At 34.3% G+C, this 71,640-nt stretch overlaps 6 protein-coding genes and 1 pseudogene across 7 annotated transcripts in view; 4 read left to right on the top strand and 3 right to left on the bottom strand.

Moving 5' to 3' along the window:
• LOC116132672 (histone-lysine N-methyltransferase ATXR4) overlaps positions 1-1,081 on the bottom strand; it is a 3,577-nt gene extending 2,496 nt beyond the window's left edge. Inside the window, exon 1 of the mRNA XM_031418340.1 lies at positions 605-1,081. Coding sequence (XP_031274200.1) covers positions 605-988 — 384 coding nt within the window. The 5' untranslated portion in view covers positions 989-1,081. The remainder of the gene's footprint in view (positions 1-604) is intronic.
• A 503-nt stretch (positions 1,082-1,584) lies between these two features.
• LOC116132680 lies at positions 1,585-4,638 on the bottom strand. The gene is made up of 3 exons (XM_031418347.1): positions 4,345-4,638; positions 3,395-3,760; positions 1,585-2,291 (listed from the first exon to the last, which is right to left on the bottom strand). Exons 1-3 carry the CDS (start codon positions 4,567-4,569, stop codon positions 1,755-1,757), a joined length of 1,128 nt encoding a protein of 375 aa, XP_031274207.1. The 5' UTR covers positions 4,570-4,638; the 3' UTR covers positions 1,585-1,754.
• A 15,467-nt stretch (positions 4,639-20,105) lies between these two features.
• On the top strand, positions 20,106-21,210 carry LOC116132673 (F-box/kelch-repeat protein At2g44130-like). Its single transcript, XM_031418341.1, has one exon. It carries the CDS (start codon positions 20,138-20,140, stop codon positions 21,164-21,166), a length of 1,029 nt encoding a protein of 342 aa, XP_031274201.1. The 5' UTR covers positions 20,106-20,137; the 3' UTR covers positions 21,167-21,210.
• A 1,058-nt stretch (positions 21,211-22,268) lies between these two features.
• Positions 22,269-24,164, bottom strand: LOC116132678 (serine/arginine-rich SC35-like splicing factor SCL33). Its single transcript, XM_031418346.1, has 5 exons — positions 24,016-24,164; positions 23,476-23,553; positions 22,740-22,904; positions 22,520-22,642; positions 22,269-22,409 (listed from the first exon to the last, which is right to left on the bottom strand). The coding sequence occupies exons 1-5, from the start codon at positions 24,162-24,164 to the stop codon at positions 22,310-22,312; spliced, it is 615 nt and encodes a 204-aa protein (XP_031274206.1). The 3' UTR covers positions 22,269-22,309.
• Positions 24,165-27,856: 3,692 nt separating this feature from the next.
• LOC116132720 (transcription factor bHLH91-like) lies at positions 27,857-29,369 on the top strand. The gene is made up of 3 exons (XM_031418384.1): positions 27,857-28,672; positions 28,765-29,181; positions 29,268-29,369. Exons 1-3 carry the CDS (start codon positions 27,857-27,859, stop codon positions 29,367-29,369), a joined length of 1,335 nt encoding a protein of 444 aa, XP_031274244.1.
• Positions 29,370-29,934: 565 nt separating this feature from the next.
• Positions 29,935-39,451, top strand: LOC116132719 (annotated as a pseudogene).
• A 13,378-nt stretch (positions 39,452-52,829) lies between these two features.
• On the top strand, positions 52,830-70,814 carry LOC116132659 (rRNA biogenesis protein RRP5). 2 transcript variants are annotated; one of them, XR_004128444.1, is made up of 41 exons: positions 52,830-53,136; positions 53,209-53,420; positions 53,986-54,126; positions 54,214-54,387; positions 56,038-56,137; positions 56,657-56,775; positions 56,874-56,996; positions 57,246-57,317; positions 57,512-57,604; positions 58,007-58,120; positions 58,217-58,339; positions 59,060-59,245; positions 59,396-59,470; positions 59,952-60,088; positions 60,818-60,952; positions 61,412-61,557; positions 61,646-61,711; positions 61,984-62,090; positions 62,225-62,305; positions 62,417-62,491; positions 62,592-62,693; positions 63,027-63,195; positions 63,276-63,424; positions 63,682-63,765; positions 63,849-63,949; positions 64,285-64,438; positions 64,654-64,728; positions 64,869-65,022; positions 65,763-66,387; positions 66,676-66,736; positions 67,287-67,432; positions 67,518-67,701; positions 67,827-67,925; positions 68,175-68,551; positions 68,667-68,843; positions 69,418-69,514; positions 69,598-69,753; positions 69,830-70,060; positions 70,146-70,229; positions 70,320-70,575; positions 70,611-70,814. XR_004128444.1 is itself a non-coding variant. In XM_031418326.1 (40 exons), the coding sequence occupies exons 1-40, from the start codon at positions 52,980-52,982 to the stop codon at positions 70,425-70,427; spliced, it is 5,769 nt and encodes a 1,922-aa protein (XP_031274186.1). In that variant the 5' UTR covers positions 52,830-52,979; the 3' UTR covers positions 70,428-70,814. The 2 variants fall into 2 exon arrangements, 1 of the variants encoding a protein (XP_031274186.1); XM_031418326.1 differs by having other exon boundaries at positions 70,320-70,814.
• Positions 70,815-71,640: the final 826 nt, after the last annotated feature.

Raw genomic sequence — 71,640 nt, 5'->3', positions numbered from 1 at the left:
GAATCGATTATGATACCGGACCCAGTAACGTGAAATAATAATGTTTTAGTTACCACAGACAATTATTCTGATTATTTTTATATATTAAAGTTATGAAAACATTAAATGAAACCAAAACGTTATTAATCACACCCAAACTTTCAGTATGAAATGTTATCTGTCTGTACCATAACATAACCAAAATATCTAACCGATAACATTACTAGACCAATACTATATTATAACCGAAACATCGGCCGATGATATTACCGGTACAGTACCATAGGATGACCCTATGGCAAAATCAGGGACAGAGCCACTAAGGGATGAATGGGGATTTTGTATCTTAAACTAAGAATTTGAATATTCCATTTTTTTTCTTTTAAGTTGGCCCACTGAAACAAAACCCTAACTTCTTCACTGAGCAAAATCAACCAGTGTTACCAGTCTATTAACTAATTTAACGAGCAAACACTATATCTTGACATTGTAAAACAGCTAAAAGTTAGATAAAAAATGTTAAGTTAATATACCCAGTTTCTTTCAGAAGCATATCTTCAAATATATGGTGGGCATTACCAAAACAAAGCATAAGTATATCAAACAGAATAAAAACCCGTCATACCTTAGAGTTTTCTTTACACTCTTGGCTACAAAAACGAGCGTTATGAGCTTGAAACTCAAGTGAATTTGAAGTAATCTTTCTGAGGCAAAAGTAACAGACGCTGTTGAGTGACGAGAGAGAAGGGTGAGAGACAACGGGCTTGGCTGTGTGGATAAGATCACCAGCGGAAATTCTCCGAGTAGCGAACACGCCTCGACCCGCTGACTCGGTAAGCGCCACCTGGATTGGTGGCGGCGATGGCGACGGCGAGGATGGAGTTGTTGTTGTGGTGGTGATGGTGGCGGTGGTGAAGGAGAAGGAGAGGAGTTGGCTTGTTGATTGTTGGGAAAGGAAATGAAGGTTTTGAAAGCGGGAAAGCCAACGGCTATAATGGCTTAACCACATTTTTTGATTGCCGGTTTCTTTGTAAGTAAATGAATAATATGAAGGTCAATTTACCGAGTACCTACCAGTTTCTGAAAAGTTTTGAAATCACTGGGGGTTGATTTAGTCAAGTAAAGTTTAGGGGTCCTTATGAATTTATCCCCAATATTATTTGGGGTTAGTTAATTCCCTTCGGAAGATTATTAAATAATTATTATTATTATTAAATTACGTTTTGTCTTATTATCTAATATATGAAAGTTGTAAGATAATTTCAATTTGTATATTAATCTTTATTTAGAAAAATTATTTCTTTTATTTCATCAGCCCTGATTAAAAGGGATTTCTTTTTTCTTGTTATTCCTAAATAAAAAAAATTCCTAATACTTTAATAACGCGTTAATTATATCATGTGTTAATTATATATAGTATATATGAATAATTCTTTAATCAGAATGTCTCGATATTTATATATCAGAACCATGAATATATATGAATTGGATCTAAATTGTAAAATATTATTTCAATGCAATAAAATGAACAACGATGTATATGTCTAGTCCTAATAAAATTAATATCACGTCATACTTTCTAATAAATTTATGGTTAGAACGTACTGATCAATATGAATATCGATTAATTTCGAGTTCTAAACAATAAAAAAAATTCAGAAATAATTTACACATTATATGTAGACATGTATACACAAAATGAGCAACATTCATCATCTAGTAAGTCTAGTTAAATGTCAAATGACAAGCAATTAATATTCAATTTTTATGCATCATCAGAGCAATGGTGATGACCTTAAACAATCGACATTTTCATCCGGCAAACAACAATCTTTCTGAACTTCTTTCGGAGGGATGAAACAATCCATTGATAACCCAGCAACATTGAACGCGAGATCATCGATCATCCACACCTCCTCCATGCGTGTAACTGAAAGTCCCGCCTTGAGATTATCTCCGAATCTTGTGATGATAACGCTCGACTGACCACCGTGCGCTATCATCACACCTTCTACAGCCCTGTAGTCTTCAATTTTGGTAGCCATGGAGGTTTCCCAATAAGTTGGTTGAGATCCAGGGGCCTGAATTCTGGTTAAATATGAGTCTTCTAAAAACACCAGTAGCCCACTTCTTTGGCTGAAGTAACCAAAAATTACATGCTTTATCATCTCTGCTGTGCTATCACTTCTATCAGCAAGATCAGATTGGTTTGCAGATAGCTTCAACACAAAACAGTCTGTTCCACAAATTTGCTTCTCCCCCATGTATTGCGCCGTCGAAAATATGTTTGATACTGCTATTGGATCCATTCCCTGCATATGAAAATTTTCAGGTGCAAACGTCAAACTTCAACTCTTAACACAAACAAATGTCATCCGTGGGAGTAGTTGAACTTTTTTTTGAAGATGAGTTAAGTGATGGCATAATTGAGAAGGCATCGGGGAAACAAGATCTTGTGTCTTGGAAGATTGGATCTAGTTTTACAGGTAAATTTTGGTATGAAAGCAACAGGGACACCTTGGACTTTAGATGCAAGATATTCCAAATTAAAGAATAAAATAAAATTAATCATTTTGAGATGCTACAATTTTCATAAAATTATATTCACCAAAAGCCCTTATTAAAGAAGTACTTCTGACAGACCTATTATATATCTTAATAGTCACACATGCCAAGATCTAAGTTGGGTGATTAATCAAATGTGGTCCTAAGAATTTTTTATTTAAAAATTAAAAAAAATATAAAATACAAACTTCCAAATAACAACCATGTTTGGAAAATTGCTGCTGACAAAGATACTTTCAAGGAGAAATAAATAAATAAATAAGGGGTGTCTGATCTGATGAATCTAAGGGAAAATTCTAGTAGCCTCCCCCGAGGTTTGGATTATTACAACTAACCCCCGATTCCCGTTGACCTCTTATAACTATTCTGCGAGGACGAATACATCTTTAAGTTTTCACTATCACCACCTTTGCTACCTCCATTTTCCGAAAGAATTTTCTATATAAAAGATGTGTGGTACAACCGACCAATCATGAGGCGAGTGCATGTCACACGTGCTGATATGGCACCCAATAATTGGTTGACTGTATGTTTTTCTTAATTCACAATAAATCCACTTAATTGCTAACAATCATATACCTCAAACCAAGGATAAAATGTGTTGGGAACATTTCATGATTCCTACTTTAATCTAATTAGATTGAGATCTTAATTCTTTAAAAAAATTCTTTATGTTTTGAAAATTATCATCTTAAACCTTTACACAAGACAAGCATTTATGTCTACCACTAAAAAAAGTTTCTTCTAGTTAAATTTCTTAATAAATTTCCCTTACTCTGTCTAAGTATGCCAAAAAAATATATACCACTAAAAAAACGCAGAACAATAGAAAAAACAGAGTCAAACTTGCCTGAAGAGCTCGACGAAGAGGGCGGACGCCGCCTTTGGCGGCGTGTGCACTGAGCCACGGCGTGTGCCGCCAAGCTACATTGCCATCACTACCAGCTACAACTTTGTGACCACCCACAACAAGCTCAATGAGCCACTTGTTAGGAAACATTTGCCACATTACAAAACACCCTTTTTCTGAAACTCCTAAACCACCTCCACTGCTGCCGCCACCAGCACCGATTGAGCCATTTGAGCCCCCAAATTCATCTCCCATTGCCATTGTAACTTTCCCAGTTGCAAAAATGTTCTTCACTCTCCCTTCCAATTTCCGGCACCCTGTTGCCGCCATAAAATGCTGTATAATATACTGTGCAGACGATGATACCTGCCAACATTTAAGGACAGACGTGTAACTATTTCGTAAAAAAATAATCTTTCTTTAGTCAAAGGGCATTGAATAGAGAAGGTTTGAGCTAGCTGGAAAAGTTGGTAAAGTCATTTAATCTAAATCAAAGTCATGTGAAGGAAATTAAGAAACAAATCAAATTCATCATCTTCCACATCCCATCTAATTAATTAATTAATTAATCAAATCAGTCTAGCTCTATCAACTTCAATATTTCTGCACATCTGAATAAATATTTATACAAACATTAAACTACCCCACGAAAATGCTGGGCTTCATTACCCTTTTTTCGATGCTTTCTTTGATTTCTTTCCAAGCTAAAATAAAATAAAATAAGGTAGAAAGAAGGCAAAATATGGAACATACTCCCTCCAAAAATAAATAAATCTTATAAAAAGTCATGTTTAAGCAGGATTTGATGAAGAAAACACGTTATTTTTTTTATTACAAACCTAGGATCTTTTGCGAAGTTACTAAAAGATCAACCAACTGGACTAGCTAGAGTAAGAACATAAAAAGGTGATTCATATAATGAATTTGAGAGATAGTGGGAGTAACGTTACCTCATTGAGGGAGTGTTCGGGGAGAACGGGGACGGGGAAGAGAGGGCAACCGAGGACACTTAAGAGGATTTTGAGGTCAGATTTTTTGGTGAAAACAAGAAGGGAGAAGTGGGTTTTGAGCCAGTTCTTCCATGAATGAGGCTTCTTGTTGGAGGTGTTGGAGAAGGAGAAGTCTTGATCTTCGTCGTTAATGGGTTCTTCTGATAATGGTGCCAGACGACTCATCGTCTCATATGCTTGAAAAAAATTTGTTGCTTTGTTTGTTTCTTGAGAAAGAGGAAGAGAAAGAGAATGTTAATGTAGGCAGCTGAGAAAGAATCTGAGAGAATTGCTGCTTAAAAGGGAGCTTCTTCGATTTGTTTTCTCTTACTTTATCACACGCACTTCTAGGGCGCGTGGTGTAGTTTTTTATCTTTCTATTTTTTATTATTATCTAAAAATTAAAATTCAAAACTCCATTATATATGTATTTTATATATAAATTCTTACACAAGTTTTGAGCTTCTAGATAGACGTATATAAATGGTTGAAATTGCATCAAAATTTTGTCATTTCAAATACATATTTAACCATTTAACATGTATTTATCCATTTACGGAAAGAATAATGCTAGATCTACAAATATATGTAAGTAACAACGGTAGTATAGTTTTGAATCCAGTAAAACCATTAGATGCTAACATGTCTCATCGACGATTGTCGAATTCCAACAATTAGTAACCAGATTATGGTGATTGTTACCTGCTTTCGACAATTAGGTAATAATTAGTCCTATTTTTTTAATTAAATAACATTATATTTATATACACGTATATTTATCTTTTTATATCACATTCAACTTGTAAATTAATATGTTTTAAAAGCTATAAAAAGTAATTTTACAAAAAGTGGTAAATATATAAGGAAAATTCAATGAAAGCTTAGAATTAGAAGGGTTTGTTTCTTTTTTCTTACAAATAATTTGAAAAAAAAAATTAAAAGTAAATAGAGGATAATTTTAACTTAATAAGTAATAACCAAATTGATTGAGCAAAGCTACCTAGTTAAATTGGATTATCTAAGTGGGATTTGTTGTCTTTTGTATATTTTATTGTTTAACTAATTAATTATTAATTCTTCTAGGCAGAAACTAAAATGACCTTGACAATTGACAGGGTTGAAAATGACTAGTCAGTACACCAACTTTTTTTAATTACAAAGAGTGCAAATTACTTTCAAAGCTTTAATCTTCTTAATTTGAAAACTTACCTTCGAAATCAACCACTTAGATGCTTAATTAAAAACCATATATCCCCACGTTCGAAGGTACGAGATTAATTCTCAATCGGGGTTCGGGTAAATGTCGAGGCCACAAGCTGCTTTAAGTGAGATTCAAACTCCTGACATTACAAATAAAGTTTATCCACTGAAACTTTGAGAACGCAATTACTAATAAGATCACAGCTTATGGATATATAAAAAAAAAATACAATTTTCTATAAAATAAATTTGCAATTGAAAACTATTTCTGAATAAATAATTAAATATTAAAAAATAAAATACAAGTAAAAAAGTTAAATCTTATTATAGTTTATAAAAATTATTTTCAGACCACAAACCAATGAACATGAATTTAATTATAATACTTTTCACAAACTCCCTTTTTTTATTGAAAAGAACACTTTTTCTTTAATAAATATACTTTTCACAAACTCCCTTTTTTTATTGAAAATAACACTTTTTCTTTAATAAAAATACTTTTAAAACCCAAAAAAAAAAGAAAAAAAATTCTAATATAGATTACACACTATAGGATTTCTTAAAAGATATTTATCAACAAAGATATCTGAAATAATCGACATTTAATTTAATTAATCAAACGTAAAATGTATTTGTTAAACGACAAAACCCCTAACTAGAATACTCACCGTAAATGATAAATTAGATATTTAAGACGTATAATTGTATAATCCAAAATAATAATAATAACAACCTTTAAAAAGAATCCAAGTTAATAAAATAATAGTTGTAAAAAATTACAAAAACATGGCGCGTGGAGTAATCTTTTTATTCGATTTTATTTTTTATTTATAGAAGTAGAAAAGAAGGAGCTTTTAAGGGAGGCAAGGCAGGTGAAATTTCCACATCCAATTTCCAATTAGCAATAATGATTTTACCGGTAGTCTGGTACGTACTTTGAATTTTTTGGCTTCATTTTCTTTAAATTTGGTCAGGTTGTTCTTGCCCTAGCTATGAATAAATATCGAGGCTTAATCAACATTACTCATTGCATTAATCCAAGTGATTAATTCTATTGTTTTCGATAACCGGACGCAGCCAACGTGTCTCCGATAATACTTTATCCGACTATTATAAGTAAAATATCGTTTAATTGTAGAAGGAAAAGATGGTGGTTCTAGTTCGATAATGTTATTAATCTTGTATAGTTATTGTTAGGGTCAAAAATCGTCCTTGGCCTAAATAGGGAAATAGAACCATTAGTGAAGACGGACCAAGCCCAGTCCTACAAAGGCCCGAGCCAGGTTAGTCCTATTTTGACATGAGGTATAAACCGGCCCAAATCACGCGGGCACGAGCCTCTTAAACCTAGTCCATTTCCTAGGTCCACGGACGAATCTAGAGCCCACAGCCCTTTCATAGTACTTTCCTACTCCTAGTTAACCTCCTATTCAAGGACGCCTTCCTATTCCTGAACACTTTCCTACTTAGCGAATTCTCCTAAACATGGTCACCTTCCTATTTGGACACTGGTAAGACAACTCACCACGACCCTAATTCTTCTAGGGTTTGTATCAGAGTCACACTAGGACTCCTGCTCCCACCAGGATTGGGAGACCAGACGACCACTATATAAGCAGAGGCCAGCCCTCTCACAANTTAAATTAATTTGATATTATATTTTATTAAGTAGGCCATAATAAATGTAGTATAGACTATAGAGTAGAAAATTAAATTGATTTGCAGCAATTTTGATTAAAGTTGGTGCGGGAAATTAAAGAGGTGTCCTGCTCCTGCCTCAGTTATTATCTGGTACTGTATTATTGTACAATTTCAGATTAATTAGATGCTTTCTGCCTTTTTCTGATCTGAATATACAATTCAATTAAATCCATTATAAATAACCAAAATATGAAATTAATAATTACCAAAAAAAAAAAAAAAAAAAAACTCCCTCTTTAGGTGAATTATTCTTATGAGGATAAGTTTAGTCACTTAGGTTGTTAAATTGCCATTTTACCCTTCACATGCAAGATAGACCCAAAGTGAGATTTGAATTTGGAACTTTTAGTTCTGATACTGTGTTAAATATTAAATTATTTTCATCTGTCATCTTTTTATATGTGTACACAAAAGTTCTCATGTGCGAACCATGCTGTCGTTAACCGATAGTAATAGATATCAAAGGGTATGATTTTACAGTTTTCAGTGTAAAAAATTCTAATTAATAAGGTTGCACTTTGTTCATTATTCTGATATTTTTTAGAATAATATTTTAAAAAGAGTAAAATTGGGTGATTATTATTTATTACTATGTAGGATTTAGTAATTAATAAAAATATCTATAGGTTTATTTATTTACTAAATATTCCTATAATAAAATATTGAAAATTAACAAAAAATATCTCCATCCACCTATTAAATACCGACAGCAGGCCACCACCGCCGAAGGATGGTCGGATTCATCGCATCAGCGCATGACCGATTGGATCTGATCGGTCGTGCGTCGATATGGTCTTTTTCGGCCAGATCCATGGTGGATCTAGTAAAAAAAGATCAGATCTACGGCTAGATCTGACCATCAATGGCCACATTTGATCGTCAACGACTAGATCTTTAGTTATAGATATGACATTATCCTGTCACATCCACCATAGATTTGGCTTGAAAAGGTTGGGCACTACTAGCCAGATCCAGCTGGTAGTGCACCATTATACCAGATTCCGGTTAGCTTTCGACGGTGGTGATCAGAATCTAGTAAATGTAGATTGTTGGGGTGTTTTTATCAATTTCTAAAAAAAAAAAAAAAATTTTGGGGGTGTTTAGTTAAATTAATAAATTTATGGGGTTTAAAAAGAATTGAATAATATAAAATAATATTTTGAGAATAAGAAAATAAATATGTATTTTGGATAGAACAGGATAGTGAAAAATTGTGTACCAAAGCGCCCTCTTTTCTTTTCGTGTTTGGCTACCCATCAATTATTGTGATAAACAAGATCCATATTAAAATATGCAGACGAACGCAAAGGACTATACAAACACATATAGACTCATAGAGGGAGGCAATTTTATTGTAACCCTAATAAATTGAATGGCACTAGTGTAAAGTTGAAACTTTTTTGGAAACATTTCACATGGAGAGCAAGTGCGTAAAAAGCTTTTACATAGGTTTTTTTGGACCCCAAATTGACCAAAAAAGAGAAACGATCATAACCCAAAACTCCTATTAATTGGTTTTTTTTTTTTTTTCCTTCTCTTTTATTTATCTTTAGATATTAATATAACAAAAATGATAAAGCCACCGAAGGTTACACACCGAATCTGTGTCCCGAATGACATGGTAAAATCCTGACCGTTGATTAGTATTAACTGATAATAAATCAACGGTCAGGATTTTATCACGTCATTCGGTACACAGATTCGGTGCGCAACCTTCGGTGGCTGTAGCTTTACTCTTAATATAATCAACGATATTAATCTCTCGAGCAAGAATGGGTTTTTTAAATAATGTAAGTAAACAGTTATCGAAGGTATTTGATATTTAAAAAAAAAAAAAACTCAAATCACAGTTTTTTCGTATTTAAATAGTGATGAAAATTTGTTTTCAGTGGTTATTAACACCACTTTACCAGTGTCTAGGTTTCAAAACAACGTGAATGCTTACACTTAAAATTTTCTATTAACTACCCTTAGGTGATGTGGTGAAGCCGATAGGAACTCTTGAATATATTACTCAAGAGATCTTAAGTTTGATTCTCCTGTGTTGCTAATAGGAGTGACCACTAGAGGGTTTACCTAGTTGTTAACTTCAAAACCCTAAAGGATTAATTAAGGTACGCAAAAGCTGGCCCGAACACCCCTGATCACGAAAAAAAAAAAAAAAATTATGTTTGACCTCAAAAGATTTCTATTCACCTAAAAATTTCTATTAACTGTAGCATAATGTGATTCTAAACTCTTGAAATGAAAACACTGTTAACTTTAAGAGAAAATGGATCTTTTGCAACCTCTACCCACATTGTTGTGGCCGTATAAATCTTTAACTTAAATTATTAAATTTTTTTTTTTTTTTTTTTGTATAACTAAGAGTCTTCGGGCCAACTTATGTACACTTTAATTAATCTTTCGGAGCTTTAGAATTATCAGTCGAGTAAAAGTTCTAATGATTACCTCTATTAACAATTGAAAAGTGATTCGATTTNATCCCCGACTAGACTTCCGGTAATCTCTCATTCCCTAGCCCTCACTATATTAGCCTTTCAGCCTTGCTGACTTGAGCGTCGGAGTGCCTACGGCAAACACCACCCTGATGTTTCCCGTTCGCTTCACGCGTGTGTTTCTCTACGTGTGCAGGTACAGCAGATCGCTAGTGGCCTCAACCTCGCGGGATCAGACCCCCCTTCCCGTACAGGTAGATTTTTACGTCTACAGTTATGCCTGCGTGAATTAGCATGAGTGATTAATATTTTTGTTTTCGGTAACGTTATTAAGCCAACGTGTCTCTAGTAATACTTTTATGTGAATATTATAAGTAAAATATAGTTTAATTCTAGAAGGAAAAGATGATGGTGTTGGTTCGATAATGTTATTGATCTTATATGGTTACACCCTTGTGCATTAGCATGAGTTATTAGTTTCTTTGTTCTTCGTAATCTCATCGGGACAACATTTCTCTGGTAATACTTTATGTGACTATTATAAGTAAAATATCGTTTAATCTTGAAAAAAAAAAAAGATGACAGTGCTAGTTCAATAATGTTATTGATATTATAGTATTACCCCCTCGTGGGAAAATTACGAAAGTATGTATCATATCAATGAGTAGTACCATAAGTCGGTATCTTTATGTCATGTATATAATTTTTTTTTTACTTTTTAATCTCATTTATTCTTGCAATTAACACAATCAATAATTATAAAATTAAAATCTTTGTGTCATTAGGGACGGAAAAAATTAAGCGTACTATTTGATTCGATAACGTTATTGATCTAACGTAATTGCACGCTTGCATTTTTTGTAAGAGTCTATCACAAGTCTGAGTTAAAATAATAACATTGCGTTTTCAATGATGTAATAAAAGTCGTACCACGACTCAACATTTTTACCTTATGTATACATTTTCGTTCAATCCAAACAATCTATATGATTAATATGATCGATAGTTATTAAATTAAATATTTTAAGGTAAGCATTCATTAACTTATGATATATTAACGTTGTATCAGATACTATAGACGTATTGACCTTTATATGTATAAGTTTATATAAAAAAAATTAGATAAATATATTATATTAAATTAATTTGATATTATATTTTATTTAGTAGGCCATAATAAATGTAGTATGGAGTATGGACCATAGAGTAGAAAATTAAATTGATTTGCAGCAATTTTGGTTAAAGTTGGTGCGGGAAATTAAAGAGGTGTCCTGCTCCTACCTCAGTTATTATCTGGTACTGTATTATTGTACAATTTCAGATTAATTAGATGCTTTCTGCCTTTTTCTGATCTGAATATACAATTCAATTAAATCCATTATAAATAACCAAAATATGAAATTAATAATTACCAAAAAAAAAAAAAAAAAAACTCCCTCTTTAGGTGAATTATTCTTATGAGGATAAGTTTAGTCACTTAGGTTGTTAAATTGCCATTTTACCCTTCACATGCAAGATAGACCCATAGTGAGATTTGAATTTGGAACTTTTAGTTCTGATATTGTGTTAAATATTAAATTATTTTCATCTTTATATATATATATATACAAAAGTTCTCATGTGCGAACAGGGGCGGATCCAGCCCACTGGCCCACCCTCAATTTTATTTTAAAAAATACTAATATGTATAATTTATTGATTTTGGCCCACCCTAACAAAAACTTATGGATCCACTATTGTGTGCGAACCATACTGTCGTTAACCGATAGTAATAGATATCAAAAGATAAATTTTTACAGTTTTCAGTGTAAAAAATTCTAATTAATAAGGTTACACTTGGTTTATTATTCTGATACTTTTTATAATAATATTTTGAAAAAGTAAAATTAGGTGGTTATTACGATGTAGAATTTAAAAATTAACGAAAATACCCCTAGGTTTATTTATTTACTAAATACCCATATAATAAAATATTTAAAATTAACAAAAATACCCCTATCCACCTATTAAATACCGACAGTCGGCCACTATCACCGGAGGGTGGCCAGAGTCGCCATATCGGCGCACAACCGGCTGGATCTGGCCAGTTGTGCGTCGATATGGTCTTTTTCGGCCATATCTATGGTGGATCTGGTCGGAAAAGGCCAGATCTAGCTGTCAATGGCCAGATTTGGTCGTCAACGACAGTCAAAGATACGATCGTTGACAACTGGCTACAACCAGATCTTTGGTTGTAGATCTGGCATTTTCTTGCCAGATCTACAATGGATTTGGTCAGAAAATGCTAGATCGACGCACTATCGGCCAGATCCAGTTGGTAGTGCGTCATTATACCAGATTTCGGTCAACTTCCGGCGATGGTGGCCGGAATTTGACAAATGTGGGTTGCTGGGGTGTTTTTGTCAATTTCTATAAAAAAAAAAAAATGTGGGGGGGGGGGGGGGTGTTTAGTTAAATTAACAAATATAAGAGATTTAAAAAGAATTGAATAATATTTTGAGAATAAGGAAATAAATGTGTATTTTGGATAGAATAGGGAATAGAGTAGTGAAAAATTGTATACCAAAAGGCCCTCTTTTCTTTTCGTGTTTGGCTATCCATCAATTATTGTGATAAACAAGATCCATATTAAAATATGCAGACGAACGCAAGGGACAATACAAACACATATAGACTCATAGAGGGAGGCAATTTTATTGTAACCCTAATAAATTGAATGGCACTAGTGTAAAGTTTAAACTTTTTTGGAAACATTTCACATGGAGAGCAAGTGCGTAAAAAGCTTTTACATAGTTTTTTTGGACCCCAAGTTGACCTTTTTTACATAGTTTTTTTGGACCCCAAGTTGACCTTTAAAAGAGAAAGGATCATAACCAGAAACTCTTATTAATTGTTTTTTTTTTTTTTTTTCTTCTTCTCTTTTATCTATCTTTAGATATTAATATAATCAACGATATTTATCCCTCGAGCAAGAGTGGGTTTTTTAAATAATGTAGTAAACAGTTATCCAAGGTATTCGATATTAAAAGAAAAAAAAAAATTCAAATCACACTTTTCTCGTATTTAAACAGTGATGAAAATTTGTTTTCAATGGTTATTAACACCACCGGATCGGAGTCTAGGTTTCAAAACAATGTGGATGTTTACACCTAAAATTTTCTATTAACTACCCTTAGGTGATGTGATGGAGTGATAGGAACGCTTGAATATATTACTCAAGAGATCTTAAGTTCGATTCCCCTGTATTGCTAATAATGGTGGCCACTAGAGGGTTTATACAGTCGTTAACTTCAAAACCCTAGGGGATTAGTTGAGGTACGCACAAACTGGCCGGATAACCCCCATCACTAAAAAAAAATTCTATTTGACCTCAACTATAATCAACTATATTAACCTATCTAATAAGAGTGGGTTTTCTTAAATAATGTAAGTAAACACTTATTGAAGATATCTGATAATGAAGGAAAAAACTCAAATCAACCTTTTTTTATTTTATTTAAATAGTGATGAAATTTTGTTTTTAGTGGTTATTAACGCCACTTTACCTGAGTCTAGATTTCAAAACAATGTGACGTTTGAGTAATGCTATAATTATTGAAAGGAGCGCACCGATTGATATGGTACAATCCTAACCGTCGATTAATATTAACTCATAATTAATCGACGGTCAGGATTGTGTCACGTCATTTGGTACATGAATTTGGTGTGCTTCTTTCGATAACTGTATTGTTTACACCTAAAAATTTCTATTCACTATAGCATAATGTGATTCTAAACTCTTGAAATGAAAACACTGTTAACTTTAAGAGAAAATGGATCTTTTGCAACCTCTACCCACATTGTTGTGGCCGTATAAATCTTTAACTTAAATTATTAAATTTTTTTTTTTTTTTTTTTTTGTATAACTAAGAGTCTTCGGGCCAACTTATGTACACTTTAATTAATCTTTCGGAGCTTTAGAATTATCAGTCGAGTAAAAGTTCTAATGATTACCTCTATTAACAATTGAAAAGTGATTCGATTTCAAAACCTCTTGAGTAATACATTAAAAAAATTCTTATCAAATCACTCAATCATTTATAAATAATTAAAATTGGTTCTTTATCTTACTTTTATTATCGATATTAAATAAATTGTAAGGATTTCTATTTTTTAAATAAAATAAAAAATAAAAAGGGACCATATCCATACGGAGCCCATAATCAGTCTGGACGTTCTAGTGCTAAGATTTCAGAAAATGTTGGCCGTTGCACAAACCAAGGCAGTGGATCATTCATGTTTGCTTTGCCTTTACATAAAACATGTACAGAAAAAGCTCAAATAAAATAAAAGAGTTAAAAATTATAAATTAAATTTATAAGCTGGACTCAACTGAGAATATACCAAGTAGTGTAGCTTGTCAGTGTAATTCACGTGTCATGTTATATAATATTAAGGTTTTATAGTTGATTGCTTTACTTTAAATTATTTATGAACAGATTAAAAATTTATTTATTTAGGGGGTAATTAATTAATTTTTGAAACATCCGAGGGTACCGTAGGTAAAATAGACATGGTTGTCTGAAAAGGTCGAGTTTCGAAAACCGTAGGATGGTAAATTTTTTTTACTCTTTGGGGCCGTTTGAATCGGGTTGATATTATATAACGGGGGTTATGTATTTTAAATTGGGTAGATAACCATGTTTGGTTATTTTGTAAAAAAACATTCCCGAAAAAAAAAAAATATCAAATTGGGGGTAAATTACTGATAATAATATTACCTGGGGGGAGGGTGTTATTAAAATATTACTCCGGTAATCCAAATTTTTGTCCAATTTTGCCCTAAAACAGTGGACAATGTGGACGAAAATATCATTGGCTTTGTTAATAATGACAAAACACCCAATTTGCACAAGAAGACGGATTTGTCCTCAGTTTTTTAATTTTTCGAACAAAATTGCCCTACTTATTAATTATTATCAATATTTTTATAAATGCCACAAAGTATTGGTGTGCCCATATTAGCCTCACATATTTGCATATTGTGACCAATATGCCCTTTTATTTCACTAAAACTACAATATAAAAAGAAAAAAAAGTATTAACCCTAATGCACATTTCGACTGAGACTTTGCCCTAAACCTCCATCGCCGCCGCTGGTCTTCTTCTTCTTGATCTCGTTCGCGACTTCATCACTCTGATCTCCATTTTCCGATAAGTCAAATGCCCTCTTTCCATTGTATTTTTCATTTTGGGTTTGTTTTGCATTCGTTAGTCTAAGATCTCGCTCTTGCCTTTGCCATTGGTCAACCATTTTCGCGCAGCGCCTCGGGTCTTCGTCTCCATTTGTTTGATCCGAAGAGCACTCCATTCGCCATTTTCTATAAGTCCCTCGCCCCCTTTCCATTGTATTTTTCGTTATTTTTTTGCGTTCGTTAGTCTAACTTCTCCTTGTTCCCTCTATCGTTGGTCGACCATCTCCATCGCAGCAACCTCGGGTCTTCATCTCCATCTGTTTGCTCCTGAAAATGACTTAACAATAAAATAATTGGCTAAAATATAAGAAAAAGATTTTTGTTAATTGATAATTTCTTTTATTAACCAAACGCATTAATTATTTATATCCAGTAATCATCTAAAGGGCATTTAGTAAAATATAATCAAGACATCTGCTCTTACAGCCAACCAAACAGATTAATTAGTAATACAAGTAATCATCTCAAGGGCATTCTAGTAAAAAGGTATTTCAGGACATCTGTTATTACTGTCAGCCAAACACATTAATTATTAATACATCCCAATTAAACCAAGCACAATAATAATTTAAACCCTGTAATCTACAATATAATCTTTCTTTCCGGTAATCTTATTACTAAGATAAAAAAATATTATATGATCCAAACGCTCCCTTTATAAAATCAAAATTTTGACTATCTCTACGTGATCGACTGGTTCGATAGGGACTCTTGAGTATAATACTTAAGAGATTTTGAGTTCGAGTCCCTCCTTGGGTGCTAATAGGAGTAATCGTTGGAGCTCTTATCCGACCAGTATTCTACGGTCCTAGGAGATTAGTTGAGGTGCGTGTAAACTAGGTCAGACACTTCTGATCATAAAAATAAAATAAAAAATTTAAAAATCCTATATTTGAGAATTTTCGTATTATTATAATTATAATTATTATATATTTATTTATTTATATCTGAGAATTTAAAAATATATTGGGTATAAGTTATGCTAAAATATTTGTATTTATTTATAATGTTTTTTATAATTAATATATTTATGAGTGTGTTTGACGATATGGAATAAATTCAGAATAATACTGCCTACCCTCAAAAGCTTTTTATACAAATTTTCTCATGAAAACTTATATATGACAACAAGTGATTTGATAAAAGTTTATCTTTAATTTAAAATCACTCAACCATCTTTTGTTTATATAGACAAATTTGTAAGTATAGTAAAACATTAAAATACAAATAAAAATTTGTTAATAATTTAATATATTAATGATGACCTTGACATTTTTCTTTGTTGTAACTTGATATGATTTTCCCCACTTTTTTTTTTTTTAAGTAAAAAGTATTGAAACACTAACAAAAAAATATTTAGAAATGATATTTATTTTATGAAGTATATGAAAATTTCTTTATTTTGTTCTTTGTGCAATTAAATAATAGATGTAAAATTGTTTGTTTTGTAAAAAATAAGAATTTAATTTGATTTATTTAATGAATTTTTATATGAAATTTAAAATTTTAAAAGTTAATATTGACATGTAAATCATTGATTGAGTTCCTAGTGCAAATGGATTGAAATAAAAATTGAAGTTATCAAGTAATCCTCAATAATTTTGATAAGTCTTGACACTTCCAATTTCATTTTCAAAATGTCATGTACACCCAGCTCAATTGTGGGCCTAAAAGTAACCCTTATTGTGGACTTATCCATATTCCTTAATGTGTACACATGCACATTTGTTCAACTTGTCATATCTTCTTCAAGAAGAAAGCATCTTCTATCGACGGGCGTTCATTCAATGGATACGAAGTCACGCTAATATATATGTATTCATTTAATGTCTACAAACCACGTTATTACATAATAATGATACGTGTACTAACCAAAAATCTTATAATTTAAGTACTAACTGACATAACAAATCTCTCTTATTGTCACATCAGTTTCCTCAAAAAATTTAAAAAAAAAAAAAATTTAAATTTTAATTATTATACTTGAATTGTACAATTTTGTTAGTGCTATTGTATTACTCTGCTATTACATATGTTCACATATCTGGAATGACAATTTGCTCGTTTCGAACTATTTACCAAGTCAATATTGAAATTGAAGAACATGTAAATATATATATATATATTATTTTTTTTCAAATCCACTCAACTATAATTATAAAGGGACGTAACTAGAAACTTATTCTACGGGGGGATAACGCATTAATTAAACTTAACAATATAATTATAAATAAACTTATAGTAAAAATATATTAGCTATAAGTTATGATAAAAATAAATAATATATATATATATATATATATATATATATATATATATATATATATATATATATATATATATATATATATATATATATATTCTATATATATATATATATATTGTGTTTAACGATATAAAATAAATTTATGATACTTTGACGAGTGTAAAACAAAACTAAGAAAGTTTACTAATGAACAAGTAATTAAGCCAACATAAATAATAACATGTCCAAATCAAACCACAACAAAATTTATATTCATAAAACATCCAAAGTTTTATCTAGCTTTTATAGTAAAATATTATAGTTTTTGTTGTAATCTCACTTTTATATTTTCACCCTTAAATAATACATTAAAATACAGATTTTTGAATTGTGATGATCTTGATATTTATCTTTCTTCGTAACTTCTTAATTTCATTAAATTTAAAATTTAAAAGTTAATTTCATATATATATATATATATATATATATAGTTTTTGTCTTTGACTCAATAGCGATACTGACGTGTAAATCATTCATTGGTTGAATGGTAGTATATGCAAATTGGTTAAAATAAAAATTGAAGTTATCAAGTAATCCTCATTCCTCAATAGTTATCCAATAAGTTTTGACACTTCCAATTTCATTTTCAAAATGTCATATACCCATCTCAATCGTGGCCCTAAAAGTAGCACTTATCGTGGACTTATCCACATCCCTTAAGGTGTAAACGTGTACATTTACTCAACTTGTCATATCTTCTTCAAGAAAACATGTTCTGTGACGGCTGAATTAGATATGCCCTCATTCAATGGCCAACTTGTAGATTACGATATGAATTATGTTATGTGTACTAACTAAAATCTATATAATCCAAGTATAAATTTTTCTTATTATCACGTCAATTTTCTCAAAAATAAAAAAAAAAAATTTAAAATTTCAATTGTTAGTACTTAAATTGGTACAATTTAATTAGTGCACATAGTATTACTCTTATGATATTGATGTTAAAAGATTAATTAAACAGAAAGTGATTGTGTTGACTATAAAACTAGCGTAGTGGGAGGTTAAAATAGTAATATTATATGTCAAACATATTTGAAAAAATAATTATAAACAATGAATAATAAATAAAGATTGAAAAAAAAATAACAATTCTCGATCATACATAATCTTAATATATAAATGAAGAGATTCAGTTTATACCATTATTTTTATGATACATATTCTAAATAGATTAGACACCTAAAAAGAAAAGACATTCGAGATTTCATCTAATCTAATCGCCAAGATTAAGACATAATAATAATAAAAATAATATGATAATAGAAGGTTCATTTTTTAGCAGTTAACCTTATTGTGGATTCCATTGTTCGAAAATGATTTGTGAAAAACTATTTTTTTGTTTTTTTTCATTTTTTAAGTAGAATTTTGAGAATAGGATTAAAACGTCTAAGAAGGTTTACGTTTAATAAACATGTGTAAATCGTGCTCTAACAAAATTTTGATTTTCTCTTTAATCCAAGTTAAAATTGCAACATACCAGTCTTCTATTAATTTCTCGTAGTCAAACATCGTATGTAGACAAAATACGTGATAAAATATGCATATAACAGTAATAACTTGGGTCCCTTTTTTTTGTTAATTTAGATAAGATTTTTGATATTTTTAGAGTTGGGTGAGAATAACGAGGTAGAATTTAAAAATTAACAAAAACAATCCTCTAAGTTTGCTAATTTACTAAATACCTCAATATATAAAATTTGTGTAAAATGACAAAAATACCTCCACCCACAGTCGCCGGATTCTGACCACCACCGTCGGAATCTGGCGTTACGACACACGACCAACCGGATCTGGCCGTTCGTGTGCCGATATGGCTTTTTTCGGTTAGATCCATCACAGATTTGGTCAGAAAATGCCAGATCTACTATCATTTCTGGTTGTCGATTGTCAGATCTAGCCGTCAGCGACGACTAAAGATATGGTCGTCATTGATGGTCAACGACGGCCATATCTTGGCCGTTGCTGATGACCAACTACGGTCAAAGATCTGACTATCAACGACTAGATCTTTGACTGTGGATCCGGTCTTTTCCAGTAGATCTAGTCGAAAAATGATAGATCGATACACTATTAGCTAGATCCAGTCAGTAGTGTGCCATTATATCAGATTCCGGCCACCTTCTGATGGTGGTGGTCGAAATCTGACAAATATGAGTGGATGTGAGTGTTTTTATTAATTTTTAAATTTTTTTTTAAGGGTGTTTAGTTAAATTAATAAATTTAAGAAATTTAAAATAGTTTAAAAAATATAATATTATTTTGAGAATAATTAAATAAATAAGTCTGACATTCTGGTTCTGCAATAAGAAATTCTTTCTTTGGAAGCTCAATCAGTTACTTCACTCATATCCTCTGTTTGGAAGCTCAATCAGTTACTTCACCCATATCCTCTTATTCTCCTTATTCTACTGGCTCAGCACAACAAGTTGCATCTTTTGAAGATAAGATTGGAAATAGAATACGAAATATAGAACCAAAACGGACCCATTTTTGAGGTTTTCATATTAATTTTCAAGAGCGTGTAAAAGTTCACATCACGAGAAAATTCAGATCCGACATAAAGCTATCATCGTAAGATAATTATGATTCGATACAAAGCTTACATCATGATAGAATCCTGACCTGACACAACTCATATTATGAGAGAATTCTGATCCGACGTACTTAATCCTTACCCAAATGGAGATAGATATTATGTAGAACCCCACTCAACATCCACTTGCTTACTTTTTTTCCACAAAAAGTCAGCAAAACGCAACGTATCACCATCAATTTGCCGCCATAATCATCCATCTTTTAACTATAAATAACCGCCCCACTTCACAAAGCCACTCCATAACCAAAAAAAAAAAAAATAAAGAACTCAAAACCAAATGATTCAATTTCCCGATTTGATTCCGGGTCTACCCGAAGAACTTGCTCTCGAGTGCTTGACTCGACTGCACTACTCAGCTCACCGAGTAGCCGCCCGAGTTTGCAAACGCTGGCAACACCTCATTCAAAGCGGAGCTTTTTACGATCAGAGAAAAAAAACCGGCCATACCCATAAAGCCGTTTGCCTGGTTCAGTCGCTTCCGGGTGAACCCGGTTTGGATGAGGTGAAACCGGCTTGTTCTGTGAGTTATGGAGTGACGGTTTTTGACCCTGTGAGTCAGGCTTGGGACCGAGTTGACCCGGCTCCTGAATACCCAGATGGGCTTCCGTTGTTCTGTCAAGTCGCAAGCTCTCAAGGGAAGCTTGTGGTGATGGGAGGATGGGACCCGGCGAGTTACCAGCCGGTGAGTGACGTGTTGGTGTACGAGTTCACCACTCGGAGGTGGTCTCAGGGCAAGAAGATGCCAGACACTCGGTCCTTTTTCGCAGCTGGTGAGTTAAACGGGCGAGTCATAATCGCCGGAGGCCATGACGAGAACAAGAACGCGTTGAGTTCCGCTTGGGCTTATGACTTAACCAACAACGAGTGGAGTGAATTGACTCTTATGAGTCAAGAGCGAGACGAGTGCGAGGGGGTCGTAATCGGGTCCATGTTCTGCGTAGTTAGCGGGTACAAGACCGAGAGTCAAGGCGTGTTTGAGAGAAGTGCTGAGTCGTATCAACTCGGGACGGGTGAGTGGAAACGAGTTGAGGGCGTATGGGAACCGAGTCAGAGCGGGTGTCCTAAGTCGTGTGTTGGGGTGGGAAAAGAAGGGAAGTTGTTTTCTTGGGCCGAGTGTGAGCCTGCGATCCGGGTGGGGACGTGTGGGTTCCAGATGGATGAATGGGCCTTGGTTTGTGGGTCGGGTTATCAAGGTGGGCCGCAAGAGTTCTTTTCAATTGAAGGGCAAAATGGTAAATTTGAGAAGTTAAACGTGCCTGATGAGTACAAATTGTTTGTGCAGTCTGGTTGCTCTGTGGAGATCTGAACCGTATAAGATTTTGGAAGATCATCAAAATTTCAGTTTTGTAAAGTATCAAGATAAATACTATTTGCTACTAAATTATGATCTAACGGTTCAAAAGTAAGTTTAACTGACGTTGATTTAAATGAGATAACGTTAAAATTACATGTCACGTGACATAACAGGTGTTAAGAATTACACTATTATAACACTATTACTGGTAATAAATATTTACCATTTAACAATGAAATTAATTCATCAAAAGGTTGATAAAAAATTTTAACGATGACTTTTTGTCAATGTTTTAATAACCAGATGACTTTTTTTGCCAATGTTTTAATATTCAACCGGCGAAACACGCAAAGTGGTCAAGTCCCGATTTTAATAACCGGATGACTTTTTTGCCAATGTTTTAATATTCAATCGGTAAAACACAGTAAAGTGGCCGAGTCCCGATTTGATCAGTTTCACTAGTTTGACTGACATTGACAAACCAAGACATATAAGGCCCGTTTTCGAACAATCTCCATCATCACAAAAACACACACCCCTCAATCTCCTAACCAAAACTTATATCACCTTTCTCTCGATTGCCTCACCAAGAGTTGGCAACAACTTTAGTTTTACGATTTTCAATTGATTCACTCACCGAAAATCAATTTCATCGTCACCATTGCACTCATTCACCCTTTCTCTTCAAAACCCCTATCAATTCAACCTTTAATTGCTCATCGATTGTCATCTTAATTTCTAGGGCTTTTAATATATAAGAAAATTTATAACCCAACCAATGAAGGCCTCAAGTCTCAATTCAATCGACTAGGCCAGGCTAGGTTTTAAAACAATGCTTCCAGCTCTACTTAACCCAATAACAATAGGCTAATCCTACTAACATTATATGATATACTGGTGCAGGTAAATATGATTACAGAAGTCCCACTAAAGATTTAGTCGTTTCAACTAACGAGCGTGAGGCAAAAGTACTTGGATAAAGTGGAAATAACATATCATATAATATCGTATTATGTGATGTGTTGACTCAACACAATACTAGATGCTAAACAAGAGCCTAAAATTAGCAAATGCGATGTTTCCATAAAGCACAATGTCTACAAATCAACTTCATCATCCCTTGGTTTAACTTATTATCATATCATCAAAGCAAACTCATCTAGAATATTCAATGCTTCCACTCCTGCTCCTTGACCCATAAGGTGACCTCGAGTAAGATCGCCCTCTGTAATTTCTGTCTCTGGGTGAAATCGACCTCCATTGTCACACAGAAATTTTGTAAGTAAATACTTAAATTGGAAGTGATAAAGAACTAGAAATTGTGGAGTAGACAATAACCAAAAAAATAAAACAGAATTTAAATACCTTGAATATCGCCTGCGCATAGGAGAAGGGAAATAATAATCTGGACTACGAGAATAACTCCTTACATAACGTGGTGATCGTGAGTATTCAAACGGAGACCGCCTACGATCATATGATTGACCCCTGATATTTATTCATCAAAATCACCCATAAATGTCATTATAACAGAACAACCAACTTCTTATTTTCTTTTCAATAAGGCCGAAGAACCTATGCTTACCTAACACGTTCTCTTGCCCTCATTTCTGAAGGCTTTTTCCTGTTTTCCTCTGCAAATACAACAGTCAGTTCTCTGCCAAGAAGTACATAACCATCCATATGATATTTGGCATCAGCAGCATCAGCAGGATCTAGATACTGGACAAAACCAAAACCACGAGGTTCCCTGCAACATACACATGTTAAGCATCACAAAAATAAACGTGCAAAGACATTTAACCACATATATTGCTGATAGCCAAAATCACAAACATGATCCTGACTACAGGGTAATATGGAAAATATCATGATAAGCACAAGCCCATACTCCACACTATTCAACAAAACAATCATGTGGCAGCTAACCTTGTGAGAGCCAAAAATCTAATGAGTTGACAATTCTTCAAGACTTGAACTTCTTCAAAATGTATTCAAACCCACCTTTTCTTCCCATCTTGATGTACATTAAGATCATCTTGAACACTACTCTTATTACTTGAAAGTGTCTTCAACAGAGTACTCTTATTACTTCATTGTTCTCTTCAACACAGTTCTTTATTACTTCATTGGTGTCTTCAACACTTCCAATAAACACAACCAAATTCCCATAAACCAATTATAGATAATAAAGAAACAATCCCACCCCCAACACTTGCGTGAGATGGGAGGGAGACAAACAAGTTGACGCTCTTATTTAAAGCACTGCATTCACTTACTAACAGACAAGAAAACTATACAGGCACAACAGACATAATTACCCAGTGTAATAGTCCCGTGGCAAGTAAATGTCCTTCAGACGACCAAACTGCCCAAATGGTCCACGTAGATCTTCAGGCCTACAAATTATATAAGCTTTTCAGTTTGATGGACAAAAGATAATATATTGAACTTACATTTGTCAATTAACAATTGTGCTTGGCTTATATACGCAGTTAAAAACAAATCTGGCTTTACACACAAAAAGACACATTATATATGAAACAAACCATACAGCCAAGCTACCCAGTTCAGCTGCCAACTCTTGGATTTGAATGAACCAAGCAAAAGAAATACAACTAAACAATCTTCATATAGGGAATGTAACAGAAGTGATAAACCTACCCTATAGCCTATATCACTCTATGGAACACACCTATACCATTTCATGGTGTTAAAATTGGAAAAGAGTTTACATTCCAACAAATCAGACTGTTTTTTGAAAAAAAAAAAAAAAAAAAAAAAAAAAAAATTTGAAACACCAAAAGGCAATATCTACATCCCAAAATTGGCAAGTGCAAGGACAAATCAGAGATACAAACCTGCAGTCATGGCGTAGGTTCCGAACCAGAAGACTGGTAGGCATGTCCCTAGCACGACCTCCATAACGACCCCTAGGGCTAGGGCTGCGATGCCTCCTGCTATAATGCCTTGGTGGTGAAGGACTGTAACTGTAGCTTCGACCACTCATTTGCCCAAAATATCACAACCTGTAAGTGGCAAAAGAAAATACTAAACAAAACATACAATTGGCTTTATTTCTATTTGTCATGCTAAACAAAACATACAATTGGCTTTATTTCTATTTCTCAGTAGGCATAAATTTCTCACATCAAACCCAATGAAATACCTAATTCTTAATGCTCAATAATATTCAATGATAAATCCAACACAAAAACTAATAATTACCTATCAAAAACTATAATCAATTTAACGATTTGCCCATTTACCAGCCATACAACTCCTCTCTCGGGTTTCAAATGATCCCAAAAGTCAATTAATTTCAATCAAAGAAACTTCAATCCATCAAACTCAATTAATTTCAATAAAAGAAACTTCCATTCACATAAATCAATCAGTTTCAATCAAAGAAACTTCCATCCATCAAACTCAATTAATTTCAATAAAAGAAACTTCCATTCACAAAAATCAATCAGTTTCAATCAAAGAAACTTCCATCAATCAAACTCAATTAATTTCAATAAAAGATACTTCTATTCACAAAAATCAATCATTTTCAATCAAAGAAACTTCCATTGACAAAACTCAATCATAAACAGACAAAAATAAAAATCTACCAATAAATTCATAATTTTTACCGCGAAGTTTCAAAATCTAAGAGAAAATAAAAATAAAAATCACCAACTAATTATCAAGAATCTAAACAAGAAATATAGAATTAATAAGATTACCTCAGAATCACGAGACCTAGGGTTTGCTCTGAATCTTTGTTTTTGTTTCTTTCTCTCCTCTGATTGGTTCGAATTTGCTTTATATGTTTTCTACTATTTCGAGAAGCTTCTCTCTGTGCTCTCTTTATTGAATTCTGTTATCTCAGCCGTCGATTTGTAGCCTAGTAGAGTGAGTGTACGGTCAGGATTCGTTTATTGAGGTCCACGCGTTTTTAGCTTTCTAATAAAAAAGCTCGGCCCATCTCTTTAATAAGGCCCAAAGCCCAAGCCCTTTTTGAATTAAAGTCTATATCAATTAGGGGTGTTAAAAAAAAATGCAAGAATTGGTCAGAACCACCAACCAAACCGAATTTTCAGTTATTTGAAAAACTGGTTCGGTTTCGGTTCAAAGAAAACAAAAAACAGAATTTTCAGTTCGGTTATCAGTTTGAAAAAATATTGAAACCGATTAGTATTATAAGAATATTAAATTAAAATAAAATATTTGATTTATTATAAAAAATATTAAATATTAAATTAAAACTGGTTCTAAAGTAGTTAACCGAAAAACTGAGTTTTCCCTTAATCGGTTCTATTCACAAAATCGGTTAACCGATTTTGAACACTTCTAATACCAAATGTGGTCAAACTGATAAAAATACGATATCATTTAAACAGGTTGGGATTGAATTTAAACGGATTCATTCCATGATCATGTCAATCTGTGTAACTAGTTTAATAAAGGGGTGAACCTCTTACATGTAGCTTATACAACACACAACTAGGGGCACTAGGCATTAGGGGTGTTCAGTTCTTGGTACCCTGTATTTTTTGAAGGAACCAGAACCGTACCTAGAACTGGAACCTATAACAATATTTCGGTTCTGGTTTTGGGTACCTTGTAAAATTACAATGACCCCATAAAAGTTTTTAAAATGGCAAAAAACTCTTAAAAACTTACAAATACCCGCCCACCTGGAACTTGTTAACAAAAATAAAATTACAAATTATAAATTCAAAATTACAAATTGCATTACTTTGTAAAGATAGATTCTCAAAAGTCAAACCAACTTACTTTAAATGTTATGATATATAAATGTATTCACATTATTTTTTCTACAAAAGTTTTTATTAACCCCTTACTCTTTAATTTTATTTTATATTAGTCTTGGTTCCCAGTTCCGATTCCAGTTCCTAACTATAAGAATGAGAACCGGAACCGCACAATAACAGTTCCAAAAATTTGGAACCGAAACGTACCCGTTGACGGCCGGTTTCGGGTAGGAACTAGAACCAAACCCTGGGTACCCGTCAATTTTGGTTTCAATCGGTTCTTTTGAACACCCCTATTATGCACTAAATTAATTAATATTTGATTGTATAATAACATCAGTTATAATATTGTATTTTATTCGGGTAAAAATCATTTCAAAAAAAATAAAAATTTATGTCCTATTAGAAGAACAACCGTAATTTAAGTAAATTACACCGTAATATCCTCTTACTGTTGAAAAATGATTTCAAAGAAAGACGGTATGTATAAGTGAATATAAATATTATTGAGAGTAGCTAGCTTGACACAAACTTTCCATGAATAGTAAAATAACATGAATTTAATATAAATGAGGGAGAACGACACTTTCCCACCCAAGGTTTGGCGAAACCACACTTTCCCATCTATCAAGTTTCAAAATGATACTTTCCCACCCTTCGTCAAGTTTTGTTATTTTTTTATTACTATTTGACTAAAAAGTCAAAAATACCCTTAAATATTTAACTTCATATATTTTTTAATTAGCCAAAAATTCAGATATTAAAAAGTCTAAGAAGAAAAAATAGTTTTAGTTCCAACTAAAAAGTTAGGAATAATGTTATGAAATTGTTTAAAGTTAAATGACCTTAATGTTTATTTATTTATAATATCATCAATATCTCATCACTATTATTCAATAATCTATTAAATTTATAATGTTTTTCATAATATAATAATTTTTATTTTTACTAATTAACATAAAAAATCTTAATAGATTACGAAAGAGTAGTCAAGAAGCTATTAAGAAATAAACTATTTAAGAGTATTTTTTGTCTTTTCAATTCAACATTAATAGAAAACAGTAACAGAACCTGATGAAGGGTGAGAAAGTGTCATTTTAAAAACTTGATGGGTGAGCGATTGCCATTTCGCCAAACCTTGAGTGGGAAAATGTTATTCTCCCTATAAACGACTTCAACTTGGACATCTTTGTGGCTGTTGAAGGTTGAACGGTTATAATAGTTAGTTTGAGATGGTGGGGTCCATACACGCGTATAAAAACACACTAATTTATCTCTCCGACCTAAACTAACACACATTGGCAGACTACACAAATGGTGTGAACACTCAAATTACAGGTATGCCATTCTTTTAAAATTAGGGAGAATGACGATTTCCCACCCAAGGTTTTGCCTGAGTAAGTTTTCCCACAAATCTTGATTTTTAATTTAAAAAAAAAAGATTAAATAAACTGAATTTACCATTTTGTCCTTCTTCAATTTTATTCTCTCTGAAGAAACAGCAGAAAAAAAGGCAAAACGGTAAATCACGTGGCTTGTATCAAGTGGGGGCCAGAGCTAGGAATATCAGTAACTAACTCTACAAAAGGAAACAAAATCCATCAGGCTTTCCTTCCTGTTTATATGTCTGCGTTATTCCGAACACTCATCTCTCTGTAACAGTGAGAGAATAGAGAAAAGACATTCAGTTTAATCGGAGGGTCATCTTTCTGTTTCATATTGAGGTGTGGCCACTTGGTGTTGGATCAGCTAACACAGAAAGATATACCCGAATAGCAGTTAAACCTTAAGTCTCATGAACCTTTCTTGAAAAGGTCCGCTAAGAAGCAGACCCTTTTGATATTTCGTTTGTGATCATAATAATGGGTATGTTTTTATTCTTGGTTTCAACTCTGGCATTTTTGGAATAATTTTGTGCTTCCAATACTAGTTTATTACAATGTATGAGGAACCAGGGTGCTTCGAATTCGATCCCAATAACTCCATGGCAGAGGGTGCAGATTCTGGGTTCCCTCAAGCCGTGGCAAACAGCCAGAAGCAGTTTGAAGAGAATCTGAAGCTCTCTACTGAGGAACTCTGCGCTATGGAACTGGAGCTTCAAAAGCATATGGCCTTCAATGTGGAAAACTGCGATAATAATACCCATATGATGCAACAAGTGGTTGACGACCCAAATCAGCTCCATTCATTTGATCACTCCACCTGGAACACCGGTGATATAGGTTTTAATCAAGATGACCCACAACAAAATGGCCATAGGAGTTTCAATATCAATTCATTACCCCAAACACAAGACCTTCTCAATCTCTTTTACTTGCCCGGATCCTCTTTGCTTCCAAATTCATCAATTTCCTTCGCAAACTCAAACCATGACACTAATCCTTTGGGCTTTATTGGAAACCTCCCAGCCTCGGATAGCACATCCGTTTTGTATGATCCGTTATTTCATCTCAACCTGCCCCCAGAACCTCCTTTGTTCAGGGAAGTATTCCAATCTATACCCCAAGGGTACAGTTTGCCAACCTTAAGAAGTGGTGCTAATTCTTTGTTCGGGGATGAGAGAGATTCAAGCGGAGTAACGGCGTACCAAGATGGGGATGGAGGGATGCTGGAGTTCACAAGGGACATGGCTTGTATTGTTAAAGGGAGTGAAACTGGCAAGAAGAAAAAGCCCCTTACTACGGAGCGGCAAAGGAGAGAACACTGGACTGATAAGTTCACGGCCTTGAGGAATTTGCTTCCTAACCCTAGCAAGGTACACGTTTCTGCTTCTCTTTAATTTCATGGTGTGTTTATATTATATCATATCGGCTGCTAATATAACAATTTTACACATATATAACAAAGTCCGATAGAGCCTCAATTGTGGGAGATGCTATCGAGTACATCAACGAGCTTCTTAGGACAGTTAACGAGCTCAAATTACTAGTAGAGAAAAAAAGATGTGGTAGAGAGAGAAGCAAGAGGCACAAGACAGAAGACGATGCTGCAGGGGATGTTGAGAATTGTAACATAAGGCCTCTTGGTGATCCCGAGCAGTCCTATAATGGTTCTTTAAGGAGTTCCTGGCTTCAGAGAAAATCCAAGGATACCGAGGTTGATGTTCGTATCATTGATGACGAAGTAACCATCAAACTCGTTCAGAGAAAGAAGATCGACTGCTTGTTGTTTGTTTCCAAATTTCTTGACGAGCTTCAGTTGGATCTCCACCATGTTGCCGGTGGCCACACTGGCGATTACTACAGCTTTCTGTTCAACACAAAGGTGGATGTGGATTACTCTTCTTTACCAAACCCATTTTCTCCATGGAGTGTTTTCTGAGAGATTTATATTTATTTCTAATTTTGCAGATATATGAAGGATCTTCTGTTTATGCTGGCGCGATAGCCAATAAGGTCATTGAGGTTATGGACAGAGAATATGCAGCTATTCCAACCACAAGTAGCTATTAGGATTAAACGATATATGATTCTACTGGATATTAAGATCTTTTGTTTTCTTGAATGTCATAGACTGGTAGTACTTAACATTTAAAAATATTGGTTGGAGGATGGCTATTCCCAAGTTCCAGGCTTCATGCTTTTCAAGCTAACTGGTTGTAAGTTGTAACACCAATGAACAGTCTAAGATAACTGCTCATTTCTTGTGCACGATTTTGGTTTTATTTTTTTTGGGATTAATCTTGGATATACTCAATTTTGGTTTTTGTTTGATCATGTATCAAAAAGTGAGTTTTCATTATTTCCAGATTATATTATTGCTGAACAAGTAAATATATATATGTCATGTTGAAAATTAAATTTGAGATAAGTGGTGTCTCATAACTATTAAAAGTTGGAAATGGCCGACTGTTTGTAGGATCTCAAATTCTTAGCTTAAGATTCTGTGTAAACATGGCCATGGAGCGAAGAAGTTTGCAGCGAAAGTTGAATATCTGGCAATGGATGTGTGGCGTTATTAGTTTGTTAAGGATTTATTTCTTCTCGTCTTAATCGAGTTTATTCTTAATAAATAGGCATGGATAGTGTGAATGCAAAACTAGGAGAGAATTTTACAGGCAGAATTCTTGTGGCTGCCCTCCTGGCAACTGTTTCCATTATTATCTTCACAACTTCATCTGATTTTAGCACCACCAATGCAGTATGTTTCTGATCCTTTAATATCATTCATTGATCTTTTAGCACCCCAAATTCTGTATTACAACTGATTTATTTCCATTGCTTTTCTTCAGAAGAATTCTGCTTTCTTTGTTATGGGTACTGAAAATGACCCTGTCTTTATATCTTGACACATTTTTCTTTGCAATGTAACATTAATTTTTCATTACTTTTCCAGTTCTCCTGCCATGAAACAGGAGTGACACATGTCTTAGTCACTGGAGGTGCTGGCTATGCGAGCGCTTTGACTCCTCAAAGATTCATACTGTGTAACTATAGTTATATATTTTATTCTGGAAGAAGCTTTCTCAGTCATTAAAAACAATTTCTATAAATATGTCACTATGTTTCATTAATTTGAAAACTCTTGCTTACTGCAACAGGATAATCTTTCCAGAGGCAGTATGGGTGCTGCTAAAATTCTCCAAAAGCTATTTCCAGAGCCTGGACGTCTTCAGCTCATCAATGCTGATCTTGGAGATGCGAAATCAGTACTAAACAACATTAATCTACCATTTCTGTTAATGCTTTGGTGTGCCTATAAGAAACTGTATAGAAATACATATTTGACTTTATTTTCTTTAAGACATATTTCAGGTCAACAAAATCTTTGCAGAAAATGCATTTGATGATGTGATCCATTTTGCAGCTGTTGCTTATGTTGGTGAAAGTACACTTGAACCTCTTAGGTATTAATTCGATTAAAGTGATGCAATTCTCTGAGCCGATTGGTTGAAGATTGATGTCATTAAGTTTCATAGGAATTTCTCTCTGCAGGGACTATCATAATATAACATCAAACACCTTGGTAGTTTCAGAGGCAGTGGCAGAACATCATGTGAAGACAATAATGTATTCTAGTACTTGTGTAACTTATGGAGAGCCTCTGAAGATGCCTATCACAGAACAAACTCCTCAAGTGAGATTTCTTCATACAATTTCCTTGTGTATATTTCAGTTTACAAGTTAAGACTTTGTTTAAAAAAAAAAAAAAAACAATGACCTTGCAGCTAAGTTTGACAAGTTTCTGTATTTCTCATCAATTTGTCAATACAGATGCCCATCAACCCATATGGAAAAGCCAAGAAAATGTCAGAAGATATCATAATCGACTTCTTCAAAACCACCAACATGGCTGTCATGATCCTAAGGTTGGTGATGTTATGAATTTCTATTGTCTTTCTATTCTTCATTGAAATACATTATAAATGCACACAACTTCTGAATAATTTGGGCTTATACCTTTGGCCCTGGGGAGTTTTTTTGACAACTATCATTTGTTTCCTTCTAAGTTTTTCAATATTATTGCTTTTTTTCTTTCTGCTAATTTCCGATACTTTGTGCAGTGTTATTGCTACCATTATGGCCCTTCCAAGTCCTTCAACTGCTGGGAGGTTGCTTTTGCTTCTTAAATCTATTAGTGAAGTCAGTGAGACTTCCAGTTCCAAGAGGTCCAAAAAGAAATCTGCATACAGCATTGGATCTTTGGTTCAGGCAGAGGTAGATAAATTTGAAATATTTTACGAGCTCTTCTCTCCTAATATTTTGTGTTACTGTGTAGGAAGAGCTTTAATTTTCTTTTGCTAGGCATGGCTTGTTTGCTTAGAGTACTTTGATTTTTAATAAGAATCAGAATATTCTGTTTGGAACTGAGAAAGGATGCTTATATGTATACTCTTTTTCATGTTTTGGTTTTCAGATTATACTGAAATTAAGCCTCTGGAACTGAGATTGAAATTAGGAATTGGTTTCCGTGGGAGGGTTCACAAAACAGAGGTGATTTCTTGGAATTTGATGTTATTTAGGCATTTAATAATTGACTGTTGTACACCATTCACTTTTTCTTAGTTATGTTATTGACTAACATAATTGTTCCTTTATTACTTTTTAACTTGTTGAATGAGCAGGTGAACGATGATAAGGATAATATTCCAGAAAATCCATTCAGCAACTTTAGAGTTGGGCAAACAGTGACCGCAAGGATTGTAGCCAAGTCTAATCAACCAGATAATAAGAAAAGCCACCATTGGGAGCTGTCCATCAAACCCACACTGGTTACAGGCAAGATATACTAACATAGCACAAATCACGCTGTCTCAAATGTTTGTGGTTGGAATCAAGGTTTAATCATTATTTCCCTTCAGTACCTTAATCGCCTCATCACAAAAGACCAAAAATGCTACGGACACCAGGGTTTTTACACCGAAATGTTGTACTAGCCTACGTGTCCCTCGATTCACACCAGCAAACCAGACACGTTTCACTTTATTTTTATTTTTTTCTAGTGAACGGCCTTCATCAAATATGGACGGCCGTTCACTTACATGGATTCCTGTTCATATTATATGGACGGGGGTCCATTTACTACGGACAGACGTCCCTATTTAAAGGACGCCAGTCTATGAATAAAAAATTCTTATAAAAATTAGGGACGGTCGTTCATAAGTTATGGACGGTTGTCCTTAAATATAAGACGGGCGCTCATATTTTAATGGACGCCCGTCCATTAACAATTTTTTTTTTTAAATTAAAAAACATTTAGGAACGGCCGTTCATCCATTATGGATGGCTGTCCCTTCATTTTGGACGGGCGTCCGTAAGGAATGGATGCCCGTCCATAATGTAAATATAAAAAAAAAAAAAAAATAAAAAACAATGGACACCTGTCCAAATTCTATGGACTGGCGTCCAGTAACCTTTTGGAAGTTATATCCCGAACCTTCATCTTATTAGATGATATTGTATTGAAATGTTGATTTACTTTGTTATAGATTTATCTTAATTTAATGATTCTGATAAGGAAATAATATATTAATGCATGAATTGGGGTTCTTTTTATTTATTCTCTCTACAACAATGGCAGTTAAATTTTGATGGTATAAAGTGCTAACTCTGCTATCTGAAAGCTTTAGTGAGAATATTATCCCATGCAAATGCTTAGAAATTTCTTAGAGGAGAGAGCTTTAACGTGACTAGTGTCTGATCCTTTATTGGATATTGATAATTTGTTCAGATATTCATTTGAGTTTTTTGTTTATGACCCTCAGAATTCATCGAAAGATGAACCTGGTGTGCTCAAAGCGGTTCAGAATGTGCATGTAATGATAGACAAGGAAGTAGCTGTTGGAACAGATCCAAAAAATGTGTTTGTATGTGGATTTAGTCAAGGAGGTCTCTCTCTCTCTTTCTTCCAGACGTTCACAGACACATAAATAAGACATTATTGGTTTTGCTATTTTTGGTGCAATAATATGAACAATTTTGCAGGTGCCTTGACGTTGGCTAGTGTTCTGTTGTACCCAAAAACTCTTGGAGGAGGAGCAATTTTTAGTGGATGGATTCCTTTCAATTCTTCTTTGATAGAAAAACAATATTGTTCTGTCAGCCGTTCCATGAGACCACAACTACTAGTTGTGATCGCATTTCGAAGAGCGAGCAGAAAGAAAAAAAAGAGCTCTGAGGTTTGCGGCAGGTGGCCCAGGCAAGGCGAGCGTAGGAAGTGCGACTGATCGGAGCCAGTGTAAGTCACAGCTGTTGGTGGCGAAGCGCAGGTCTTCTCAAATGAAAGTACTAGAGCGAGCCAGAAGCTGAACGAAACGACGAGTGTTGAACCTACCTCTTTCGTCTACTGTGACTTTGGTCTTCACCGCAGAATGGCAGGTCTTCTTATCTTGATTATTGAACTCTCCTCTTTTTTCTAAGCTTCTACAATCAAGATTTCCTTCTCTTTACTAGTTCCCTGTCTTAGTCTTTCTTAGGTCCTTTTGTAGTTACTACGTAAGAGGATAAGCAGCTGTAAACAGAGCATGGGAAAAAGTTGAAGTAGAGAGCCGTCCAACAATCTTGTTGCAGAAGGAGGTTAAATTATCAAAAGCGAAGAAGAAGCAAGTTGAACTGGAAATAAGAGCTCTGAGTATGTGGGTTATGGACAACCGTCCATATTAACTGGACGCCAATCCATAGAATTTGGACGGGCGTCCATCTTTTTTTTTTTTTATATTTACATTATGGATGGGCGTCCATTCCTTACGGACGCTCGTCCAAAATGAAGGGACAACCGTCCATAATGGATGAACGGCCATCCCTAAATATTTTTTAATTTTCTTAAAAAAATTGTTAATGGACGGATGTCCATTAAAATATGAACGTGCGTCCTATATTTAGGGACAACCGTCCATAACCTATGAACGACCGTCCCTAATTTTTATAAGAATTTTTTATTCATGGACTAACATCTTTTAAATAGGGACGTCCGTCCGTAGTAAATGGACCTTGTCCATATTTGATGAACGGCCGTTCACTAGAAAAAAATAAAAATAACATGAAACGTATCTGGTTTGCTGGTGTGAGTCAAGGGACACTTAGGCCGGTACAATATTTTGGTGCAAAAATCCCTGTGTCCTTAGCATTTTTGCTCAAAAGACACATATATACATATATAGGAAGGGACTGAGTTTTTGTACATATGACTATAATTTCAGATACTTTAATGTGATTGGATCAGACCCAGAAGGAAGATTAGGAGAAGCTCCTCGTGCTGAGCTAAGAGAGTGTGGCCGTATATCAGGTGCTTGTTTCGATGTAGCTCAAGGGATAATTCCTGGACTCAAGTTTAGAGGAACAGACTATAAAACAGCTGATGGGACTTGTATAAGGGACTACATTGATGTCACCGACTTGGTTGGTGCTCGTGTGCTTGCTCGTGCCAATGCAAAACCTGGGAAAGTTAGAATCTACTATGTTGGCACAGGAAAAGGTACTTCACGCTCGTCTTTTTAATAAGTCATTTGAATTTCTGATCCGAAAATAATTTAAAAACGCATGCATGTTTGGATGAATTGCAGGAAGATCAGTGAAAGAATTTGTGGAGGCATGTGAGAAGGCAACAGGGGTGGATATAAAGGTTGAATACCTGAGCTGCCGGCCTGGGGATTATGCAGAAGTATATAGTGATCCAACAAAAATAAGGCGTGAGCTGAATTGGACAGCCAGGTATGCAGACCTTGGAGATGCCAGAAGTCACAGGTGAATGGCTATGGTCCTTCCTCGGCCATAGATTAACCGTTATATAGCAGAGTTCATTGTAGTAGATTATTAGCCATGTCTACCAAAAAGCAGATGTTTTATGCTAGTATATGATAACTTATCCACTACTATTTATGAGTATCTAATAAAGTGAATGCAGCGGGGAAGAGTAATAGTTCTGGATTCAGCTTAAATTTCAAAAATAGCTACAATTATATATACTTGCAAAGATTTGACAAGTACATTATGTATGCCCCAATAAACGGGACCCTAATAGTACACAAATAACTGAAATGACAATACTCTGTTCCTAGTACATTACAATACAATGTTATTCATAGAGTAGATTTTCAGTTCCAGAGATCTGACCTGTGCGGCTTAAGTCTTCAGTGTACTGCGGATTCTGCTGTTCTAGAGTGTGTTGGATCATCAGAGAGAAAAGTAAGTATCTGATTTCTAATTTCAATCCAGCTTTATACTGGTTGTTTCTATGTCTCACTCCCTTCCGTTAAGCCCCTCACTTTCTCAACCTTATACAATCTGCCTGCCTCAGCTCAGCATGAATGTTTGGCGAGAGTGCATAGTGTTGAGTTTTCTGAGGTTCAAGTTCCAGAAGCTTCTCCGCAGCAATCTTACCAAGCTCTAGGTCCCCATATTCCAGCATTTGGTTTCATCTTCATTCCCCTCATCATGTCAAAGGCTTCATGTAATCTCCCAGCGCGGCCTAGCAAATCAACCTAGCATGCATAGTGTTCTACCAGAGGTTCTATACCATATACTTCAGTCAATGATGTATATAATATAATAATAATAATACGTTATACTGTTGGGCTATCCATGGGTGGGTACAATCAATGATGTATTTAATAATAATACGTTATATTTCAAAAGTTAGTATTTCAATTTTGGATATTCATTGATATAACCCTCCATATTCATTAGGCAAAACTATAATATTTATAGGGTGATGTTACTGATATTATTTACCAACTTAAATCATGTATTTTGACATGCTTTGAGATACAATAAAGATAAGATTTTAACTTTATAAGTATATCGTTATTAATTCGAAAAAAAACGCTTTTTTGATAAATTCTATAGGTTTTAAAACAAATCATAATTGTTATTGAAGCTACAGAAATCTTCATAGGTTTTTTTTTTTTTTTTTCTTTTTTGTTAAAAGAAAATAATCAAATATGTCTTTAAATTTCATATATTTATAAGGATCCCTAAGCAATTAGGTCAAATTTATAGTTTTCTTCATCAAGATCACCATGCATATACACACCAGACACACCTCATGCACCACCTCACCCTCCTCCCTTCCACCACCACCTTCTTCGTCGGCTCCTTCATCTGCCATGGGTTTAACTGCATGTGATTCTCTTTTCTATTCCATGTTTAACCAGGGGCAAAGTCAGAAAATTCATTCTGGAGGGCCAAAATGTTGTTAGTGAGGAAATATGAAGACCCATTATGGGGATCCGAGTGTGAATTTCAGAAACTGGGGGTGGCCAGAATAAGAGCTTAAATAAAGGGTTGAAATACTTTTTTTTTTTTTTTTTTTTTTATATATATAAAGTTAAAAAAAAAAATTGTGGGGCCTGGTTTGCGTTTAACTGCAATTGCGTAGGCCATCCCTTGAGTTTAAGGCCTCTCTTTGTATATGTATATATATTTAGAGTAATACTAGTCTTATAAAGGTAAAAACAAAGAGGGTATATAAAGACAATTTCTATCATTTATCTTCATGATTTCTCTCTCTCTTTCTCTCTCTTTTTCTGTTTTTTCTTTGTTTTTTTCTTTCTGCTGATGTCACTTTGTAGCTCTCTTTGTATTGTCTTTGTTTTTTCCTTCTTGCTGATGTCACTTTGTAGCTCTCTTTGTATTGTCTTTGTAAGGATAACATTTTTCATATATTTAATAGCTACTAAAATTTAATTTTCTTTCTTTCTTGAATTAAGTCAAAAAATACATGAATTAAATAACAATGGTCTTCATAACCTATTTGTCAGTTTAATTTGTACTACTGTTTTAATCAAGTAATACAGTATATTTCATGAATTTAGATTTAAATTTTAAATAATTTATTATTATTATTATTAAGAGAATGCCTATATATTAAATTTTTTTGCCTTAGACTTCTATTTTTGTTGAAACAGCTGTCACTCTATTACTCATCCTAGAAAGGAGATCAAAACTTGAAGATGACAAGACAAGTGTGTGAGTTGTTCATTGGTGTCAAAAGATTAAAGAGAAGGAAGAAGCTTGGTTTAAGTTTTTAATGTACAGATTGAAAGTTATCCACTCCTCTCTAGCTTTAATTTTTGTCTTTTAGTTAACACGATAAAATTTGAGAACCTCAAAAGCGGAGATTAAGTATATTTTTTCATTTTCATTTTTTCTATTCTTATTCTCTATTTTATTTCGTAAAATACGTTGTGCTTGTTCATTTATCATTCAGGCTTAGTTTGGTTCACTTTTATATACTTTTTTAAAAAGTTTTTAAAAAAAAGTTAAAAAAATTAAATTAAACTAGTATTATGATGTAGGATTTGAAAATAAATAAAAATACCCTCTATATTTGTTTATTTCAAACACCCCCATGTTTGTTTATTTACTAAAAACCCCTATAATAAAACATTAAAAGTTAACAAAAATACCCCCAATCCACCCATTAAATATGGATAGCCAGCCACCATTGCCGGAGGGTGGCCGGAGTCGTCGTATCAACGCATGACTGGCTGGATCTTGCCAGTCTTGTGCCTATATGGCCTTTTTCGGCCAGATCTACGGCTGGATCTGGCTGTATTTGCTCGTCAACGACTTCCAAAGATACGGCCGTCGTTGATGGTCAACGACGACTATGTGTTGGCCGTCATTGACGACTGACTACGGCCAAAGATCTAGCCATCAACGGCCAGATCTTTGGCCTTAGATCTGACCTTTTCTGGCTAGATCCATCGTGGATCTGGCCGGAAAAGGCTAGATCGACACACTACTGGCCAGATTCAGCCGGTAGTGCGCCATTATACTAGATTCCGACCATTTTCCGGCGATGGTGGCCGAAATCTAGTAAATATGGGTTGCTGGGGGTTTTTTTGCAATTTTTAAAAAAATATTTAGGGGTATTTAATTAAATTAACAAATTTAGGGGGTTTAAAAAAGTTGAATAATATTAGGAGTTTTTGCAATTTTACTGTTTAACTTTATTGGGAATACTAATAGTAGTATTCCCAAATGTGAGCCAAACGAAGCCTCATATTTTCTAGAGTAGAAAACATGTGATACATAAAATTTATTAAATAACTAAAAAATTCAAAACACACACACAAAAAAAAAAAAGTTGGTATTTGATAATAATATGTTATATTTCGAAAGTTGGTATTTCAATTTTGGATATTCATTAATATAACCCTTTATTTGGCAAAACTATAGCATTTATAGGAGTGACGGTTTTTGACCCAATGAGTGAGTTGACTCAGATGAGTCAAGAGTGAGACGAGTGCAAGGGGGTCATAATCGAGTCCATATTTTGGGTACTGAGCGTGAGCGAGTACAAGACAAAAAGTCAAGGCGTGTTTGAGAGAAGTGTTGAGTCGTATCAACTCGGGATAGGTGAGTGGAAACGAGTTGAGAGCGTATGGGAACCGAGTCAGAATGGGTATTGTTTTGTTGGGCCAAGTGTGAGCCAGCGATCCAGATCGAGACGTGTGGGGTCCATGTGGATGAGTGGGCCTTGGTTTGTGGGTCGGGTTGTTAATTTGGGCCACAAGAGTTCTTTTAATGGAAGGGAAAAATGGTAAATTTGAGAAGTTAAATATGCCTGATGTGTACAAATTGTTTGTGCAGTCTCTGGTTGCTCTGGGGAGATATGAACTATATACGATTTTTGGAAGATGATCAAAATTTCAGTTTTGTTAGAAAAAAAGAATCACAAATTTGAATGTCGCCTTTGCCTAAGAGAAGAGGAATAATAATCTGGACTACGAAAATAACTTCATACATAAAGGCTTCGAGTTGCTACTGCCTAATGCATGGCCTATTCGCAGTAGCTCGGACTGTCCATTCAGCAACATCTTGGGCACTCAAAGTCTGATCTTGAACGAGTTATTGTTAACATCATTGGAGCTTTTCTTGCAGCAAAACACGCAGCAAGAGTCATGGCGCTGCAACGCAAAGGCCGCATAATTTTCACTACTAGTGCTTGTTCATCGACTGCGGGGCTCTCAACTATGGCTTATGCAGTGTTGAATTATGAGATATTGGGGCTGGCAAAGAGCTTGGCGGCTGAACTGGGAGGGCCTGGGGTAAGGGTAAGTCGTGTTTCACCTTATTCAAGGTCTCAATGAAGTAGCAAAAGCTGAAGTCTTGATGTCATGTTCATTAATGCAGACAGCTTGGACCGTGCATAGTAGTAGCTTAGATGCGTGTGGACCCAACCCCTTTGAGGGTAGGCCTGGCATTTAAAAAAAAAAAAATTTATATAACCCCCAAAAAATTTGTTATTAATATATATATATATCTAGACCTATTTTCATATTTTTTAAAAATGAGAAATGAGAACTATTATACATATATCTAGACCCACAAAAAACTTGCTATTAATATATATATATTTGAGGCTCACATCATATTAAAAGTTTAAAATGCTCTCCACTGTTCTCCATGGCTCCACTTACTTTTTATGATTTTATCCACAAAATTATTTACTCTCTCATTTTTTTTTTCTCATGCTGTTCGCTCTTAAAACTTTTGAAGACTGAAATTGTTGAAGCTTTCACTACTCAAGGTGCCACAATTAGCTCAGTTTTTCGTTTTATTAGTTTTAGATATGTGTATTACTCATTTCAATTTAGTTTATTTTATGATTAAATCATGCTTTTTTGGAGGTTTTTTTATTCTAATTTGATGGAAAAATGCATGGATCTTGTGAATTTGTTTTGTGTTTTGTATCTAAGAATATTCCTGCTTTACCAAATTAAACTTTAACTATATAGTACTGGATGTTATTCTTTACCTTTCACCACTACTTTCCTACATTTCATCACCACTACTTTCCTACATTTCAAACGTTACCGTTTAGTTGCTCAACATTATTAAAGAAATTTGAATTACTATCTATATTTATACCAAGAAAATTCCCCATTTTTTTTATTAATTCATATTAAAAGTTAACGCAACGTTGATTTGATTTAAGTTTTGGTTGATTTTAGCTTAGGGTAGGTCAGATCATAGTCATGGAAATTTATAGTATCCAAAAAAAAAAAAAATTAAAAGAAAAAAAGAGGAGAAATTAGAAATTTATGTGGAATATTTTTGGTGCATTGTGGTTGTTATAAACTCTTTTGATTATATTGGATCATTAGATTCCCGTGGTTTTTTGCTCTCTTCACATTGAAGAGGTTTTTTCACATAAAAGTTTCTTGTGTTTTCTTGTGAATTGGATGTTATTTTCAACACATTTGCTCAGGATTTTACTTCTTATAAATTTATTCAAGTTAAAAAGTATTGTGTTATTACATTATTTTCTTTCAGGTTTTTGATATTGTATTATTTATTTTACTTAAAGTTTGGTGATTTTTTAAAAGTTTTCATTACTTGTTTGGTAAACAATGGCAAAGCTGCAGAGCCCCTCGCCGCCNTATTAAAATATAGACCCACAAAAATTGATATTAATATAAATACCTAAGCTTATCCTCAGATTTAAAAAAAAAAAAAATGATAATTATTATACATATATATAGGCCCACAAAAACTTGCTATTAATATATATATATTCGAGGCTCACATCATATTAAAAGTTTAAAATGCTCTCCACTCTTCTCTATGGCTCAACATGCTTTTTATGATTTTATTCACAAAACTATTTACTCTCTCATTTTTTTTTCTCATGCTGTTTGTTCTTAAAACTTTTGAAGACTGAAATTATTGAAGTTTTCACTACTCAAGGTGCCACAATTAGCTCCGTTTTTCGTTTTATCAGTTTTAGATATGTGTATTACTCGTTTCAATTTAGTTTATTTTAGGATTAAATCATGCTTTTTTTAGAGGTTTTTTAATTCTAATTTGATGGAAAAATGTATAGATCTTGTGAGTTTATTTTGTGTTTTGTATCTAAGAATATTCCTGCTTTCCCAAATTAAACATTAACTATATTGTACTGGATGTTATTCTTTACCTTTCACCACTATTTTCCTACATTTCAAACGTCACCATTTAGTTGCTTAATATTATTAAAGAAATTTGAGTTACCATCTATATTTATACTAAGAAAATTCCCCATGTTTTTATTAATTCATATTAAAAGTCAACGCAACGTTGACTTGATTTAAGTTTTGATTGATTTTAGCTTAGAGTAAGTTTGATCAAAGTCATGAAAATTTATAGTATAATCTTGGGAAGCCAAACAAAACAAAAATTAAAAGAAAAAAGAGGAGAAATTAGAAATTTATGTGGAATATTTTTGGTAGATTGTGGTTGCTATAAACTCTTTTGATTATATTGGATTTAAGTGGGTTGTTAGATTCTCGTGGTTTTTTATTCTCTTTATATTGAAGAAGTTTTTCCACATAAAAAGTTTCTTGTGAATTAGATGTTATTTTCAACATATTTGCTCAGGGATTTGCTTCTTATAGATTTATTCAAGTAAAAAAGTATTGTGTTATTATATTATTTTCTTTCAGGTTCTTGATATTGTATTATTTCTTTTACTTAAAGTTTGGTGATTTTTTAAAAGTTTTCATTAATTGTTTGGTAAATAATGGCGAAGCCGCAGAGGCCCCTCTATGGGCAAACATCTTGGGTTTGCCACTAGCTCGGACCCTGGACGGTAGCAGCTTGGACCCATTTACAGTAACCTGGAACGTCCATTTGGCTGTATCCTGGATACTTTGAAGTCTGACATAATTACCCAGTTTAGAAGTCCCGAGGCAAGTAAATGTCCTTCAGAGGACCAAACACTCAAATGGTCCACGTAGATCTTCAGACCTGTAATTATATAAGCTTTTCAGTTTGATGGACAAAAGATAATATATTAAACTTACATTCGTCACTTAACAATTGTGTTTGGCTTATATAAGCAATAAAAAAAAAATCTGGCTTTATAAATACAAATATAATTCATTATATAAGAAACAAACCATATAGCCAAGCTACCCAATTCAACTGCCAACTCTTGGATTTGAATGAGCCAAGCAAAAGAAATAAACTAAAAAATAATTATACAAAATTTAACAGAAGTGATAAACCTATCCTATATCACTCTAAGGAACACACCTATAACATTTCATGCTGTTAAAAGAAACAAATTTTTCACTGGATTAGATAGGATAATAGAATATAATAGAGTATGAAAAATGTATCAAACGCAACCTTACATTCTAACAAATCATACCCTTTTTTGGAAAAAACTGAAACACCAAAACACAATATGTACATCCCAAGACTAACAAGTACCAGGACAAATCACAGATACAAACCTGCATTTGGGGTGTACGTTCTAAACCAGAAGACTGGTAGGCATGTCCCTACCACGACCTTCATAATGACCCATAGGGTTAGGGTTGCGATGCCTTTTGCTATAATGCCTTAGTGGTAAAGGTCTATAACAAGAGCTTCGACCCCTAATTTGCCTACAATATAATAACCTGTAACTGACAAAAGAAAATACTTAAATCAGCTTATAAGTGTTTAGTAAAACACACATTTATTTCGTTTTTGCTTTTCATAAGATTGAAATTCATTCAACATTACACCCATTAAAAATACTGACAATAAAAACTGCTTAACATGCTAAATAAAACACACAGTTGGCTTTATTTCTATTTGTCAGTAGGCATATATTCCTCACATCACACCCGATGAAATAACTAATTCTTAATGCTTTATAAAATTCAATGATAAATCCAGTGCACTAAACTGATAATTTCCTGTCAAAACTATATTAAATTCAACAATTTGCCCATTCACCAGCCATACAACTCTTCTTTAGGGTTTCAAATGATCCCTTTCAATCAAAGAAACTTTCTTCCATAAACTCAATTAATTTCAATAAAAGAAACTTTAGTTCATAGTAGCTCAGACCATCCATACAGTAGCATCCCATAAGCTCCAATAATGTCAGCATTAACTCGTTCAAGATCAAACTTCAGAGTGTCCAGGATGCTGCTGAATGCATGGTCAATGCTGTTGTTGAATGCACGGTCCACACTGCCTGCAGTAATGAACATGACATCATGATTTCCGTGTTTCACAGTGGTGGTGGCTACAACTTTGCAGATGTGTTCTTTGTTTGTTATATCACAATGGATGTAGCAAACATTTTTTCCAAGTTCTTTATTGAGTTCCGTTATCTCAGTCGTTGATTTGTGGCTTTCCTAGTGTGAGTGTATGGTGAGGATTTGTTAATTGAGGCCCATGCATTTTTTGCTTTCTAATAGAAGAGCTTGACCTACCTCTTAATAAGGCCCAAAGCCTAAGCCCTTTTTGAATTAAAGTCTGTACCTATTGTGGTCAAATTGATAGAAATACAATACCATTTAAGCCAATTAGGGCTAAATTTAAACGAATTCATTCCATGATTATGTTAATTTGTGTAACTAGTTTAATTAAAAGGTGACAAGACATTTATATCTCAGAAATCTTTTAATACATATCGAACCTCTTACATGTAGCTTATAGAACCCACAACTAGGGGCAATATTCACTAAATTAATTAATATTTGATTGCATAACATCAATCATAATATTATATCTTGTTCGGGTAAAAATCATTTCAAAAAATGATTTGCGTTCTATTAGAAGGACATTCAAATAAAAATAAAACAAAACTCTACAATGAACAAATCATCCCACAATTAAACATTCAAATAATGTCGCCATTGAATGCACGACCCACGCTACTGCCTAATGCATGACCCATTCATAGCAGCTCGGACCGCCCATTTGGCAAAATCCTGGACACTCCAAGTTTGATCTTGAATGAGTTAATGTTAACATCATTGGAGCTTTTCTTGCAACGAAACACATAGCAAGAGTCATGGCGTTGCAGCGCAAAGGCCGCATAATTTTCACTGCTAGTGCTTGTTCATCAATTGCGAGGCTTTCTACTTTGGCTTATGCAGTGTTGAATTATGTGCTTTTTGGGTGGCAAAGAGCTTTGCGGCTGAACTAGGTTTAGGATAAGGGTAAGTTGGGTTTCACTTTATTCAAGGTCTAAATGAAGTAGCAAAAGCTGAAGTCTTTATGTTATGTTCATTAATGCAAGCATCGCGAACAGTGCACGGTAGCAGCTCAGACCCATTCGCAATAGCTTGGACAGGCCATTCGGCAACATCCTGGAAACTTCGATGTTTGATCTTGAACAAATTAATGTTACCATAATTGGAGCTTTTAGGATGTTGTCGAATGGATGGTCCAAGCTGCTACGAATGGGTTTGAGCTACTGCCGAATGCACGGTCCAATCAAATGAAACTCTCATTCGCAAAACTCAATTAGTTTCAATCAAAGAAACTTTCATTCCTAAAACTCAATCATAAAAAAATACACACACACACACAAAAAGAGAGGAAAATCTTATTAAATATCAAAATAAGGATAACAAATAAAGCCTAGTTAGTAAATACGGGTACGGCAAAAAAACAGTACAGGAATTTTACGGGTATAATACGGTAAATAGTGAAAAATACATTTATAAAAATTCGGCCATAAAATTCAGATACGGGAAAAATATGGTACGGGTATATATGGGTTTAATACGATGCATTGTTAATAATACGTTTTGAAAAATACGGCAATATCAATCTTAGTTTTAACATTTTTATGGACTACCTGGTTAAAATCCATATAATATTTCAAATGCAAAGTATTCAATTAACCAATAACACAAATACACAATATATAAATATAACTGATATTCAAATTATAGTCTCCAGACTCAAACTTTAGACAATTCCTCTATCCCTCTTCCTCTCTCAAGCTCTACATTTCTCTCTGTTCGTCTGTCTCCATGACCCTTCTGCTAAGTATAATCTTCTTCCTTCTCTTACCTTACTCAGAAGCCAGAAATAACACTTTTGGAAACAACGACCAGAATGCTTATGAATTCTGTAAACCCACATCTTGCAGCCCAAAAGGCCGCCAAATCCGTTTTCCCTTTAGACTCATAAATCAATCAAATTTTTGTGGACTTGAAGGGTTTGAACTATCATGCTCTGGGAACAAAACTCTGTTGCATCTTCCTTTCTCCGGCGATTACTATGTGCAAAAAGTTGACTATCTTCGAAACACTATAACCATCATGGATGTGAATGAGACACCATGCTCACTGCAAAGTCTTCACTCTCCTAACTTCTCAGAGTCCAGATTCATTACCCGCATGCAACAGAACAATTACACTGTAGTGAACTGTACTGAGTGGATTATTCCAGATTTTTCTTTTGTAGTGGGACCTATTTGTGTTAGTGATGAAACAAATTTTTTTTACACAATGGATGAACATGAGTCCAGTAGCTCTCTGCCTTCATTTTGCAGCGTATATGGAACATTTAGTATTCTACATGTGGTTGACCCGACTTATTTTTATGAGGACGCTATTATGAGGGCCTTTACAACATGAAGCATCGACATAGAATGGAATGCTATTGATGGATGCTATGGCTGTGAAAAATCAGGGAAATATTGTGGATTCAACACTTAAAGCTGAAAACGTGAGGAATTGAGGAAGAAAAGCTGAAGAAGAACTGAGGAAGAAGAAGTGAAGAACCAAAGAAGAGAGATCTGTTTTAATTTTTAGTAAAAACCCACTAAAACGACGTCGTTTTAGGGGTGAGATTTTTTTTTTTTTTTTTTTTTTCAATAATTCGCGAATAGTTCGCAAATTATTCGCGAATTATACAGAAAGCTTTATTATACGCGAATTATATGGAAGATTTTACAAAATACGTATACGTGCATTTTATACACGAATTATATGGCTGTCCGTACAATTCGTGTATAATACGCGTTTTTACTAACTAGGAAATAAAGCCACAAACAAATTAATTTTCATACCTTCATTCAATCTTCTTGCAATCAATTCAAATAAAATCAAACAAAATTCTACAATGAACAAATCATCCCACAATCACACATTCAAATAAAGTTGCTACCAAATGCACGGTTTGCGTTGTTGCCTAATGCACGACCCATTCGCAGCTGCTCGGATCATCCATTCGGCAATATCCTAGACATCCCAACTTTGATCTTGAACGAGTTAATGTTAACTCATTGGAGCTTTTCTTACAGCAAAACACGCAACAAGAGTCATGGCACTACAATGCAAATGCCACATAATTTTCACTGCTAGTGCTTGTTCATTGATTGTGGGGACTTTCGACTCTGACTTATGTAGTGTTGAATTATGGGATATTGGGGTTGGTGAAGAGCTTGGCGGCTGAATTGGGAGGGTCTGGGGTAAGGGTAAGTTGTGTTTCACCTTATTCAAGGTTCAATGAAGTAGCAAAAGCTGAAGTCTTGATGTCAGGTTCATTAGTACAGGCAGTGCAGATCATGCATTCGGCAGTAGCTAGGACCCATTCATAGAAGCACAGACAGTCCATTCGACAACATCCTAGACACTTTGAAGTCTGATCTTGAACGAGTTAATGTTAACACAATTGAGCTCAAGAGCACCTTGACTAATCCCCCGAAATCCTAAAGTTAACGATTGGGTATATCATCTAGTGGCCACCCCTATTAGCAACCATGAACTCAAGACCCCTTGAGTAACATACTCAAGAGTTCCTATTGTCCTACCCGGCCACCTAGGGGTGGTTAATTACTAATATTATTTACCAACTTAAATCGTGTATTTTGACATGGTTTGAGATTCAACAAAGTCGAGAATTTAACTTTATAAATATATTGTTATTAATTTTTAAAAATTGCTTTTTTTGAGAAATTCTATAGGTTTTAAAACAAATCATAATTGTTTTTGAAGTGACAGAAATCTTCATAGGTTTTTTTAAGAAAATGATCAAATATATCTTTAAATTTCATAAATTAAGAAAGATCCCTAAGTAATTAGGTCAAATTTATAGTTTTCTTCATCAAGATAACCATGCATATACACATCGGTCACTTCATCAAGATAAACCATGCATATACACGCCGGTCACACCCTGATGCACCGCCTCATCCTCCTCCCTTCCACCACCTCCTTCGTCGGCTCCATTTGCCATGGGTTTAACTGTGTGTGATTCTCTTTTCTATCCACATTTTGTAAGATCTTAACAATTCAATAGAAAGATGAACACATGAGATATCTTTGGCTTGGCTAACACACTTAAGCCATGTAGTTTTCCATTATATTTATAGCTGTACAATTGAACTGTTAAACGTATAATAAGGAAACAAATATGAGCAAAATAAGGAAACAATCAAATACACATTTGTAGGAGAAAGTTACGCTAACAGTTGGAACATTTTGAATTAGTAATAGAATGGATAGAGTGAGCAATTGGTGCAGATGCTCCTGGATTTTCTACTCAAGATTCTGATAGTCTAACACCCCCCCTCGAATTAATGGGGTTTTGATAGACCATTAATTTGCTCTTTAGATACTAAAAACGTTGTGCAGTTTGGCCTTTGGTGAAGACATTCGCTATTTGATCCACGGTTGAGACATTTTTTACTTTAATATCATTGTTGCATACTTACTCTCAAATAAAATGATAGTCAATCTCTACGTGCTTCGTTCTTGCATGGAACAACAGATTTGAAGCGAGTGCAATTGCCCCAATGTTATCGAACCATATAGTTGGTGTGTGGACTAGACCAATAATCAATTCTTTGAAAAGCATTCTGAGCTAGTATACTTCAGTTGTAGCGAGTGCCATTGAACTGAAGGGGGAGAAGGATCATTTGGAGATGACATAGCTGCATAAATGTTAGATAATAAGTTACTAGATAGAACTGAACTAGGAATTATCAGTGGTTCACCTGCAGTAGGATTTGTTCTTCGAGATGTGGTGTGCTCGACCAGTTCCTTAGCTGGGAAAGATTTCTCATCAAAGATGACATGTTGTGAGATGTATACCCGTTTAGTGGCTAAGTCAAGACACCTATATCCTTTTTGATAGTTGGAATAGCCTAGGAAGAGACACTTTTTACTTCGGAATGCCAACTTATGGTCATTATACGGTCGAAGGAGTGGATAACAAGCGCATCCAAAAACACGTAAGTCTATATAAGTTGGCTCAGTTTTATGAAGTAAAAAAAAAGGTGTCATATTATCTAAGACTTTGGTTGGCAATCTGTTTATTAAGAACATTGAAGTAAGGAATGCATCAACCCAATATTGGGGGGACAAACTTGATTGAGCTAGAAGTGTTAGTCCTATTTCTTGGATAACCACCAGTTGGTTGTACAGAGGAAACCCATACATCAGAGCGGATTAAAGCAAGAGGAACAAAATACTAATGACTAGACTCTGGGAAAGGTAATTGCTAGCAAAACTCTATTTTATTTGAAGGACCTTTGATAGAGAGTTTATTTAAATGAAACAAACTATCTAAAATGACACTAGAGGGATGTCTTAGCCTTAAGTGCCAAGTGTCTGCATTAGCTCGAACCCTTATTGTCACTGAAAGACATGTGAGGCTTTTATGAGAAGTCTTGCACCCAGCTAGTGGATATAGGCCGTTTTCAACCACACCTTGAAGTAGAATTCTGCCTGTCAGGTTCCCTTCACGATAAAATCATTAGCAGTTAAGATATAGTAACAATTATTATCTAAACAAAATTGATTGATAGAGATGAGATTGGTAGCTGCTTGTAAGCAATGGAGAATTTTGTTTAGATGAAAATTGGATTGGCCGAACTTAAAGGTGGTAGAACCAGTATTTAGAACTTGCAGACTTGAACCATTTCCGACAGTTACAGTTTTTGATTCACGAAAGGGCTGCTGATGAGTGAGAATAGTTGCATTTGATGTAATATGGGCATTAGCTCCGCTGTCCATATACCAAACTTGATGATCAAATGTGGCATTAGTCTCAGCGACCATTGCTGCGAGATCTTGAGGAGGAAATAGACCCTAATATGAATAATCAAAATGGTGAAAACAATCAATAACAATATGGCCAGATTTACCACAAATTTGACAAACCAGACGGTTGTTGGGGAGTTATGGAAGAGTAGATCTGGTTTGCTGGTGTGGCCGATAATTAGAGGAAGCTGCATTATGCATTTTGGTGGGAGGGAGTAGAGGTCCTTTCTTTTTCACATAAGTAGGTGCCTTAGATTTGTTTGCAGCAAATGCAAAGTGAGTACTATCCGTGCCAGGAACAAAGTGATTGATATCCATAAGATTTTCATAGCCCAGCAATTCAGCTTGAAAGTCTTTGAATGTGAAGTCAGTTTCACGGGATGCAAAATTAAAAGAGGTGGCAAACGGTGTGTAGGATGATTGTAGGCCACCAAGAAGAAAGGAGATCAAGTCTTGATCGTCAACAGGCTTACTAGCTGTTGCCAATTACTCTGTAAGACTTTTGGCATTGTCAAGATACTCGGAACAGGATTTGGTACCTTGAGTCAATGTTTGAAGTTGACATTTAAGATGGGAAATTTGGGAACATGATTGAGAAGAAAAGCGAGTCTGCAGGGCAGTCCAGACTTGCTTAGACGTTTCCAATCCATAAACAGTGGAAACAAGTTTTTCCGAAAGAGATGCAAGGATCCATCCAAGGAGACAAACATCTTTCTTCTGCCAAACAATATAGGCAGGATTTAATGAACCAGAGGCAATATTTTTTGGAGGACAAGCTTCAGTACCATCAATGAAGCCAACTAAGTCGTGTCCTCAGAGGAGATTAAGGAACTGCATTTTCCATGCCAAATAATTGTGGGAGTCGTCTAGCTTAACAGAAATAGTGATGGTAGGATAGGTTTAGGGATGGAGGTGTCGTTGTTGTTGGCCATTTGGATGATGCGGAAGCTAGAGAAAGGATCATTTTGAAAAGCGTGTGCTTATAGGATGTTAGGCTGATACCATGTAAGATCTTAACAATTCAACAAAAAGATGAACACACGAGATATCTTTGGCTTGGCTAACACACTTAAGCCGTGCAGTTTTCCATTATATTTATAACTGTACAATTGAACTGTCAAGCATATAATAAGGAAACAAATATGAGCAAAACAAGGAAACAATCAAATACACATTTGTAGGAGAAAGTTATGCTAACCGCTGGATCATTTTGAATTAGTAACAGGATGGATGGAGTGAGGAATTGGTGTAGATGCTCCTGGATTTTCTACTGAAGATTCTGATAGTCTAACGCATTTAACCAAGGGTGGAGTCCAAAAATTTATTCTAGGGCGGCCAAAATGTTGTTAGTGAGGAATTATGAACATACATTATGGGGACAAGAGTGTAAATTTTAGAAACTATGGTGGCCAGAATGTGAGAAATTATTAGTTTTTGCCTTAGACTTCTATTTTTTGTTGAGACAACTCTTATTGTATCGTTCATCTAAGAAATCAAAACTGGAAGATGAGAAGACAGCTATGTGAGTTGTTCATTGGTGTCAGAATATTGAAGAGAAGGGCGAAACTTGGTTTAAGTTTTTAATGTACGGATTAAAGGTTATCCACTTGTCTCTAGCTTTAATTTTTTTCTTTTGTGAAACTAACAACTTATTGCTAATCTTTAATTAACATGATTAAAATTGAGAATCCTGAGACCAGAGATTAGTTACTAATTGTATATATATTTAAAATAAAGGATTTGTTCGTTTTTATTTTCATTTTCATTTTTTTTATTCTCATTTTCTATTTTATAATAGGTAATACTTGTTCACTTATCATATCTGTTTTCTAGAGTAGAAAACATGGAAAACATAAAATTTATTAAATAACTAAGGGTGCGTTTGGTTTATTATTTTGGATAAGATTTTGGGGATAATTGAATATGAGAGTATTACGAGGTAATATTTAAAAATTTATAAAAAAACCTCATAAGTTTGCTAATTTAATAAATACCCCAATATATAAAAATATGTAAAATGACAAAAAGACCCCCACCACCTGCATTGTCAGATTCCGGCCACCACCGCCGGAATCTGGCCGAAAAATTGCATAACGACACATACCAGCCGGATCTGGTCGGTATGGCGTCACTATGGCCTTTTCCGACTAGATCCACCACGGATCTAGTCGGAAAAGGCCATATCTTTGGCTGTCGACCGCCACATATGGCCGTAGATCTGTCCTTTTCCGGCCAGATCCACTGTGGCTGTGGATCTGGCTGGAAAAGGCCAGATCGGTGAATTACCAGCCAGTTCTAGTCAGTAATTCATCGTTGTGGCAGATTCCGGCTACCACCGACGGTGGTTGCCGGAATCTAACAAGTATGGATCATGGGGGTATTTTTGTTACTTTTTAAACTTTTTTTCAGGGGGTATTTAATAAAATTAATAATCTTATGGGGTCTAAAAGTAATTAAAAAGTAGGCTAATATTTCTGGAATAATGTGTCAAACATTATTTGGAGAATAGGATTGGGAATATGAGCAGAAATAATAAGCCAAACGCACCCTAAAAAAATTGAAAACACGTAAAACATAAAAAAAGTTGTTTTCTCTATTAATTTACTACAATGTTCCATTTGTATCATAAGAAAATATTAACAAACATATGTTTACTATTTTCATTTTCAAATACTACTTTTAGAAAATGATGAGGAATGCATTTTCAAAATTTGAAAATATAAAATCAAACTTATTGTTTTCATTCTCAATTTTATTTTTGAAAACAAAAACGTAAATAAACGCCACATTAGTATTTTTATTTTTTATATAGTAAGACAGAGTTTTACTTGGATCATACATAAGAGCAAACGAGAATATATATATAACAAATGTCGGAATTGTGTATATGGCTTGTAAAATTAATTTTTATCCACACAAACTATATTATTAATTAAAGAAATGATAATATTATTAGATAATATTAAAATGGAGAAGGCAATGCTAACTTTGATTAAATATATAATGATTTAATTTATAATTATTAAAAATAACTTGTTTCAACTTCCTTCTCAAGTCAATTAAATTGCAGTTAATGAGCTAATAATTAGTGCTAATTCGAAAATTGATTTTTTAGCATTTCATATGTTACAATGACCAAAATAACCTTCAATTGTTTAATTTACTTTCATAATGATGTCGGTTAAATTTAGGGGTTATTTTGAATTTTTTTACAACATCTGTCCTTTAAGTAGGCGAAAATTTTAGACTAAATAAATTATACAAAAAAACTTACGCAAATTCAAACCATTTCCATTCAAGTAATGGAAATATTGTTTTCGTAATGCATTTTTTATCATTGCTAAGAAGGATATTTTCGTCATTTCAGTATAATTTCTAAGTTGATTAATAATAATAACAATAACCACCCCTAAGTTTTCAAAAAGTTCCATTCTGACTTAAGGTATATTATTCGGAGACCACGCTTGATATGTTAGAAATTAGCAAATACAATCCTTCCATCAATTTCCTATTTAAAATATTGCAAAATTACAATTTTATCCCTGGAACATCCAAGTCAATTAATTGTTCACAAACGGTTTTTTGAGTCAAAGGAACAAAACGTTAGTATTTCAAATGAGTGTCGCAATGAAAAGGTTCAAAATACGGGGACGAAAATGATTTCTCCCAAGATTTCCTCTAAAACCCTTAAACCCTAACCTCTGTTCAGTGTCAACACGAGACGACAACAAGCTCGCTGTGAGCTCTTGGCAGTCGTCACGAAACAACAACTCTAATTTTGAATCTCTCTGAACTCTGAAGCTTTACAAAATCTACCAAATAATTACGCTAGGGTTTTCAAATTAACACAATGGCGGCGACTTCTAAAAAATCGCAGAAGAGGAAGTCGAAAGACGGACCAAAGCTTAACAAAGCGTCCAAGAAGCCGTTCAAAGCCGCGAAGAAAGAGTCGAGTGACGCCGCTGCTTTGCAGCTTGCGGACGACGATGTTCCCGTCTTTCCTCGAGGTTAGGGTTTTTTTTTTTTTTTTTTTTCATTTGTTTAGTTAGTTAGTTTGAATTATTGTTGTGTGTGAACAGGTGGGGGAAGTACTTTGAGTCAAAGAGAGCGGGACGAAATCTATGCTGAAGTTGATGCGGAACTTGAGGCGGAGGAGAGGGGCTTAAATAAGAAGAAGAAGAAGAAGAAGTTGCAGAGGAAGAGTAATGAAGCTGTTGATGATTTGGGTTCACTTTTTGGCGATGGTATTACTGGCAAACTGCCTAGATATGCCAATAAGATTACTTGGAAGGTAAGAGCTCCCTTTGTAGAATTTTATAATTTGTCTGATGTGAAAGCTATGGACTAGATTATTGATTAGTAGACATAATTTTGGTGATGAAAACTTTAAAAAGAAAAAATGGGCAGAATGTAGATTGCATATGTTATATACCTCTTAAAATTGATTGTTGTACGATGTTGGTAGACTCTGAAGTGGAATGTTTTTATTGCTGCTTTTGTTGAGTGCATGCTGTTTAAATGGTCTTAAAGATTTGATTTTCTTCCATGCATTGCTCATACATTTCTGAAATTGGATGCATATAATCTTAAGGAGCCAATTTTGTGTTGAATTTCATATATTGTTTTCTTTTTCTTCTCATGCTGTCAATATTACAATTATTTCCTATACCAAAGAAATATAAATACGGTCTTGTTAATTGGAAAGATTTTGTCCTCTGCGTCGTCATGTGTAGTTTTTCTTTCCCAACCCAGACTGATTAGTTTGATTACTTCAGGTGGAATTTTCAATTTACTTTTATTCAGAGTGGTGAACTTCATAATATGTTAAGACTTATTATTCCTCTGTGAATGACCAGAATATTTCACCTGGAATGAGGCTTTGGGGAGTTGTTGCTGAAGTGAATGAGAAAGACCTTGTAATAAGTCTTCCAGGGGGCTTACGTGGATTAGCTCGTGCCACTGATGCGCTCGATCCTGTTTTAGATACTGAAGTTGAGGTGCTTATGTGCTGTAGGTTATTAATTTATTACTATCTTTCTTTTGCAACTGCGAAACCTCAATATATTTTTTTTTCTATTTACCAGGATAGTGAAGGTAATCTCCTTCCAACTATATTCCATGTTGGGCAGCTGGTTTCTTGCACTGTTTTGCAGTTGGATGATGACAAGAAAGAGAATGGGAAAAGAAAGATCTGGCTTTCTTTGCGCCTTTCTTTGTTGCACAAAGGCTTTACCTTGGATGCTGTTCAAGAAGGAATGGTATGTAACTCTGATTGTTAAAAGATCTAATTTGGTAATTTTCTTTCCTATGATAATAAACTTGAAGTTTTCTTTATTTATTCTCATGTGTTGAATTTTTAACATAATAGTTGAATTGCATAGGCTTTTCTTCATACATGAATTGAACTTAATTGGAGGAGAAAACTAGGAATAAAGCATGTTTATCTACTAACTATTTTGACAGTCTTTCGGTGTTTGATTATGTGGTGGGTTGTTGGCCTGTAGATTGCATCTCTAAAACTCCAGAAAGAGACACCAAATTCTTGTCTGGTGCATTTTCCTTTGTGCTGACTCAGTATAAATACCTTAATTATACTTTGGTTTGCACCATGTTTGTCATCATTTTGCTACTGGGCTGATCAAATTGGTTGACCGGTTTTGCCACAAGACTCTGTGTGTGTGTGTGTGTGTGTGTGTGAGGCTGAGATTGTATTGAAATAAAAAATACTACCTAAACTGGTCCGGAAGCCCAGAGTCCACAAAAGTTCCACCAGACAAGTCTTGTAGCTTGCATGACCTAGGCAGTTTACAACTAGTGTGCTGCTCATTTTGCTTTCGTGAAAGAAGTGTTTTAAGTGTGCAATAACCATATTTGGACCCTAAAAAGGAACTACTATAACGATCTTGGTATAATTCTGCAGAAGTAGGTTAGCTGTTTAAACTTGATATCTCTGCCATATGGATTATTACTTCAAGTAGAATTTGAAACTTCATGGGAATTCATACATATATGTCTTTGTTTGTGATGTAACTTCCAGACCTGAGCTTATTGCTTCAAAAAACTTGCCCTTACTCTTTTGACTTACTTGGTTAGTGTTAGAAGTTGAATTTGTCCCACATCGCCCAAATAGTGGGCTGTTATGGTGTATATAAGTGATTGAGCTCCCTCCTCTCTTGAGCTAGCTTTTGGGAGTGAGTTCTACCCAAGTCCACTTTATCATGGTATCAGAGCCATGTTTGTTTCTCTCCCCTCTTTTGTTGGGGCGATGATGGGTTTGGACCCCGGCCTTGCACGCCGAGCGTGAGGGAGCGTGTTAGAAGTTGAATTTGTCCCATATCGCCCCAATAGTGGGCCGTTATGGTGTATATAAGTGATTGGGCTCCCTCCTCCCTTGAGCTAGCTTTTGGGAGTGAGTTCTACCCAAGACCACTTTATCGGTTAGCAAATTGCTTAAGTTGTATTTAGATATTGGGCTACAAGGAGTTCAGAATGTATTGTGCTTGTTAGCATTTGTCAAAGTATAGTTCTCTCCAGTTGCAAATTGGTGTAGTAAACTATATATAGTGATTGATTTAGCAATACGGTTGCGATATATCCTGTGAATAATGCATTTAGTATCAGTTACATATCTTACAGAGAATGAACTTATGGTGTTGATAAGCATGGAGTTGTTTTATGAAGGACATTATGTCATCACATGCTGTGGAGATAAATTGGTCCATAGTCTTTCATAATTTTTTTTTTTTTTTTTTTTTTAATTTTTTTTATGGATTTGGATAATGTATTTGTTCTCCTATGGTCTCCCATCTCTCTTTGTGTTTACAATTCATTTGATTATCGATTACATTCACAATTTCGTGTAGAATTCTTTATCCGTAATTTTTTTTTCTAACTCTGTTCTATTACAGGTCCTTACTGCATATGTGAAGAGCATTGAGGATCATGGTTATATTCTTCATTTTGGATTGCCTTCTTTTACTGGGTTTTTGCCAAAAAAAAGCCAAGCTGGTACATATTCACTAACTTCTTGGTCATTTAGATGGTTTGATCACTGTAATATTGTGTCTACGCTTTTGTATGTAAAAAGAAAAGGCTAAAAGTCCTTAAGACAAATTTCTTTCTTCTTTCTTTTTGTTGGTTGTTTTGTGGATCATTGACTGTTTGCAAGGCTTTAAAATGCTTTTCCGTTCTTGAAAAGTACAATTTAGATTATTCTGTGGTTTGCAATGTCTGGATAGTTTTTTCTTTACTATTTTTGTTTTTTGAACTTCACTCTTAGGCTGCAGCTCCCTGGTTATATACTTTTACGTGATTCTAAAGTGCATTTATGTTCTTGAAAACACGATTTAGATCGTACTACTGTTTGTTTTTAGATAGTATTCTTTGTTTCTTCTTTTTTGTTTTGACTTCAGTGTTAACCTGTTTTACATCAACCATATATGTGTATCTATATATCTCATATTTTGGTTTTAAATATATTGATCTTACTCATTTTTTATTTTCTTTATTTCTTCTTGGTCTCTACAGAAAGCAGGGGGATTGAAGTGAAGCCTGGGCAACTTTTACAAGGTGTTGTTAGAAGCATTGATAGAACTCGTAAAGTGGTTTACCTGAGTTCTGACCCAGATACAGTGTCTAAATGCGTAGTATGTTCCTGCCATTTCATTGCTTTTTTATCTGGTTGCCTTTATTGTCTTCCACTATATTCCTTAATTTAACATTCTTCCATTGTACTCTTATACAGACCAAAGATCTTAAAGGAATTTCAATTGATCTTCTGATTCCAGGCATGATGGTCAGTGCTCGTGTACAGTCAATCCTTGAAAATGGAATAATGTTATCGTTCCTCACATACTTCACTGGAACTGTAAGGGTTTCTCTCTATCCCTTTTTTTGGCTGTGTTCTAGTCATGTTAGCTTGTCATGTTAATTGATAAATTGAGTTTCCACTCCACTGGTTATGGATTTAATTTTCATATATTCTGCTCTCTTGGTTTAGTTTTATTTTAAATTTGTCAATAGTATAAAGTTCAAGTCATGACTCTACTGCCTGCGAATATCTTTCTCTATTTTCTCTTCTTATCTCTGCATATGTATTTTCCTTTTAACTAAACAGGTTGACATATTTCATTTACAAAATACATTCCCTACTACAAACTGGAGGAATGACTACAGTCAAAATAAGAAGGTAATTGTTGTAGCAATCATATTGTTTAGTTGGTTCTTTGCAGCATTGCTTTCTAGGTTTTGATGATTGTAAAGCTTTATTTGCCATGTTTTTATAAACATTATTTATGCCAGGTGTTTTGTCTGCCATGTTTTCTATCACCTAATTTTAATTTCTTTAAATTTAATTCATTAATGTGTATCTGATATGTTCAGGTTAATGCTCGGATATTATTCGTTGATCCCTCTAGTAGAGCTATTGGTTTGACCCTGAATCCATATCTTCTTCACAACAAAGCTCCTCCTTCAGTAAGTTTGCTATGCAACTTTATAAAATATCATTCTCGCCCATTGATGTTACTTGAGCTTTCAAATAGAATTAGTGCAATCTGGTTTGTCTCATCTCCCAGTACCTAATCAATATGGCCTAGGTTGGAAAAAAGGAATTAGGTCAACCCATGGAATACTCTAATTTACTAAGTAGTAGACATTAGTGCTGGAACTTCTTCGACTAATTATTATAATGGTATGTGTTTTGTGATGACCCAGCTACATCCAGATAAGACTTTTATCTGTTTAACAATCTTAGTGCAGGTTGAAGCCTTTCCGTTTCATTTTCTTATGACTATTTTTGTGGTTCCATTGGAAACCTTTTTATTTGGTGAATTGAGTATTCTTATGCACACTCTAATTTTCTGGCTTGATGTGCAGCATGTTAAAATTGGAGATATTTATGATCAGTCAAAAGTGGTTAGGGTTGATAGAGGGCTGGGTCTGCTTCTTGACATCCCTACCACTCCAGCATCAATTCCGGCATATGTCAGTGTATGTTTGATCTGTGGTTAGTTATAGTTAAGCATCATTTAAATCAGTGAGGTTTCTGCTGGGTTGGTAGTAACTTTTTTGTGCATTTCACTGCAGATATCTGATGTTGCTGAAGAGGAAGTGAAGAAACTGGAAAAAAAGTACAAGGAAGGAACCCGTGTTCGTGTTCGAATTCTTGGGTTTAGGCACTTGGAGGGGCTTGCAACTGGGATTCTGAAGGTTGCCATTTCACTTTTATAGGACACTCTTGACTAGGAAATGCATCTCTAATTTGAAAATAGTAACTCTATAGAATATAGACATTATACGAGCATTTGCTTATAAGTAAAATGTAAGTAGTCGATTATCAATGTTGTTATTTTGTAGGTTTTTTTTTTCCTTGTCCCTTAGTGCTAATATAATAACCTATTTTACAAATTAAAAATGAGGTAGAGAGTGAGGCTTGGGTTCAACCCTGGAGAGCATGCGTTTATCTTCCAATGAAGAAGATACTGTCACTTTGTGTTGCATGTAATATCATAATCAAATTAAAAGTTTTTCATGGGCGGCAATATTTATGCATCTTATTTATTTATTTTTGTTAAGAAACACACCAGCAGATGTAGTTTAAAGAAGCAAGTGAAAAACATATTCAGTTGTACATTATGACTTATATCGTACTTTCAGTTTTCCTAGGCCTTGATTATTGTATGTCACTTCGGTAGATCTTTGCTCTACTTCTTAATCTCCATCTTTAGCAGTGAAGTAATATGACAGTTGTTTGTCGATTGGCATCTTCATCGAGTATTTCTAGGATTATTTAGTGGTTTCTCTTCTTCTATTTGTATGCTGTATAGATTGGATACTGCTCCTAATGAGGCTTTATTCTTGTTATCCGACTGTTTTTTGACTCTAGTTCTTAAGATGGTTTAGTTTTCTTACTGTCTTTTAATCATGTAGGCCAGTGCTTTTGAAGGGTCAGTGTTTACCCACTCGGATGTCATGCCAGGGATGGTGGTGAGGGCTAAAGTGATACATGTTGATAGTTTTGGTGCTATTGTGCAATTTCCTGGAGGTGTGAAGGCACTTTGTCCGCTTCGACATATGTCAGAATTTGAAATTGTGAAGCCTGGAAAAAAATTTAAGGTTATTTCCTAGCAAATGGCAACCTATTCTTTTCTATGTGTATGTTTGAAGTGATTTTGTAACAATGGTTCCTTTTGGGATTCATTCTTTCGATTAGTAATTGCTAATAAATTAAAACCTTTGCCCTTATTTTTCTTGCTCATTGTGCAGGTTGGGGCTGAATTGGTGTTCCGCGTGCTTGGTGTTAAATCAAAGAGGATTACAGTTACGCATAAGAAAACACTGGTATGTTTTTTTCGGGTTGCTGTTTCCTTCAGTGGCATAGTTTTGTTTGGATGAGTGCCATATGACTTACAAAACTTTTCTGTACCTAGTTTAAATGAATTCTGAATAAATTTGTCAAGTTATTGCTCATCGAAGAGTTACGATAGGTATTTAACTTTTTCCACTTTGCATATATGTATCTGTAATCTTATTTTTTGTATCCCTAGTGCATAAGTTTTCTTTTTGCACATTTTGTAATATTGCCCTGAGTTTCAGTTTGAAAAAATTACTTTGATTTGCTAATCTTCTTGATGTCAAAGTTTTTTTGGTAAAACTAAAACTTCCTATGACTTTATCAACTTTATTCTAAGTATTCCTTAGTAGTAAAAATCCACATATTCATTATCAGAATCAAACTTTTAGTTGCAAAAAATCTATAGATGTGTGCTGTTCTTCAATTGTCTATCTATTCTGATGCAACATTGTTGATAACACTTTTCAGGTGAAATCGAAGCTTGGAATTGTAAGTTCATATGCTGATGCGACTGATGGATTGATAACGCATGGATGGATAACGAAGATTGAGAAGCACGGTTGCTTTGTCCGGTTTTACAATGGAGTCCAAGGCTTTGCTTCTAGGCTAGTCTAAAAATTTTTGGATTTTACTCTTGGCATCTAGTTTAAGTTTTGCTTGTTCAAGTATTTTCTAGTGTTTCATTAGAATGAGTTTATAGAATTATGCATTAGCTTATTGTGATGCATGTTCTTTGCTGATGATATAAATTTTTGTTTAATGAAACTAGAATAAAGGTTATTTTTTTAAGGAAACAATCTTTTGTTTAACAAGGCCAGAATAGAGGTTAATTTCATCAAATTAGGGTTAGAAAAGGCACTATATCTAAAAAGGTACTATTTCTACCGAATTTTAGAAATAGGCTGAAAGCCTCATTTTTCATGGCTGTACATGTATCCTGTTACTCTTTGCAGGTTAGGGCACAATGTTTTAATTGCCCATATTACGATAAAGAAGATATCAGCTACACTCTTTTTAGGCAAAATAAGATTATCGTCTTTATGTAGTGATTTACAAATAAAATTAGACTTTGAGCTTTCTTTTCCATGGTTGCTTGCGTATCCTGCTGTTCTTTGGAGGATTAGTTGATCAAGCTTCTGATTGTACAATAGCTGGGATGAAAGATGTTAGCTATTAAAAATTATTGCCTTTAGTTTTCTGTTATGATAGGTTGATATGTAACTAGATCTAGCGACCATGTCTCAAGAAGACTTTTGTTTTTCATTTCATATTATTCTGGTTTTTTGGGTTTATCATCATTGCTTATTGATTGATTGTTGTTCATTGTAAAACAGATCTGAGCTTGGATTAGATCCTGGGTGTGAACCAAGTTCTATGTATCATGTTGGACAAGTTGTCAAATGCAGAGTAGCGAGTTCTATTCCTGCTTCACGACGCATCAACCTTAGTTTCTTAATGAAGCCTATAAGGTTTGCTTCACTACAATCTTCCTGATTTTGTTTAGTTGATCCATGTGTATCTCTCTTATGCGGACTTTAATGTGGCACTTCTTTGTATTTTGGTTGGGTAAGCAACACAATTTTTTGTCAATGCTTCATGCATATATCATATGATCTGCTAATTTTGGTTCTGTCTATCACTTTCTGAGTCATATTGCAAGACTAGAGGAAGGTAACTGATTTACTGCTGTTACTGTTGTTTTAAAAACTCTTAACCATTTTGACAGTAGGAACTGCTGTAATTACTTATCTGTTACTGAATAAGTGGAAAAAGAGGCATGTTGCAATAGCTGTAGCTCAGTTCTCTCAGTTGATGTTTTGTTGTAGAGATGTCTAGTGTACAAGGTTTCTTGTATAACTTTTCTGTGCCTTGTAAGGGTATCTTTCATCAATTACTATTCTCATTTTAAATTTAAATTTGGAATGCAGGGTTTCTGAAGATGATTTGGTCAAGTTGGGTAGCATAGTTTCTGGAGTGGTTGATGTAGTAACCCCCAATGCAGTAATCGTGTATGTTAATGCTAAAGGTTACTCGAAGGGTACAATTTCTACTGAACATTTGGCAGACCACCATGGTATACATTTACTTTGCCTTCATAAAGAATTTTCCAGTTCAGCTGCTTTCTTATGGTTTTTTCTGACTTATAGTTTCTGTTGACCCAGGGCATGCTACTTTGATGAAGTCAGTCATAAAGCCTGGGTATGAGTTTGATCAGCTGCTGGTCCTAGGTAATATTATTATTTTTTTTCCTTCTGGTTTCTTTATTCTGTCCGCCTAAGCACCCTCTGTTTCTGTCCATGGAAAAAGCAAAACCATGTTCAAGGAAAAGAGAGACTATAAAGAATGATAAAATGTTCTTTAGGTGAAGCAGGACCGGTTTCAATTACATTAATACAAATTTTCTTTGTGGCTGGGAAACAAAGAAAATTCTCTTGTTATCAGATAAGGCTTTAGACCACTAATATAAAGCATTGGAAATGTTCTTTTACCTCTGTTGTAGATATTGAGGGCAACAGCTTGTTACTCTCTGCGAAATATTCTCTAATCAACTCTGGCCAACAGCTTCCTTCCGATGTCAGTCATATCCATCCCCACACGGTTGTCCATGTAAGTAGTTAAGGGTTCCTACTTATTTAATTAGGTGTTAATCTTGTTTTTCACAAAAAATTATCTCTGTATTACGATGCAGTCATGATCTACTGCTTTTACCTCACATTTGCAAATTTATTTATGTGAACCAGGGGTACATTTGCAACTTAATTGAAACTGGTTGCTTTGTCCGCTATCTTGGGCGCCTGACTGGCTTTGCTCCTAGAAGCAAGGTAGATTTTGCTTTTTAGGTTTTTTTTTTTTTTTTTTTTTTAATTGGTTCTAAATGTTGTTTCAGTTGGTTGCTTTAGTAATTTTTCATCTTTTTTCCCCCTATTTTTAAGGCAATGGACGACCAGAGAGCTGATCTTTCGAAAGCTTTTTATGTTGGGCAATCTGTTCGCAGCAATATAGTTGATGTTGGTGAACTTCTTGAAGCTAAATTTCATCATAATTTCTGACCTTTGAAATTGTATTTCGGATCAAATTCAATCCTTTCTTCTTTTTTCCTTTTTATAGGTCAATAATGATACAGGTAGAATTACACTGTCTTTGAAGCAGTCATGCTGTTCCTCAACAGATGCATCCTTCATTCAAGAATACTTCGTATTGGAAGAGAAGGTGAAATTATGGGCACCATAGTAATTTGCCTCTTGTGATGATCTGCTATTGGTTTTTTCATTATTTTCTTTTCTTTTTTTTGATAAGATGCTTAAAATTACTATACCAAGGAGAAGTCCATTATATAGGAGACAATAATCAAGTCTGAACAACTTCTCAACAAAAGCTCCTTAAACATGATAAAGATTTTCTTTCTTTATTGTATTTTATATTGAGTGATTATTTAGTTTCTTATTTCTTTTATTCTTCTTGCATTAGAATGATATAGATCACTTTTGAATCCTGCTTTATATCTTGATTTTACATTTTCTTGAATGTTCTTCTTTGCTACAGGTTGCAATGTTGCAATCATCAGACCCCAAAGGATCAGAGTTAAAGTGGGTGGAAGGATTTACCATTGGCAGTGTCATTGAAGGCAAAATTCAGGAGGCAAAGGATGTTGGAGTGGTTGTCAGTTTTGAAAAACACAGTGATGTTTTTGGCTTTATTACTCATTATCAGTGTAAGTTATTTTGATGAACTTTATCTGTTGAAATTTTGTGATCTGCAATCCAATAACTATGGTGGAGTATATATTTGCAGTAGGTGGAGCTATCGTGGAAGAAGGCTCTGTCATTCTAGCTGCGGTTCTTGATGTTGCCAAGACAGAACGCCTTGTTGATTTATCTCTGAAAACAGAGTTCATTGACAGAGCCAGAGAACAAAGTTCAAGCAGCCAGACTCACAAGAAGGTATAACTGTGCTTCCAGCTTCTCTCATGTCATATCTTTAATTATATGCATCCCTTCATTACAAATAAGCTGTAACCTTGGTAGATGAAAATTAAATGAGAATAATTATCTCCTGCATGACAGTTGTCCTCTTTAGGTTGACCTTTTATTGGTGTTGTGTGGGCATTCATTTCTTCTCATATGAAGAATTTCTGTCATTTTATTTATTTATTTATTTTTGTCTCTGGGTCCTAATATTTACCATGCTTGATTTTCAGAAACGCAAAAGAAAAGCATCCAAGGACTTGGAGGTGCATCAGACAGTAAATGCAGTTGTGGAGATTGTGAAAGAGAATTACTTGGCAAGTATTTGATATTGTTGTGTTGTCTGATGATGCTCCAATACATTTGTACATGTTCTCAGAGTTGTTTCTTCTGAAACCAGGTTCTTTTGTTGCCAGAGTATGATTATGCTATAGGATATGCATCTTTATCAGACTACAACATACAAAATTTTCCACTGAAACAATTTGTAAATGGACAAAGGTGAACATTCATTTCAATGATCAATGCTTTCTGCTGTATTCTTCTTTTCCTGTCTGTAAGCATGGCCACTAAATTAACAAGACTCTCTTTTAAATTTTTTGAGGTTAATGGTATGATGTTTATTGTTCCCTCTTCTCGTGTTCTCACTTGCATCATGTTTCTCTGATTTTGTGGAAAAAAGGGAACCTGACATTATAAATGCACACAACTTCTGAATACTTTGGGCTTTTACCTTTGGCCCTGGGGAGTTTCTGTGACAACTATCATTTGTTTCCTTTTAAGTTTTTGGATATTATTGCTTTTTTCTTTCTTCTAATTGTGGATACTTTGTGCAGTGTAATTGCTACCATTATGGCCCTTCCAAGTCCTTCAACTGCTGGGAGGTTGCTTTTGCTTCTTAAATCTGTTAGTGAAGTCAGTGAGACTTCCAGTTCCAAGAGGTCCAAAAAAAAATCTGCATACAGCATTGGATCTTTGGTTCAGGCAGAGGTAGATAAGTTTGAAATATTTTATGAGCTCTTCTCTCCTAATATTTTGTGTTACTGTGTAGGAAGAGCTTTAATTTTCTTTTGCTAGGCATGGCTTGTTTGCTTAGAGTACTTTGATTTTTAATATATTTTTTTAAAAATAAGAATCAGAATATTCTGTTTGGAACTGAGAAAGGATGCTTATATGTATTCTCTTTTTCATGTTTTGATTTTCAGATTACTGAAATTAAGCCTCTGGAACTGAGACTGAAATTTGGAATTGGTTTCCATGGGAGGGTTCACATAACAGAGGTGATTTCTTGGAATATGATGTTATTTAGGCATTTAATAATTAGCTATTGTACACCATCCACTTTTTACTTATTTTGTTAGTTATGTTATTGACTAACATAATTGTTCTTTTATTACTTTTTAACTTATCAAATGAGCAGGTGAACGATGATAAGAATAATATTCCAGAAAATCCATTCAGCAACTTTAGAGTTGGGCAAACAGTGACTGCAAGGATTGTAGCCAAGTCTAATCAACCAGATAATAAGAAAAGCCACCATTGGGAGCTGTCCATCAAACCCACACTAGTAACAGGTAGAATATTATACTGCAAAATATAAGAGACTTATATAGCACAAATCATGCTATCTCAAATGTTTGTGGTTGGAATCAAGGTTTAATCATTATTTCCATTTTGTCTTTATCAGGTACTATTGACCATAAATATTTTGTACCGGTGTGTTCGGTGTAAAATATCTTTTCTCTAATGTTCAGTTGTGTTTTATCACTTCACTGAAACTAAAGATCAGAATCAGAAGAAATGGAAGTGCGTGAAGTTTTCTTCGTAATTTGAATAAGTATTTTACTAAATATGTGATCTTTTCAAGTTACTATACTTAAACTTTTGGGAAAGTGTCATAAAGCTGCCCCAGTTATGCTGTCTTTATTTTTTTCCTTGTGAACTATAGTATTTTCTATCTCGGTCTTTCTGCTTCTTGACTCAGACCTTCTTGACTCTGCTACTGACTTCATTTCTCGTTAAATATTTACCCTCGAGTTTTATCTTTTCTGGCTAATACTGTGTTAGTGCTCCCACATGTATGATTTGATTGCTGTAGCATCTTGGTATAAATTCTCATATTAAATAGTTTAAACTTGTTAATATGCAAGTTCCTATTATCCATTTTTGTACTGTTAACTGTATAGATCTCTACTTTGTTTTGCTTATTTTCAATCAAGTGAGCTTTGAAGAATACCTGTATGATTAATTTTACAAGTTTTGTATGTTTTTGGTGTGTTATTAAAGCTATATTACTTTTGCAATGCTTTTGCAGGTTCCTCTGAATTAGAGAGCAAGCTTTTGAGTGAAGAATTTGATTTTTCTACTGGGCAATGTGTCACCGGTTATGTGTATAAAGTGGACAGTGAATGGGCTTGGTTAACAGTATCTCGAGAAGTGAAGGCTCAGCTTTTTATCCTTGACAGTGCCTGTGAACCTAGTGAACTTCAAGAATTCCAGAAATTCTTACATGTGGGAAAAGCTGTTACTGGTCATGTTTTGAGTATCAATAGGGAGAAGAAGTTGTTGCGCTTGGTGAGGCTGCCTTTTGGTCATCAAGGAAGCAATAAGATGGATGATAATAAAATTTCAGATGATAATACTGCAGCTCATATAAATGAAGGAGATATTGTTGGTGGCAGGATTTCCAAAATACTTCCAGGTGTTGGTGGATTGGTTGTGCAAATTGGTCCTCATATGTTTGGTAGGGTTCATTTTGTGGAACTCAAGGATTCATGGGTTCATGATCCATTGTCTGGATATCATGAAGGTCAATTTGTCAAGTGCAAGGTCTTAGAAATCAGTCGTTCTATTAAGGGAACCATTCATGTTGATCTTTCGTTACGTTTATCATTAGATGGCATGCGCGGTCGAAGTTCTTCCGATCTCTCCATTGATGTGTAAGTCCAGCTTCTTCTAGTTTGATAAAATTAGATACCTTTTTTAAACTTTGTTCATAGAAGTATATGTTTCTGGCGATCCTGTTTATACAGCGGCAAGCCTTAGAAATTACCACATGAAATAATTTTTTCTTTATTAATAATTTATCTAGATGGTCATTTTATTGATGGTATAACTTTCATATGTTACTTCTGTTTTACGGTTCATTATTGCTATTTCTGTGGTCCATTCACTACATACTTCTTGTTTGTTTAAGTATAGAGTTATTTTGTGGTTTCCATTTGCAGAGATACTCCTGGCAATCGTTTGGAAAAGATTGAGGATCTATCCCCTAATATGGCTGTACAGGTATAACATTGAGCTTTTATTATTATTATTATTTTTAATATTTTTTCTGTCTCTTTAAACAAGAACTAATTTATTTCCATCAGAAGAAGGTACAAGATATTGAGATGGGCCAGAAGTACATTGTACTCTTTTTCACTGTATATAATATTCTGATAGTTATAATCTTGTGATCACCAACTAATAGCAGATGATAGATTGCTATGCCTTCACATATCATTTTTTTTAAAGAATGGTTGCATTAAGAATAAGTTATAGTTTCTGTTGTTTTATGTGGGTGATTTACTAATTAATATTTGCCTTAACAAAGGACTATATCACAATTTCAAGTTCTTGCAATTGATTGGAATGTGAACAAAAATCATTTTGTTGTTTGGGGCTTTTTTTATTTTTGGAGTTTGAATGTCTGTTGGATTTAGAATTCCAGGATGATTTTGATCTTAGATTCATGTTCACTATCATGGACAGCTTGTTTATTGTGGTATCTTCTCACATATTAATTAATCATGTTCCCTTGATTACTGGTGCTAATACATGTTTATTGGGTTCACAGGGTTATGTTAAGCATGTTACATCGAAAGGATGTTTTATATTGCTATCACGGAAGCTTGATGCCAAAATTCTCCTCTCAAATTTGTCGGATGGATTTGTTGAAAGTCCTGAAAAAGAATTTCCTGTTGGAAAACTTGTGGTTGGCAGGTAGGTTTTGGTTTTTTTCTTTATGTTCCTGCTGGTCGATGGTTAGTCAATATTCTGTGTGGTGTAATAAGAAGCTTAAGTACAGGGTGTTATCTGTGGAGCCTTTGTCGAAGCGGGTTGAAGTTACCTTGAAAACATTGAATTCCAGCAATGCTTCAAAATCAGAAATGAATGATTTAAGTAGTCTGCATGTTGGAGATATAGTTTCAGGGAGGATTAAGCGGGTGGAGTCATATGGTTTATTTATCATAATTGACAGAACAACCTTGGTAAGGAATACATTACAATGCACAGTTTTTAGTTCTCATGATATTCAAACATGTAATTTTATTTGATCTTACTTGATTTGTATGTATTATCAATTTGAGTGTATGTCTTTCTGTTGATTACTCAGGTTGGATTATGCCATGTGTCAGAGATTTCAGATGATCGCGTTGAAAATATTGACACTAAATACAGAGCTGGGGAGAAAGTTATGGTTAAGATATTGAAGGTAAACATGTGTTTAAAAAACATGTTGTCATGTAGTGTTGTTTCGATTCCAATTAGTTATGCACATCATATTAGAATTAGTAGAAAATGGACAGTTCTCATGATCAGCATTTTTTGCTTTGAGGTCTAGCAACTAGTTTAATGTCTACCATAAAATTTAGTCAGAATACCTAGTGGCTCTAATACTTGTTATCGCTCTCTGGAATTTTTATTACTAATTTCTCCTGTATTATTAAATCTGTCATATTAGGTGGATGAGGAGAAGCGCCGAATTTCACTTGGGATGAAGAATTCGTATTTTAGTGGTGATAATGACCTTCAAATGCTTTCAGAAGAAGAGACTGACGAAGATATTGAAGAAAATGGTTCTCACAACCATTCATCAATGTTGGACGGCAGTTTACCTGCTGCTGAGGATAGTGACGATGAGTCTGAAGATGGAGAAGATATGGTTCTTTCTCAGTCAGAATCTAGGGCTTCTGTTCCTCCGCTTGAGGTCACTCTTGAAGACATAGAACAGCCTGACGTGGATAATGTAGTTGGTCAGAGCACAGAGCACATTGATGAGGCAGATAACAAGGATGAGAAGAACAAACGACGTGCAAAGAAGAAAGCAAAGGAAGAGAGGTATTTTCACTGTTTGTGAATGTGTAATGTATTTGGGTTTTTGGGTATTTTCTCTGTCATCTAAAGGTGATTTATTTGGGTTTTTGAACTAATTTTGAGAACTTATTTTGGACAGGGAGCTAGAAATTAGGGCTGCCGAGGAAAGACTATTAGAGAAGGATGCACCAAAAACTCCAGATGAATTTGAGAGACTGGTTAGAAGCTCCCCAAATAGCAGTTTTGTTTGGATAAAGTACATGGCTTTCATGCTCTCTTTGGCTGACGTCGAGAAAGCCCGCTCTATCGCTGAAAGGTATTCCCTTTTATTAATGTTTGGTGGACAATATATGCTGGCCTGCTCTGGCATGGCAAATATATGATTTTTAGGAAACATTAAACCATCAATTGCAACATTCAAACAATTGATGGATGAATGTGCCATACAGAAGTCAAATTCGTTTGGTGCAATGCTGTTTTGTCTCCTTTATCTTTTTCGAATTTCCTAATGAAGATAAGGAAAACGGAAAATGGTATTAACCTGGTCAATCTGCTCATCCTCATTTCCCTAATAATCTTGTCTTTTCATTTTTCTCATTGGAAATGTGTCATGATTAAGGAAAATTATGACCAAAGATTTTTGACAGAAAATTTGTGAGCATGCCACTATTGAAAAGCTGCATCTATTTGATTCCTTTTATTGATACCATAAACGTGTATTGTCTTTGGACGTGTGTGCTACACCATATTATAATCTAGTTATTGCTCCCTTTTATTTGCAAAGTTATTTAAGATTGGAGTTTCCTGTAAATTTACACTTGGATATTGCCGCATCTGTGATGATTTGATTAATAAAATTCTACTTAGCCATTCATCTTTGTTTTTTGAAGGGCTTTGAGAACAATAAACATCCGAGAAGAGAACGAGAAGCTAAATATATGGGTTGCTTATTTTAACTTGGAAAATGAATATGGAAATCCTCCAGAGGTACTTAAAACAGTGAATAGTTTATATTTTCGTTTTGTTTTGTAACATGAATCGGGAGTTTAATTAATTTATTTTCTTTTCAGGAAGCTGTCGTAAAACTATTTCAAAAAGCATTGCAGTATTTGGATCCCAAAAAGGTCCATCTAGCACTCTTGGCCATGTACGAAAGGACTGATCAACATAAATTGGCTGATGAGCTTCTTGAGAAAATGACCAAGAAGTTCAAGCATTCATGCAAGGTATTCATGAGTTTGTTTATTTATTTATTTTTACATTTTATCGGTCCAATAATTTTCATGTTTGATGGCTCTGTAGGTTTGGTTACGGCGGGTGCAGAGGATTTTGAAGCAACAAAAAGATGGAGTTCAGTCTGTGGTACAACGTGCTTTGCTAAGTCTTCCGCGCCACAAACATATTAAATTTATCTCGCAAACTGCTATACTTGAGTTCAAAACAGGGGTCCCAGATAGAGGGCGATCCATGTTTGAAGGAATTTTGCGCGAGTACCCAAAGAGAACAGACTTGTGGAGTATTTACCTTGATCAGGTAAGTTATTTTGAACATTTGCCTGTTCTATCTGCTTGTTTTCTTAAGTTAACATATGTTACTTTCTTGGATCAAAACTTGTCAGGAGATTCGACTTGGAGATGTTGATTTGATTCGTTCACTATTCGAGAGGGCTACCAGCTTGAGTCTCCCACCCAAAAAAATGAAAGTGTGTACAATTATCAAAACTTCATTTCTTGAACTACTTTCTAGCTTCTTTTTCAGTTGTGCCTTATACGGTGACATCATTGTTTTGCAGTTCTTATTCAAAAAGTATCTGGAGTACGAGAAATCTGTTGGTGATGAATCACGAATAGAATATGTAAAACACAGAGCCATGGAATACGTTGAAAGCACACTAGCTTGATAGTTTCTGGGTTTCTCTTACTTTTCCCTGGTTTTCATCTTCGGTTTTCAACCATCCTCGAGTTATAGCTGTCTGTGCTGTACAGTTGAAAGAATTTTATCAAGTTACAATAATACAGTTTTGCTTCATGGCAGTGAAGAGGTGCCAGGTGCCAGAAAATTATTACTAACTCAATTGACACAGGTGCCAGAAAATTATTACTAACTCAATTGACACAGGTGCCGAGAAGAGAACGTTGCAATTTTGTAGTTGTAGAAATGATTTATGTCAGTTCTGTTAAGTGGATTTTTGGACTTTTTGTATTTTAGAGAATTCAAGTGTAGATATTATTATTATTATAGACGACAAAGAAGAATTTCTTGTGGTCTTTTTTTATCCTGTTTTATGAGCAGAATGGTTTGTTGTTGTCTATTTTAGTATTTTTGTCTATTCTAGTGCAATTATATGGTTGATTTGTTGCGTCTAGGTGATGTAATGGTACAAAATGGCTCACTTTTAACACTAATTTTAGCTAAAAACTTTATATATCTTAATATCTTATTACTTATAGCGCTGAAGAACTAAGTGATTTTTCAGTTTACACTTTAAGAGTTAACTACAAATATTCTAGCATCTAAAACAGCAATCTAACTTCTACAATCACTGCTCCAATAAAGTTCCACATTTTATGGTTGATTTATTATATAGATTTTAAATTAGAAAGAGAAAAAAATTATTTTCCCGTATGCACTCGAAATTTCGATCTAATACTTACGACAAATTACGTATTTATTTTCCCTTCATATAAATGAATCCTTTTTGAGTAATATTACAAAAAAATTTATGTCTATTGTCTCATTAATCATTTTTATTAATTCAATTTGAACATTTCCACCTACGTTTATATACAATGATTAATACTATACTTCAACCCGTAGAATTTCTTCGTTTTTCATGTTAAGAGGAAACAAATGCTTATTTAGATTGAATTATTTTTTAGAGTAATGACATATCATATATGCAAATGCAACCCATCAACTGCTTAAGAGCTTTGCTTCAACTGAACTACCATCATGTATTTGGAATTTTGGAGAACACGGGGGTTTACTTAATTTTCCCCTCTTAAGATCGATCAGAATGAAATCCATTCACTTAGTAAAAAAGTATCAAAAACCTCCTTATAATTATTCTTTAACAAAAAAAACCCTTAAAATTACCAAAAAACCCTAATACA

The sequence above is a fragment of the Pistacia vera genome, unplaced genomic scaffold (genome assembly GCF_008641045.1).
Source record: "Pistacia vera cultivar Batoury unplaced genomic scaffold, PisVer_v2 Contig259, whole genome shotgun sequence".
Taxonomy (NCBI): domain Eukaryota; kingdom Viridiplantae; phylum Streptophyta; class Magnoliopsida; order Sapindales; family Anacardiaceae; genus Pistacia; species Pistacia vera.
This window is presented reverse-complemented; position numbering and strand designations above follow the sequence as displayed.

Excerpts from the sequence above, each read along its gene's own strand:
- LOC116132673 (XM_031418341.1), top strand. The coding sequence starts at position 20,138 with ATGATTCAATTTCCCGATTTGATTCCGGGTCTACCCGAAGAACTTGCT.
- LOC116132680 (XM_031418347.1), bottom strand. The coding sequence starts at position 4,569 with ATGAGTCGTCTGGCACCATTATCAGAAGAACCCATTAACGACGAAGAT. Across the intron at positions 3,761-4,344 it reads CCGAACACTCCCTCAATGAG|GTATCATCGTCTGCACAGTA; the intron begins GTAACGTTACTC and ends AAATGTTGGCAG. Across the intron at positions 2,292-3,394 it reads CTCTTCGTCGAGCTCTTCAG|GGAATGGATCCAATAGCAGT; the intron begins GCAAGTTTGACT and ends TTTCATATGCAG.
- LOC116132678 (XM_031418346.1), bottom strand. The coding sequence starts at position 24,164 with ATGAGTGGTCGAAGCTACAGTTACAGTCCTTCACCACCAAGGCATTAT. Across the intron at positions 22,905-23,475 it reads CCACGGGACTATTACACTGG|GGAACCTCGTGGTTTTGGTT; the intron begins GTAATTATGTCT and ends TGTATGTTGCAG. Across the intron at positions 22,410-22,519 it reads ATGCGCAGGCGATATTCAAG|GTCGATTTCACCCAGAGACA; the intron begins GTATTTAAATTC and ends GTGACAATGGAG.
- LOC116132720 (XM_031418384.1), top strand. The coding sequence starts at position 27,857 with ATGTATGAGGAACCAGGGTGCTTCGAATTCGATCCCAATAACTCCATG. Across the intron at positions 28,673-28,764 it reads TGCTTCCTAACCCTAGCAAG|TCCGATAGAGCCTCAATTGT; the intron begins GTACACGTTTCT and ends TATATAACAAAG. Across the intron at positions 29,182-29,267 it reads GCTTTCTGTTCAACACAAAG|ATATATGAAGGATCTTCTGT; the intron begins GTGGATGTGGAT and ends CTAATTTTGCAG.
- LOC116132659 (XM_031418326.1), top strand. The coding sequence starts at position 52,980 with ATGGCGGCGACTTCTAAAAAATCGCAGAAGAGGAAGTCGAAAGACGGA. Across the intron at positions 64,439-64,653 it reads GATCTTTGGTTCAGGCAGAG|ATTACTGAAATTAAGCCTCT; the intron begins GTAGATAAGTTT and ends TTTGATTTTCAG. Across the intron at positions 70,061-70,145 it reads GGAGTATTTACCTTGATCAG|GAGATTCGACTTGGAGATGT; the intron begins GTAAGTTATTTT and ends AAAACTTGTCAG.